General features: G+C 43.3%; 1 long non-coding RNA gene and 1 other non-coding gene across 3 annotated transcripts; one reads left to right on the top strand and one right to left on the bottom strand.

Annotated features, from left to right (window-relative positions):
• Window positions 1-19,020: 19,020 nt before the first annotated feature.
• On the bottom strand, window positions 19,021-19,094 carry TRNAR-CCU (transfer RNA arginine (anticodon CCU)). Its single transcript has one exon. It is a non-coding gene; the product is annotated as a tRNA-Arg (tRNA).
• A 29,009-nt stretch (window positions 19,095-48,103) lies between these two features.
• On the top strand, window positions 48,104-54,090 carry LOC117020494 (uncharacterized). 2 transcript variants are annotated; one of them, XR_004422709.1, is made up of 3 exons: window positions 48,104-48,154; window positions 51,764-51,966; window positions 52,585-54,090. It is a non-coding gene; the product is annotated as an uncharacterized LOC117020494 (long non-coding RNA). The 2 variants fall into 2 exon arrangements; XR_004422708.1 differs by having other exon boundaries at window positions 52,582-54,090.
• The last annotated feature ends 2,476 nt before the right edge of the window (window positions 54,091-56,566 follow it).

Raw genomic sequence — 56,566 nt, 5'->3', positions numbered from 1 at the left:
GAGGGGAGGCGGGAGCTGGGTGTCGAGCCGCGAGGGAGGAAGGATGGGGAGGGGCGTATCGATTCAAACCCAAACAATAACAAAGCCTTCAAAGGCCGCCAGAGGCCGGCTCTGCGGCTCTCCGTTTCTCGGAGGTTTTTGGGTCAAGGGCTCGAGCTGGAGCATAACAAGTTACGCAGAGACGACGGGCGTTGGCGTGTCAGGCGGGGAGGCCCGGCGGCCGGCGCGTCAGGGTGTGAGGGACTGTGTGTGTGGGGGGATGCCGACGAGGGTGGTCTTTCTGTGTGACTCAGACCCGAGACCTCCAAGTCGGCTTGGGCGGGTTGACGACACACTGTGGGCTCGAGTTGGGTCCTCGGGGGTTGGTGTGTTGGGGGCGCGTGGGGGGCGAAGGATCCGCAAGATGTGAGTCACGGCGTTTCACGGAGGGAGTGGAGGTGGCACAGGCCTGGAATAAAACTGGGGGAGAACTCCGCTTGTTCGGAGGAGGGGTCCAGATCGCGAATGTCACGGCCAGTAAAAAGAAGAATCAGCCCCCAGATTCTCAAGCAGATTTTTATTTTAAAAATGCAGAAAGGAATCCCGATTCCTAAGAAGTGATGTGTGTCTGAGTACCCCGTAAAGAGGAAATCACGAAACAAATGTTAGTATTGTGATGCCAGATGCTGTCTCAGCCCTTTGCGTGAGGGCGGGAGAGAGGAAAATTCCTCATCTAAAACGAGGGTGGGAGGGTGCGCTTTATTTAATCAGTTTCACGTTATATTTATTCACCTTTTCATCAGCCTGTTGTTACCAGTCAGGCAATGCTAGAAATTGTTGGCTGCCCCAGCCTTGTCTCAAAGGAAATCTTTCTCCCTGTCCCCCCTGGAAATAACACGGAAAACTGACCAATTCGACTTTTCATCCTTTGTCCTTTAACTCTATGTAGAATTGATAACGACGTGTGAAATGAGTAAATTAAAATTCTATGTAATCCATAAATTGAATTGTCAGTGAAAGCCAACTACATCTTACTTTAATTTTTTTTCAAGTTCTTGCCACTTAAAAAATAGGCGGTTGAAGGATCTGTGTACCTACAAATCATTAATGAATTTAAATGTTTCATTAAAAGTTTTCTACCGTGCTTATTTTATAAAAATGCCCAGGTATTTCACAACTCTTTTTATCTTATAAAATATTACATATTTTCCCTTTGTTTGTGTACTGCGACCTAACTCATTCATTTTTGAGGACTAGGACCCAAGGAAACAAGAATTATTCCCTTTTTACAGATAGGAAAATAAAACATAAGTAGAATGACACAGGGTCATACAACAGCTAAAGGAGGAAGAGATGAGATGACCCAAATTCAACTCCAGAGTAGTCAAACATTTCCTCTTATCAGGATCTAAAACTGTCCTTGGTATTAAGACATCAAGTATAAATGTATGTGAACCCCATTTCCATCTCTTCTGCTCTTTCTTTTCTCAAGCCCTGGTGGACTCTTCCCACCTGTTCCCACTCACTTAGCACTTTCCAGACTTTCTGCCTTTACAGAAGCAGTCAACCTGTCTTGAGAATGGCCTCTCTTTTATTTAAAGCTTTTACAGCCACCAGGATACAATGGTAGTTCCACCCAGGTTGCTAAACTCCAATATTCGTTCACTGTCCACTCCACTCACCTGACAATCATGTATTTGGCGGTTTTTTAATCTTTGTGTTAATGAACTTTTCAATTATTTATATGTTGTCTCCCTATTCCTTGAACGTATACTTAATCCAACGTTTGGTGATGAAGGGGAAGACCAAAATGGGTCCCAACAAAAAGGTCATGATTAAAGTCAAATTAAAGTCCAATTTAAATTATACTAAATATAAGTGAATTAAGCATGCTTAGACAAAATAAAATAAAGATTAGAAGACTAATTTAGCTTGCTTTCAAATCTGGGATCTGGCACCTACTGGTTATGTGATATTCGTCAGGATACTTAACCTTTCTCAGCTTTAGACTAAATGGAGATAATAATAGCACCTACTTCATAGAGCTGTTATAAGAAGCAAAATTCTGCATGTAAAGCAAAATTATGCTCATATAATAGCACAGAGTGAACTTATAAATATTAGCTATATGGCAATAATGCTGATTCTGATTATGACGATGATAAAACGGAAGAATTTTGGAATAGTCTTGCACTTTGGAGGTTCCAAATGTAAAATTCAGGATAAATGGTTTGATTTTTAATCATCTCTGGAGAGAATATAATTCAAAATAATTGTCTACATTAAATCAAGTTCAACCTTTTTCACTTTCTCTAGATCTTTGTAGGCCTAAATATTTAATTAGTTAGAGCTAAAGTGATTAACATTTAATATGCCTGCTTTATATGGTGGGTGCTTCACAGCTGGAAGTTGCAAAACATGGACCTTGTTTGGAAAAGAGCTTTTATTGACTTAAAACCACTTTTAAAGATAATTATTAAACCTTCAAGTATGTTTTGCATTAAAAGTTATTTTTTGAGGGCAGGGAACTTGATGTTTTGATTCACCAAAATATATTTTAAATAATAAAACAATCACTACCTGTGCTGTCTCAAAGACTCAGAAAAATCATGCTAATTATTAAATGACAAGTGCTTTTGGTAAGATAAAGGCCATGATTATGCTAACAATTCTCTGGAAAGGGGAGAATGTTATTGTTAACTTGAACAATAGCCAAATTAATCCTTAGATGGTTTCCATATTCTACCTGTTATGGATTTAATCAAGCCATTGTCAAAGGAATGACTTCAGCAATTTCTGTAATCACAGAAGTTTAGAATAAGTTTGAATGGGGTGCCTGTACATTGTTTTTTAAAGTACCTCTGAGTCTAGTTGATACATTTACATTAATTAGGTCTGTACTTTAAGTCCTCGCTTAACATCATGGACAGATTCAGGGAATTGCAGCGAAAGGACTGCATAATGAAAGCAATTTTACCATAGGTTAATTGACATAAACAAGAGTTAAGTTTAAGAGATAAGTTTTTTACGATATCACATCAACATTATAACAAAACGGCATTGAAGGAAACAACCTTATTGAAGGGCCTGCTGTATAGTTTTTTCTGTGTAAGTCTGTGTAAGCTATTTGCAATTAAGCGGGTAGAAATAATTTGGGTCTGCAGCTCTAATTTCTCTCCGACAAAAAAAAAAAGAATTAGTAAATTTTTTAAGTTTAATTTTTAAAAATTCACCACTGGGGTTGCCAGTTGGCTCAGTTGTTTGGAGCGTGGTGCTGATGATACCAGGGTTTCCAGTTCGGTCCCTACATGGGCCACTGTGAGCTGCGCCCTCTTTAAAAAAAAAATCACCATTATTTTTTGTATTCTTTCGTTTGCTGAAAAAAAGGGGAAATTTGGAGAATGCCAATTGCAATACACTTGTTTCTATACCTTAAAATATTTCCAATTACTTCAACAGTTTAAGATTATTTGGAAAAATTTAAATTTCACATATATTCCATATATGTGGAACATGGAATATATGTGAAAATTCACTACAGACTGTAAGACGTGAAACAGTCTAACTCTAAAAAGACTAATGCCTCCTTTTTAAGTTGTAGCAATTGTGGTAGTGATGGACAGCTAGGAAATTCAGAGTGTCAACTTCAGAATGGTCAGGGAATCTGTGCAGTCAAGTTAGAACTGGTTCTTGTCCTTGATAACATGTGACATTTGTTTCAAGTTTATAAATCTCTTTTAATCAGCTTTCAGTTTCCTCAGCAAGGTTGGAGAAAGAGAGTGTTTTATCCAGTAAAGTATATTTAAATTCATTTCCAATTCATTTTTTTAAAGAAATAAAATAACCTAAATTTTTTTTGGAATTTTACACATTCAGTACTGATAATTTGAGTAAAAATAATCAAAAATAATCAATATTTATTGAAGGCACTGTACACAAAGATTTTATAGCTCCTGAATATTAGTGGATAGGTAAAAACAAAAAGGAGTGGTTTAGGATGTATAAAGCCTACAGGAAACCTGGAAACTGTTATAAAATATCTTATTAGAAGACTAGGAAAATGTATGCCTCAGATCAAAAAGACCAGGCACATGAACAAAAACCCTGAGAGAAAGAAAGAAATAGAAAGGATATCATCTGCCATCTTTTAAAAAGTAAAAATAAAATTGCTTCTATAGATTCGAAAAGCCACAAAGTGCATCTAGGTGAAAGGGGCGGGGGGGGGGAAATTGCTCAAAAAGATTTTGTGGTACGTTTCTAGGCACTAAAAAGATACTAATGAAAACATTTGTTTATTGTGTATCTCGTTTGGCATTTAATAGTATACAGTCTTACTTTTCCATATTTGTTTAGTTTCTACAACTAAATCATAAATGTATTGAGGGTACAAACCATCATTTCATTGAACATACTGGCTAAGTGCTGAAAATGATTAAGTGAAAGGGGCAAAAGAGACACACTGATAGCACCCAACATTGACTGAGCATCAAAAATGTGCTAGGCATTTTCCTAAGCACTTTATATGGGTCCTCATATAAATTCTATGACATGGGCAGTTTTACTATCCTCACTGATTTACAGATAAATAAAGAGAAACAGAAGTAATTTGCCCCAGGCTACGTAAGTGGCAGCGCTACCTCCTATCTACCATGCCATTCTTTTCCAAGGAACACAAGATGAGTGTAAGGGATTTAACAAGGTATTCGACGATTAAGTTTTAACTGAGGGTATCATCCACAAGGACAGCGTTCAGAGGAGGCTGAAGAAGTCAGGGAAGGATGGAGGATTAGAATTTAGCATGAATCTTAAAGGATGAGTAAGAGATGGATAGGTAGAAAGGAGAGAGGGAACGGGGTGAGAAATGTTAGGAATTGAAGCAAAAGATGCTCTGTGTTATGTTCTTTGTATTGCCCAATACATGGGAAATGAATGAATAAAGTTTCGTTAGCTACACCAAGACATGGAAACAACCTAAGTGCCCATCGACAGATGATGAAGAATTTGTGGGATGTATAAAAAATGGAACATTATACAGCCATAAAAAGGAAATCCTTCCAATTGCAACAATATGGATGGACCTTGAGGGCATTATGCTAAATGAAATAAATCAGAGAAAGAAAACTACACTATGATCCCACTTGCATGTGGGATCTAAAAACCAACCAACAAAACAAACTCAGAAAAACAGATCAGAATTGTGGTTACCAGAGGCAGGGGGACGGGGAATTGTATGACAATCATCAAAAGGTATAAACTTCCAGTTATAGGTAAGTAAGTAATGGGGATGTAATGTACAACATAATTATTATAGTTAACACTGCTGTATATATGAAAGTTGTTAAGAATGTAGATCCTAAAGAGTTCTCATTACAAAACATTTTTTTTTTTTGTATCTATATGAGATGATGCATGTTAACTAAACTTACTGTGGTAGTCATTTCACAATATATGTAAGTCAAATCATTATGTTGTATACGACCTTATATGTAAGTCAAATCATTATGTTGTATACGACCTTAAACTTAATCAGTGTCGTATGTTAATTACACCTCAGTGAAACTGGGGTGGGGGAAATGTTTCTTTAAATAAATCCAAAGCAGAAAACTAGAGAGAGAAATCAGTAGGACCTCCAGATGTCATGATATAAAAGGTAAAGGAAAGAGATGAAAAAGATGATAGACTTTATTTTAGTCTTCATTAAAGAAAAAATTAGGAAGGTTCTCTATTCAAATCATCTCTTGAAGTGTATGGTTTAGGAATAGTAGCTTACACTGTGGTTAAAACATAGGGTGTTCAGGATCCAAATGACAAAGACATGCTTTAACATGATTGGATGAACTCCACTCAATAGTTTGGAAAAACTTCTATTTTCAACATATACTTCCTCTTTCCAACTCTGTTTTAGTTCTCTTTTTAGGTTGGGTGCTGCTAAAACAAACATGGACAGCTCACCACAGCCAGAACTAGAACAACCATACTACAAATACGGAACCACTCGTTATGGCCTTCAGTGTATAACTTTGTCAAAGATTCTTTGAATGTCTAAGTACAATCTTGCTCACTTACAACTCGAGAGCTGTGTTGTCCTCTTTATAGAAATGGTGTTCGTTTTCCCTGGATAGGTTAAGCTTGCTTCTGTGTTCAGTGAGGCTACTTCATTAGAGACGCCCACTCACTAAATGAGAATCAAAATGTATCATTAGCAGTCATCAGAATTATCTCTAAGTTGCTCTTATGAATGAAAGTTATGCTGGCAAATAGCCAGTCCTCTTGTGCAGGATTGTACAGACAACACAGATTATATACTTTAGCCCAAATTACATATATATCACCACGTTCAGTCTATTTTTTCAGACCAACTCAAGGCCATTTGGACTTCTTGCAGCTTTCCCTGATCACTACAGCCAATAACTCACAACAATAATTTATACTAGTGCCTGATACAATCATATTCTTTTTGTTATCTAAGTGTTCACTGCCATCATGGCATCATCTTTAAGAGCAGCAAGCATTAATTGTTTGCCATAGAAGGACCCATGTTTCCCCAATGAGACCATAAGCTCTTCAAGTACAGAGACTATATTGTGAATTTTTTAAGACCACATAGCTCCCTTTGGGAAGTACTAAACAGATAATTATTTTTTAAAAACTGAATTGAATTAAGTTCAAGAAAGAACATGTCTAAGATCCTATGAATTTCCCCTGCCTAATCTTTGCCCTTGCCATTTTTATTATATATTATAATGAAAAAAACAAAATTGGTGGCTGTTTGCTCTTTAAAAAATACAGACTGACTTCAGAGCAAAATTTTGCCTTTCTCAGAAAAGCACTCTTATAAATTAAGATTGCCAGGTTCTTAAATCAAAGGCTTAGAGAAGTAGGTACAGTCTAATTTATAGAAATAAAATCTCATATTAATTGGGTACTTACTATGTGCTAAGTACTATTCTAATTAATCACATTATGTGCTATATATATGGCACATACATATTACATATATGATAGATATTCATACGGCACATACATTTATATATTTTTTTCTTTAATCCCCTTAATTGTTACTATATCCAGGAAGGTAAATAACTTGCCCAACGTCCACAGGTGAGAGAGGCACAAGCCCTAATACCTGGAACACAGGCTGATTAAGAGATAGACAATGTATGGAGTAGTTCTTTGTGTGTTAGAGGTCACACTCAGAGCACAGAGGGCCAAGAGCCAGATTAAATAAAATCAGGAAGCAAGGTAATGAATGGAAAGACAATAGAGTCAGTGGATAATTTCCTTCAGCATTGTGCCCAAGAGAAATGAATGGGGATTGGAACAATGGTAAAAGTTAACAGTGTGAGTGAGTGGTGGTAAAGAGGAATGGTTGCTGAAAATGAGAGCTTCTGGCAGCTAAGCGTGTGGGTAAGGGTTAGCCTTAGGGTGAGGGGAAGCTATAATCTTTACAGCAATGAGATGTCTTGCATTGGTATTGACTGATTAAGTCAATCAATCAATAAACATTTGCCGGGGTGGCCAGTTAGCTCAGTTAGTTAGAGTGTGGTGCTAATAACACCAAGGTTGCCAGTTTGATCCCGCAAGGGCCACTGTGAGCTGCACCCTCCTTAAAAAAAACAACAAAACATTTGCTGAACAGCTATTCTGTTTAAGGTACTGTGTTAAGTACCACAGAGATACGCAGAGGCAAAAGATATGGTCTTAGTTTCTGCTTAAAAATCTTTTTATCCTGATAAGACAGGATATATAAAATCAGAAAGACTGAACTGGAAGGAAATTTAAAGATCTTCTCATCTAATTTCTTTAGTTTTATAGATGACCAAAATCAAATCTCAGAGACAGGAAGTGATTCAACCAAGTGCCAATAGCATTTTCAGAGCAAGGGTAGAACCCAGAATTTACTGCTAACCCAGGCTCCTTCTATTTTCTTACATAGATGTAATTAATACTAAAGATAGTATTTGCCAAATAGCAAAGTAATGGTATAAGCAATGCAGTGCTTTTTACCGTAACATGTTTACAAAGTCAAGGTCTAAATGCTAAAACTTTCTGGGGAATTTTCAGGTGCAGAGGGACTTTCCCAGTTGTCTCCTCAGCTACTTTAGCATGAAAACAGAAAATGGCCCCTCCTCTGTGCTCTCCAAGCACCTGTGTCACCTCAATTATACACGTCACATGTGACTTTGATATGTCTAGCTCACTAGTTCCGAAAGTGTGTGATCTCCAGACCAGCAGCACCTGGAAACTTGTTAGAAATGCAAATTCTTGGGCCCACTCCCGATCCACTGAATCGGAAACTCTGGGGGGAGGGCCCAGTGATCTGAGTTTCAAGAAGCCTTCCAGGTGATACTGATGTATTTTTGAGCTTGAGGACCTCTGGTCTCTCTAAATGGTTCTACAGAGAGATTGTGAGCTCTTGAAGACAGGGACCACATCCTCCACAGTTTTCGTTTCCTTCACTTAATACCAAACCTTGAACAGTAGATATTCATAAATGTTTCTGAGACAACTATAGATGTGAACATGGTAAGGCATCTATAGCATCTCATTATCCAACTTTCTTAGGTAATGATTAACACCTGTAGGTTCACTGTAAGTTCTGGGCTGAATAGTGCCACCCCCACCCGAAAATTAATATGTTTAGGTCCTAACCCCCCAGTACTTTAGAATGTATATTTGGAAATAGGACCTTTAAAGAAGTAATTAAGATAAAATGCAGTCATCTGGGTGGGCCTAGATACTATATGACTGGTATCCTTATAAGGAGATAAGGGCCTATGCACAGAGGACATCTATATGAAGACAAAGAACATACAAATCAAGAAGAGAGGCTTCAGAAGAAACCAACCAAGTCGACACCTTGATCTTGGACTTCTGGTCCCCAGAATTGTGAGGAAAATAAATTTCCGTTGTTTAAACCACCAGACCGTGGGACTTTGTTAGGACAGCCCCAGCAAACAAACATACCTTGGAAAAATTTTACAAAAATACTGGCTCTGAAATCCAGAAACTCCCATTCAAGTCTATACAAGACAATCCTATTTTTAGATGACTCTATAACCATTTATAGATGTTAACCATTAAAGTGTTTGTTTAAGAAATTATGTTTTCATGTTCAATATGTGCACACATTTTGAAGTCAGACAAAGGTGGGTGGGTTTGAATCCTGATTCAGGCACTTAGAAGGTATGAAATCTTAACCTTTAAAGACTCAGTTTCCTTGTTTGTAATTTGGGACTAATAATAGCTGCCTCCTAGACACAACTCAGTAATTGGGGAGTAGATCACAGGCACTCTGTATCTGGTGACTTAAAAATGATAATTAACCAAATTATTCAGATTGGCCTTCTCTGGAAGATGGAATTACAGCAAAATTTTACTAAAACACTTGCATCAGTTCGACAAACATAGTACTATGGTAACTTTTTAAAAGACTATATAGGGCGGCCAGATGGCTCAGTTAGTTGGAATACAAGCTCTGAACAACGGGGTTGCCGGTTCGATTCCCACATGGGCCAGTGATCTGCACCCTCCACAACTAGATTGAAGGATAATGACTTGGAGCAGATGGGCTCTGGAGCAACATACTGTTCCCCAATATTCCACAATAAAATTTATTTAAAAAAAAAGACTATATAAAATGACAATAGGTATTTTTCAGGAGAAAGGAACTGAAGAGTCAAGAGGGGAAAAAAATAAGAGAAAAAAATAAGAATGTCAGGAATGTAGACTGACTCCACATTCTACAAGATACAACACTCAAGAATAGTTAAATTGTCTCAAATTGATGAATAATTAGTCTGTATGAAGTTAGGGATTGCTAATTTCGTCTTGTATCCCCAGAGCTTAATATGGCATCTGGCACTTACAATAAGCTCAACAACTTTTGGTTGAATGAAAGAATGAATGGCCGTCTGCAAGAACAATTATACAAATTATACAAAGACTGGGTTGGATTTCAATCCAAGTATTCTTACATCAAACTGGTAGCTCTATAGCATTTGGGCATCGTGCAATCAAAACTTTAATTTTAACCTGGGACTTTCACTTTGGGGAAATAATCTAAGAAAATACCCCAAAGGGGAGAGGAGTATTATTTTTTAAATGTTTTCAATTATAGTAATATTTAAAATAGAGAAATCCTGGAATAGCGTTCAGAGGCTTTCCAATCCACTTTTACATCTCCCCTCTCCTGCCTTTGGGCGCTTCATGCTCTCCCCAAACTGTCCTAACCATCCACACAGCCCCTCACCTCAGTGGCCCAGTGCCCCATATTTCTAACCCTTAGGAATCAGTTTCCCTCATTAAAACTTATTTGTCTTGTGTCTGCTTATCTTTGGGACTCTACTCAATGAACTGATAATTTAATCTGATCATTTGAACTGAGGTGCTAATGAATGCAAATGGCTGAAAATGAGCCCATTCCTGGATAACAACTGCATTTCAGCAACACCTTATTGTGAAGAATAAATAATACATTTCAGGCATGTGTCCCGGCCATTGGAGGAAGATATTTTAAGCAGGGGGATTTCCTCAAACCCCTCAAATTACACCATGTAGACAGCTGCCTATCCCACATGATCTGGCCAACTCCTTGGCATCCAGTTATCAGCACTCAGGGGACACTAGAGGAAACAGGTCTGTTCCTCTTCTTAACAGAGCTTGGAAGCAGTGACTGGATTATTTATGTCATTTAAAGGAAAAGGGCATTTACTCTGGAACCTACCCAGAAAGCACATACTCCCTGGGCTTAGAGGAAAATAGTTCTCTACCAAGTCTCTGGGGATAGATGAGTGACTAGTACCTAGATTAACCAAAATGAGTGAGCTGGAACGTGTGAACACTGAGAAAGGACTGGTAATATACAGTTAAGCTTTACAGGTGAAAAGATCCTAGACATAGATATGAATTTATATGAGCACACACATGAGAGCATTGAACCTGATAAAAATAGTTGCCTTTTATTGGGTGTTAACTATATTAACTGTGCTAAAGTATATACCTATTTTTAAAAATCTAATCCTCTGATACTGAGGAAACTAGATGTTGTTATTCCTATTTCAGACAAGGAAACTGAGGCAAAGATAGGTTAAGTGATTACCCCATAGTCAAAGGGCAAATCTGGGATTCGAAGTCAAGTCTTTGAACTCCCAAGTTCACGGTTTTAACAGAAGCTTAACAGCCTTTTGTATTTCAGAATTAAGAATCTGAAAGCTGAGGATCCTAGAACATCCGTTTTAATTACCCAGGCCCTGATTATCGCTACTAAAAAGTTTACTACTGAGCTGGCCCGGTGGCTCAGGTGGTTGGAGCTCTGTGCTCCTAACACCGAAGGCTGCCGGTTTGATTCCTCGACTCCCGCAAGGGATAGTGGGCTGCATCCCCTGCAACTAACAACAGCAACTGGACCTGGAGCTGAGCTGCGCCCTCCACAACTAAGATTGAAAGATTAACAACTTGACTTGGAAAAAGCCCTGGAAGTACAAACTGTTCCCCAATAAAGTCCTGTTCCCCTTCCCCAATAAAATCTTTAAAAATAAATAGTTTACTACCTTATGAGGCAGCCTGTTCCATACAGTTATATTTGTTGGGAAACTTTTAAATGGTAAATTAAAATCTGTTTCTCTGTCACCTCCCTTCATTTGGTCTTAATCATGCCCTCTGGAGAACTCAAAACAAAGCTACTTCCCTCCGTGAAGCCATTTTGATATAGAGACAGAGATCGTGCACTCCCGCTTCCCCCATCTCAGTCCCAGGAGATCTCACTGTTCAGCTCAACTGTTCAACTGTTTGATTCATCAGTAACACAGAAAAACCTCAAAGTACCACCTATATCTGTCAGAGATCTTGTGTCTACATTTTAGTAATAGGTTTGATCCCAATTACTCACTCAGGTACCTGTGAAACATCACCTTAGTAAGTCACATGACGCCCCATAAAAGTATGGAATTAATCTACTATAGCAAATAATGGCTAACATTTATCACGCCCTCTTCTGTGTGCCAAAAAGAATGCTCCGTGCCTTGTATAACACTCCCCCACCACACTGTGAGGCAGGTACTGTCATTATTCCCAATTTTACAGATAAGGAAACTAAGACCCAGTTATTTAGAGGTCTTCTGCTGATAATTGCATGTCTTTCTTTTCTTATGAGTGAGGACAGCGTAAGGGCAAGATAGAACTTGCCGTCCCCAGAGTGAAACTGACATTTTCCCATCTCTCTTTGCTTTTGTTTCCTTTCCATTTTCTCTTTCTTCATAAACGTTTAGTGAGCACCTCTCACACAGTTAAACACTTACTCTACAGTGATTAGAGTTAGGACAAACTATACAAAGCAAGCTATGACACCCTCTGAATCTGATCTCCAGGGTCCAGGAAGGCCTCAGAGATGAGGTAGCACCTAAGGCCGGTCCTGAAACACAAATAGAAAGAGAGGAATCAACTAAAGGATAGGATGGGGAAATTCAAATTTCAGCAAGAAGGAACAGCATGTGTAAACACCCAGAGGCAAGATTTTGCATGGACAGAAAAACCTATCTTATGGTAGTAAGTAGGGTCCAAAAATCTTATAAGCACAAAATAGAGGAAAAGGTCACATTATTGTGACGTTAAAGAAAAATGGTTATTTTTCAGTTGTATCCATGCTGTCACAAAAAGCACTCAAATTAAGGACAACGAAGCTCATCATGTACACAACTGACTGCTCACCTCACGGAAGTGAATTTCAAGTAATCACGAGGCAGTCCTTTCTCAGTTGTCCCGCACAAGACCCCCTCCAAAGAGATCTTCAGTCTGCCCCCATTTGTGAAAGGGAGCCGGTGCTCGGTAGAGGATTAATGGTCAATTGTATTACATGTGAAATTCACATAATCACAGACTTTAACCTTGTTGCTGAGTGTGGCCCTGGGGTAAAAAAGGAGTGGGGAGAAATCCAATTGAACAGGTAAACATAAATGATCACAAAGAGCTGTGTGTGTCATTCTGACGAGTATGAATTTTATCTGAAGGGTGACAAGAAGCCATAGAAGGATTTTTGAACAGACCCAACTCAAGTACCACCTTCGATAAAAGCAATCCGTGGCCACCACACTTGCTGGGGAATTTCTCTAACTCATGTGGTTTATATTACTTGGTCTCATCTCCTCTTAGAGTCAACAACCTGTCTTATACAGAAGGTGCCAAAAAAAAAAATCTATACGCATTTGAAGAAAAGAAAAAACTATTAAAATTGTAATATTCAATATATACTGATAACAAAAGATGAATACAAATCACGTTTGACTTCTGCAATTACAAGAGGTGCTCAAAGTGGTTACCATCAGCATCCAGAGACTTCTGATTATGGGGAACTACTGCTTGAGCAACGTTGACCAAAGTGTCCATCCACTTGTATATGTTTTGGGTGAACCCCCACTATATTTTTGTACGTTATCCATATATACAATATGTGCTCTAAATACATTTATTGTTTGAAGAAAAGAAATGGAAGGGACCAAAAAGCCATCCTAACGCTGCCTTTTGGGATATTGATTTTAAGCTGGTTATTAAGAAACAAAAGACTCAGAAAGGACCATTGACCTTTTCCCTTTCTTTCCTAAGAGATTCAGGAGGAAAAACCCAATTCATGAAGGGAACATTAATACAATCACCTTGGCACTAAGGAAGACTCCAAGCAGGAGCCTGTCAGACCAAATCCTGACCTCCCCCCCCTTGTTTTCTGGGTTGCCTAGCAAAAATTTACCTGCCACTGTTTTCTGCTCTTCCTCAATTACCTGCAAATAGCCCATTTTCACATTGAAAATCTAAGACCCCATTCTACACCTTTTCTCTTTTGTCCAAAATTACATATATACCCAATTTTACTTCACTGTCCTTGGAACGGTCATGCTTATGTGAATTCCCCGTACACACGTATTACAATTTGATTTTCTCTTGTTAATCTGTCCCTGTTCGTTTGATTATTAGCCCAGCTAGAAGAACTTAGTAGGCGGGAGGAAAAGCATTTTATTATTTTAGCTCCCACAATAGCAAAGGGAAAGGAATCATTTGGGTTCCTCTTATTTCACAATTCAATTCATCAAAGTGGAGTTCACAGTATGCATGAACTACTGAAGTTGTATAGAGGCAAAACAAAAAATGTGATGTGTTTATAAATGTGAATGTGACTCGTACAAACACTTGTTCACTTATTCAAATGAAACCTTTACTTTTCTATTTGCTTAATTCTATTGAACTCAAAACTGGAACTATGGAGACATAAAACACATGTATGTGCTCTATAACGTTAAACACGGTGGACTTGATTTATCAAGTTCGTATTTTTTGTAAAATTGGTGAAAATGTTAAGATTCATTTCTAGGGTTAATTTTACTGTCAAAATCCGAATCATAGCCATTAAACCTCCAAATCTCCATACCTCATCCTGAGGGAGGGAGCTTAGATTCTACAGAAATCGAACCAAATTGTAGAAAGACTCCACTCTCAAGGCCAGTGGTTATCCCAGTGTGGTCCCTGAACCACCAACAGCAGCACCTGAGAGCTTGTTCAAAACGCTGAGGTGCAAATGATCAGGCCCCGCCCCTACAAGCCTACATAGTCAGAAATTCTGGAGGTGAGGCCCAGCAAAAGCCCTCCAGGTGATTTTGATGCAAGAAGCTCAGGTTTCAGAACCACTGTTTCCGGTTAGTCTGGCTGGCCGCCCTTTGCGAGGGAACAGTGGAGATGGGGAGTGCTGGCACCTATTCCCAGCTCTTCAGGGATCCTTATTATCTATGGGTTTGCTTTGCCGTTACCCTAATACGGATGGAACGTAAGGCCCATCAGAAAAAACATGAACCAGATCTGTTCCACAGAACTGTGAAGTCAGTTTTCCTTGGCTTTGCCTTTGGTCATTTAAAAAAAATTATTGCTTCATGAGTCTCTGGTCTCTGAACTTTTCCCTTTTCTAGTAAAAGTACAAATTCCAGCTGGAGTTCTTGACCAACAACATCTTTCTACAGAAGTTACTGTCTCCGATGCTTTGCTGAGTTCCAGAGATAAGATAAATAATTTACCAAATGTAGGTTTCTGATTACTCACTCTATTAGCATTTAGAGCAGAGAGCTCTGGCCCCTAGGGAGTTTGATTCGTTCAGATGCAGCCCATCTGCTTTTGTTTTTTTGTGGGGAGGTTTTTTTTTGGGGGGGGGGGTTGGGGGGTTAGGGTTGCCTGGAAAAGCCAAGGAGCTCCCAGCATCCCACACATACTTTAGGGATGAACTGCCTAAATCTTACGGGTTTTACTGGAAATTCTGGGGAATGCTACTTTCTTGTTATTTAAAAAAAAAAAAATACGCAGCTGTTAAGACTCTTTTTTCCTCTTTCTCGCCTCTTTCTTTTAGAGCTGAGTGAAAACAAAACTCCACAATTCATTTTCAAATATTATATAAGATAACTGAAAGGGTATTTTCAATCTTGTGCAATTTATCCTAAATTCATGCTTCACACTACAAGAGTAATTTCAGGGAATTTTATAGAAGGGATCAAGTAGAATTTCTCCTAAACCAAGTGACACTGGGGGAAAAAAACAGCCTATTACATCAAAGCATCATTCTTCACTCACGTAATTTCTTGTAGTAGCAGTCAGTAGTGATAGATATAATAGGTTTGTATATGTAGTTATTCTATGGGCTCTTTGCTTTATGGTAAATATGTCACTATTATTTTATACAGATCTTAAGGGTAAACTGCAGTACAGAAGAAATCATAGCAAAAAATAGCTGATTCTGTGGATGGTCCATTGCAAACTCAGAGGAAAAGGCTAAAATAAACCCAAGAAGTGATGTGTTGGATATGTAATAAATGTTCTTTTATTTCCTTCAAGATAATGTGATCAACAACGTACTTCATCTTTTTTGAAAAGAAATGAACTATGTGTCTGGATGGTGTAGCGGAGTGGTGAGTGGGTCTTCTTTTGGTAATCCCTAAGAAACAGAAATTGCGTTTAGTCTCCCACGTAAGATTTTTGTGTTTTCATGGACTTTCTTAATGCAAAATCAAGATTGCACACCCTGCTTTCCATGGTGAGCACCCTGTGAATAAATGAAACAATAACATGACATTTTACTACAAACCTATTGTTCTGCTGTCAGTGGTTTAGTAAAAAGTTGATCGCGTCCCAATACCAAGTTGTATTGAAAGTCACTTGCGTGGAAATGAACATTTGGGAGTGTACCTTGCTGAGCAATTAACTTAGATACATAATCAATATATTAGAACAGGCAATACCCCTAAGAGATTGAGAGAGGTAAGATGAGGATACACAAGGAATTCCTTGTGCTTCGCAGCTCTGGGCCTGAAGCAATTAAGAGTGAAAGGTGTAAAAAGGCTACTTGCTACCTATTTTATGTTTCTCTGAGAGATTAGCCTACTTTCTTGGCTCATTTTCTTCTTCCTGTATCAGTAGGTATAAAAGCTATGGTAGCTGGCAGCCTCACATGACTTCATCTGCATCTGTTATCATAGTTCCAGGCCTCCCAGGGCACACGCAGTCATTTACCTCAATTTCCTTTGCTTTCTCCCCACAGCAGGTAAAAAAGCTGCCCCGAGCTGAGATATGTTCTCCCTTGTCATAAGAATCTGCTAAGCCACGGATGCTGAGTTCATAGTCGAGCGTGCTCTCCTTCTCTCGTTTCCTGTCTTCTGACAGATCCTAGAGGCTGGAGCAGTAAATCTGAGACAAGCAGCGTATAAGTACACAAACACACACTCACGAGGAGACCTCGGACCCAGCCACTTGCTCTCATTTCAGCTTGCCTTATGCTGCATTTTAGAAGGTTTCATATTGCTCTTGCAACATTTTTTTGGTTGGCTGGATGGCTGAATGAAACACAACCTTCCCTGCAGACATCAAAGCCTGTCTCCAGCGCAGCAAACTCTCCATCCAGCCTTTCGTCTCTCCGGCTACATTCCAATTTCACTGGGGCTGCCTTGCATGATAATCAGGCCTAATTACTGCTTTCTCCCTTGATTGTTGTTCTGAGTTTTGGAACTGCAGAGTTCTTTTCTCAGTTTGGTCCTGCCTTCCCTCGCTTTCCCTCCTATTATTTAGCATACTCATCCAAATTCTCAGATTTCGCCTTTGTAATTAGCAAGTAGGTGAAAAGGGCTGGACTGTGCCTTTGGGATATCAGCGCTCTGCCCACTTAGTAAACTTGAATTCTTTTCACAACTGTGGGAAGACCTTGCCGCGTACAGGATATTCCGAATACCACAGGAGCTTTAAGAGATTTATTACTAGGTTAAAGAGTAAAACAAAGGCCGTGAGACAATATCCTCATTCCCCAGAGGTATTTTCCTACCTTCTCTTACCACATGTCCACAGACACAAAATCTTTTAGAAAATGTTAAGACCAGAAGGAAAGGAATGTAAACTAAGACTTCTGGAAATTTTTTCCCAATTCTTTCACTTGGTAAGATGTTTTTTGATGCCTTGATCTCTTTAACTGAAAAAGGAATCACAGGCAAAGAATTTTAAAAATGAGAGATCAGATAATCTTGTTTACCTCCAGTTTAAGCCATCCAGGTAGATGATAATTTATGTTTTCCTTTAAAATTCTTTTAAATGTCCTATTGTACTCATTTACTGAGTGCCTCTGCGTGCCAGGCACAGCGTTGCTACTGGGGATTCCAAGACAATAGGACACGCCCTCAAGGAGAACAAGCTGAGCCTTAACAGACTAGCAACAGAAGAAGGGAACCGGGAACCAAGAATGGGAGGGTCTAGATGTGAAGGTTTTTTGTTTGTTTTTGGTGGGATGGGAGCTAAACAGCAGACATTCATTTCTCACCGTTCTGGAGTCTGGAAGTCCGAGATCAGGGTACTGCGTTGTCAGTTGTTTGTCTCCCAGGCTTGCAGATATGGAGATGTCTTCTCACTATGTTCTCATATGGGGAAGAGCTAGATGTGAAGGTTTTTTTAAAAAATATAATCTAAGTGAAATAAAATTGGCCTTGAGTTGATAATTGTTGAAGGTGGGTATTGAAACATAATTGCTCATTATTACTATTTTGTATATGTTTGAAATTTTCTATAATAAAAAGTTAAAGGAAAGACAAATGTGATCTGGGGACCATGATCTCTAGAACCATGGGAGAGAGCTGGCTGAAATGCAGATTCTCTAGTCCCACCCGAGTCCGACTCAGTGCGTTTCTTGATTGGGTTCAGTATTTTTTTTCTTCCCCACCCCCACCTCGCTTCTCCCGCATCCCTCACTGTGGGGACAGAGTCCCAGAGAGCAGTTTCCAGGCTCTTGGCCTCACGTGGAAAGGTGCTGGCTTGGTTATTAGATGGCCATCCGCTGTGGCTGGGTGGCCATCAGATGTTACTGGTTAGCCATTAGCCACTAATATAACTGCCATGTCTGCGTTGGCAAGGGGGTTGGGAGAAAAGCAGATGGCGGATTGCGGCTAGTAAGTGCAGTTAGCAAGTAGATTGCAGCTAGCAAGTGGGGTTGGTTGGTTGGCAGAGAAGCATACTGCGGATTGCGGCTAACAAGTGGGGTTAGCAAGCACGGATGGCAGATTGCGGATCATGTGGATCCTACTTCCTGTGTCTCGCCCGGCCACCAGCGAGACTGGGGCGCAGGAAGACCCCTTGTTGGGGTACTGGCTGATGTTTGCTTTTGTGTCTCAACCAGCCTCCATCAAGAATGTAGTGGTATGAACCCCGTATCCATGGCTTTGCTGGTATTCCTTTTGGGGCATATCCTGCGTTCTTGTGCGGGGAGCGGGAACTGAGTCCCTGTATGACACCTCTCCCCCCACTCCAGTTCAAGCGTTGTTTCTCAGTCTAGTTGTGTAGCACACAGCCCCCTGGCCCATGCTCATATTATGAGCCTTGCGCTCCGCCAGGCTGAGGCAGTCTGTCACCAGTCGTTGGTCGGCCGCCCACAGCAGCTCATGCTGGCTGCCGGCCACTCACGCCGACCTCTGGCTGCTCACGGCAGCCCAGCTCCAGGGAGAGCAGTTGTTCACAATCTTAGCTGTAGAGGACGCAGCTCACTGGCCCATGTGGGAATCGAACCGGCAACCTCGGCGTTAGGAGCACCGCGCTCCAACCACCTGAGCCAACGGGCCGTCCTGGGTTCAGTATTTTAAACAAGTTCCTCATGCAAATCCGAGGTCTACTGAAACTTGAGTTCCTTGGCAGGGGAGAGAGAATGTGCCAAGACTGGAGGCGGAAGAAAGAAGGAAAACCATTTATCAGAGAAGAAAAATTTCCTTGGAAACCACTTAATGAGATCAGCCAATTTCAGAACTCAAAAGAGGACTAGAGATCCCGAATCTGGGCCAGAGCCTCTCCATTTGGAATGTGCACAAGAGTCGCCTGGGGGTCCTGTTCCTACGCAGGAGGCTGGGCTGTGGGACCTGAAATGCTGCGTTTCCGGCTGGCTCCCAAGTGAAGCCTTGCCGCCAGTCTCGGGATCACAGTTTTCAGCGAGGGTTAGTTAGTATTTTACAGGTGAGGAAACTGAGGCCCAGAGAGAATACCTGTTCCAAGTTGCAGTCATGAAAGCCAACACTTTGTGGGGCTTTTGTCTAAGGATGAGGAGCTTTGGAGGAGCCCATTACCAGGGGGCAACCGAGAGCAGGCTGCACTCACTCCCATGAGGACCGCAGACTGCGGCCAGTCCTGGAGCTGAGCTGCAGTAGACAGACTTCTCAACACCATTGGGATGACCTGTGGAGCTGCCGTGTGGCCGTTTTCCCACAGTCTTATTTCTTATCACCACTACTGCATCTTCCAGGTCAAGTCTTTTGAATTCTTCTTGGAATTCCATGAGACTTCTTGGGCAATACCGTGTTTCCCCGAAAATAAGACCTAGCCAGACAATCAGCTCTAATGCGTCTTTTGGAGCAAAAATTAATATAAGACCTGGTATTATATTATATTATAGCCAGTATTACATTATATATTTATTATATTATATTATGTTATTTACATTATATTATATTATATTATATTATATTATATTATATTATATTATACTGGGTCTTACATTATATAAGACCCGGTCTTATAGTAAAATAAGACCGGGTCTTACATTAATTTTTGCTCTAAAAGATGCATTAAAGCTGATTGTCTGGCTAGGTCTTATTTTTGGGGAAACACGGTAGTATGACCCAGTGCATTAACATGCGCCCAGAGTTGAGCATAGTTTTGGTCCAATGCTAGTGCGTTCAACAAGTCAGCTAAGTATCCTGGTTTGCAAGAACAATATGGATTAGTAATCTATTAAATATACTCCTCAGTATCAGGATGGGGAGCACTTCTTCATACAAGAAATCCTGTTTCATGCCGTGACTAGTGCACTCAGGGAACTGGTTATCTCAGAGCTGGTACAGATTCAAAGCAGCTTTCACACCCTCCTGAAGGATGGATAAGATAGTTTATCACCCTTAATGGAAGGGGATGCTTGGGCGTTGGGGTCAGAGAAGCTGTCCTTGCCCTCAGTTTCCCTGTCAGCGACAGAACTCAGGACAGGGTGACTCAAGAACCGACCAGAAGCACATTTTGTAATTGTTAATTTCCAGGTACTGAAGAACTGCAATAGGGTATTTCAACTAAAATTAACAAAAATGTTACCAGAACCTCTCTCCACAAACACACAGTCGTATAGGCACCCCCCGCCACCCTTCTCTACCTATACCCTCAAATAAGCATCTTTTCCTCTGGTCTCAAAACAATTTCTGTTGGAGAGAAATGTTTCTGTGTTAGAATGGCCTATGCTCTTTCCCAAAGCCATGAGCGGGTCTCTTTGAAACATCACATGTTACATTTATCTCTCTTCCCTCTCATCCAACAACACATTTTCCCTGAGCCCTCTTATCTAGAAATGCTAACGAGGGCACAGAAGAATGGTAAACCGAATCTTCTAGACTTTCCAGTCCCAATCAGAGTGAAGTTTGAAAGCATTTCTTAGGATCAGAGTCCAAGGAAAAGTTAATTTTTGGTTCTGGGCGTGTGGACTTAGGCTTTTGTGCCAGTGAGGAGTAAGGACGTGGAATGAGTAAAAACTCTTTGGAGGCAGGGGTGAGAGGGTAGGAGGGGAGTAGGGCCTCCCTGGAGCCTCGGGTCATTAGTAATCTGCTTTGTGAATGAAGCTAAAGGGGGTGGGGGGTACACATACTTGGAATTCCTTTATCTGGGTGGGCTCCTTCTCTTCAGATTTTCAGGATGTGGGAAATGGAAGATGAAAGAAGCTGCATTTCCAGCCTATCAGGTTACAGTGTGTAAAATGGAGAGGGAATGAAGGAGGGGGGCAGTGTGGAGAGGGATGGGAGAAGGCCTCTGAGAGGGGCCAGGGAAACCTAGTTTGGGAACTGCCTGGGGAGAGTGAGAAAGAAAGAGTGTTGGGGCGTGCAGATCACGTTTCACATCACGTCAGAGCTGTGGAATTTCCTCTCTTCTGGGGGGAGGCCTGTGAAGATAAAGTTGGTTTAAGGTTAGTCCGTGATGAATAATAGCCCAAAGGGGACCGATGGAGGGTGTTACTAAGTGACTGGTGTTTACAAGCAGACATTTCGTGGTGGGGAAGGGAGGTGGGAGTGGGGCCATCTTCAGTCTGAGTTGTTAACCAAATTCTGTGACCCGAAGATGGAGTCCATGTATGGATTTTATTTTCTGTCTGACCCCTGTGGTATGCAGAGCCCTGAACTGCGGGCTGAGAAGGGGAGGGAAAGGAATGGGAAGGTAATTAGAAAAGGCGGGTGGACCTCCTATGTGGATGAGGGATCCCGGACCCTGCAGGCACAATCCAAATTCTGCTTTGTGTCTCCGGCGTCCCCAGGGCAGTCCTGGCAGGCTCCGTTTCTGTTCTGATTAAGCCACGTGCTCCACACCACACAATTGTCGCTGGCCCTGCTCTTGGGAGGACCTTTCCTCCCAAGAGATGTGTTTATTTTTAAAATTCTACCCAGACAGGTATCCTTCCTTGTTGTCTGTTATGAAAAAGAAAACACCCACCTCAGAACCTCCACCCCGAGTGTGAATGGAACTTGTGTGAGGCAGGGTAAGTGATTCCTAAGGCCAGTGATGCCCTCTTTTTTAGGGAAGAATAAAAACCGTGGAAGACCATCGGGTCAAATCGGGACCAAAAATAAAATCCTGCTCTCGCAGAGAGACAGGCCTTAAAGCATAGGGGGTGGAAAAGCATGTTTAGAGAAAAAGTGTATTTATTAAACCTTGATACCAACCATAATCAGGCAATGTATTGTTCTAATATTATGATGGATAGAAAGTTATTAGATGGCATATAAATCACCACATACTACAGATGACAAAAATATTGCTTGTTTTCAAAAAATTAGAATACAATCAAATACGCTTGTCACAAACCATACCAAGCTTCACTTAATCTTTTTTTTTGTTTTTTTTCTCCCTGTTTTAGAAAGCTGTTTAAGATTTTACAGTCTATCAGGGCCATCATTTTCGAACATCTATTAGTACCATATTGTAGTCGCGTGAGAGGTTCAGTTAATAAAGATTTCTGTTTGATAGATTGCTAGAGCAAACAGACTTGCACTATCGCCTTTGAATTGCTACTGAGCTACAATACACTGTCCATTTTTTATCATTTTACAAACCATACACTCATATTCTCCCTCTCCTTTCCCAATGCCCTCCCCCCAACAGTTTGCAAAAAATAAATATTATTATATGTCCTCCTTTTTGCATTATCTGCTCTCGGCTACCTTCCCGATGAAAGCTGTAGCCTTGAACCTTGCCAGACTCAACCGAGCTTCCCTAACCCATGCTGTTCCTTCTTAACACTCATATTTTCTAAGTGTGACCTTTTTTTTTTTTTTTTTTTGGCAAGGTCTAATAAATTTGGGAGGGGTACTATTATTTGAACTGGTCCTTCTGGACTTCTTAGTGGTTTCCTAAGAGCAGGTAAAGGTAGTAACCCAAATGATATTTCCTGTGTGCCCAAGTAAAATAAGTCAACAGCATGTTTTTCTATTCTTAGTTGAAATGAAAATTAATTTTTGAAAGTCCTGTAGTCAGCTTAGGCTATCATAACCTGCTCCTGACCTTCGTGGTGGAGGATCTAAGGACTTGAATGTTAAAATTAGAACTGACGTGGAGTACTGGCCCTGTATACCAGCTGGGCACCTTATTTTTATTTAACTAACACTTATGCAGCATTTACTATGTGCCAAGCACTGTTCTAAGCATTTTACAAATATTTGCTTGGCTAATCCTCGTAGTAGAGTTATTATTATATAACCCTGTTATGAAATAGTGTAATTATGATCCTCACTTTACAAATGAGGAATCTGAGACATGGAGCTGTGAAGTCATTGGCCAGCCCATCAACATGACTTGAGCTCGCCTCCCTAGCATGTCCTCTATTAGGTGGGAGTTGGGGACACCACCTTGCAACCTGGGACAAGTCATTCAGCCGTGCTGGGGCCATGTGAAGGGTGGGAAACCATGGGTAGCAGGGAAGACAGGGCATTACATGGACATGAAAAACAAAAGAGCAAAGCCAGAAGAAAGGGAGATTTCACGGGCTGCTCCTTCCACTCCCATTCCTATTAGAGCAGCATAGCAGGTCTCTAATACCTTCTTATAATTCAATTCACAACCTCAGTCCTGTACCATTTCCGTTTCCTTGAACTGCATCTAGACATGATCTGGTCCCCACCAGCTTCTGACTTCATTACTCATTCTGTTTACAGCTTGTCCTCACCCTTCAGACTGCCCTGATTTCCCAGATAGGAATTTGGCTGCCCTCATTGACTATGATTCAGATTTTTGTCCCAGCCACATCACACCAGGGCCTTCTGTATGCAAAGACTTCTGGTCAGATGGGTACCCTGGAACCCCCTCTTCCTTCCCTCCTCGAAATCCCTTTCATGGGTAAAGCAGGCTCTATGAATATATCCTTCTCCAGAGAGTTAGGGCCGGGCTATGCAGGACCTTGAATGAAATATGGGGGGAAACCATTGAAAGGTTGGAAGCTGTGGGGGGGATGATGTGATGAAGGGGGCTTTTAAGCAGATGAGGTGGTTGTACAGGATAGGTAAGGCAGGAGGCAGGGGCTCTTGTGAATAAGGGACAAGTGACAGACAAGAGAGGGCAGAGGCGAGGTGCCAGTGGCAACAGAAAGGGAGAAGCATGTATGGAAGGCAGAAGAAACATCTCACCACACTTGGCCGTTGCCTGGATTTGAAGGGCAAGAGGGTGTGGAGAGTCAAGCACTGGGATTGTCCAAGATTTCCTATCTGAAGCATCTGGGAAACTGATGCCTCAGCCCTCAGGAGAAAGTGGAAGGGCCAAGGATAGTGCCTGGCAATTAGGTAGGCTCAGGAAATGTTTACAGAATATATTTATGTCAAATCTCTAATCTTGTCATTAAAATAGTAATGCCACCCAGAAAGAGAAAACTGGGATCCTTGTACACCTTTGTCTTAAGGGAAAGAGAAAGGCTGGTCAGGAGAGGCTAAGGAGGAGTACACCCTGTGAATGAGGTGTTTCCTGCCAGGGCTCACCTGTTTGGGGGAGAGCAGGGAATGAGAGGAACCCAGAAGAGAAACCTCACCTTTACCCTTATCAGAGCTTCATCTAGAACTTCCCTGTGCCCAGAAGTGCAGGATGGGGAGCACCAGGGGGGAAGGAGAGGCAGGGCAGACAGCAGGGTGGGTGAGGAGCAGCCTCCAGTCAGCCACTGACTGCAGAAGTCCGAGTGTGGGGGCTTCACGGGTGTCCAAGAGGGAGACCCACCAGCAGCACCCGGCGGGCGGGCGCAGGGAGCCACTCTGACCAGGTGGTGGCCGTTGTTGTCGTAGTTCCAGGTCTGTTCTTTACATCTGAAGTAGAGAACTAGTCTGGGGCTCTTTGAATTCTAGAGAAATCCACTGCTCTCTCATTACTCAGTTATTTCAGCCTCCTCCTCATCCTTGACGTCACTTCATTTTCCATTTACTGTCTCCTTGCTGTCACGGCAGTTAATCCTCTCTTACCCATGTAACTTTTTCTCTTATCTCCTTCTCCCTGGAAACTTAGGCCAGGATTGAAAACAATCCCCCAAAGAGGGAAAAACTCTAACACTAATTAAATTTTTTTCCCTGTGTCCACGTTTGACCATAGACGTGTTTTTTATTCTCATTTTTAACTCTGTATTACGATTGTAGGGGGCCAAGCGCTCTGTCAGGCTTTGAGAAGGTGTTTTATAAGGAATACATAGGACCTTCCCTCCAGATCACAGTTTGATTGATGAAGGTGATAGTCCCGGCAGCTACCATTTATTTTTTCAGTGCTAGGTGATGTGTTAATTGATCTACATTCATTCTCACTGAGTCCTCCCAGGGACCTGTCAATTACATATGCCTACGACCCCCGTTGGACAGATGAGGAAATTAAGACTCAGGGATTAAGTAACTTGTCCGGTTATAGCTGTGAGTGTTGGTTCCAAGCTGGCATTTCTGGAGTACTTACGACGTGCCACGCTCTGTACCGGTGCTTCCCTCTGAATCCTCAGGAAACCACTGTGAGGTGAGCATTCTTATTATCCTCACCTTCCAGGTCAGGAGGCAGGCTCAGAGAGGTTAAATCGCGCACAAATATCACACTACTAGAAAGCAGGGGAAGCAGGCTGTCCCCCTAAGCAGCACACTTGTAGTCTGCTCTCTGACCAGTGCATTTAGTTATTAAAATACCAAAAGAAACCCTATGCAATTTGGTTTTATCCCTGAAGTGACCCCAGGGAAGGACCCTCAGGACAGCATTGTATCAAGGTTCCAAGGTACTCCCTGACTGTGGAAGAGAGCGGTGGTGGCAGGAGAGGTCTGGAAGGATGAATTGGTTAATGTGCAAAGGGAAGGGCAGACGCAGCTAAGTGGTGTTAGGACAGCCTCTGTGCGTGCCCTGGAAATGCAAACAGCCCTGGGCTTGGCTTCCACGGCTGGCCCGGGTGGCTGGCGCGCAGCCTGCTGGAAGGGAAGCCCCAACGGAGGGAGCAGCCGCAGGACCCTACAGCAGTGGCTTCCCCCTCTCTGACCTTTAGCTTGAGCTGATGAATTGGCAGCAACTGTGTGACATCAGGGAGACATTTTCTTCTGTGTGAGTTCAGAGCTTCCATTTACAAATTCCTCAGTCACAAGACAGAGGCTGCAGAAGCCCAGGCACACTTGTGGCGGCAGCAGGTGACGTGCACTTGCTCCAAGTCTTCCAGAAGTCTGCGTAATCCCAGGGATTCCGGGAGGCCTCGGGGATGGCCATGTAAGGTGCGATCGCTGGCCTTACTTATCCCCGCAGGGCTGCCAGCTCTGAGGAGCCCTGCAGTGACGTGAGGGGATCACAGACTGGGCACGCCGGGCAGGCGCCCAGGAGCCGCGTCTCCCCTGGCAGTTCTGCATGACCACCCTCTCTTGTCCTTATCCCTGGTGAAGACTCGCACTCGCTTAAAATTAAGTGAGCTTGAGAGTTACCCAAACATATTTTTTCTTATTTTTTTTTCCAGGACTTTATTGGGAAACAGTGTGTACTTCCAGGACTTTTTCCAAGTCAAGTTGTTGTCCTTTCAATCTTAGTTGTGGAGGACGCAGCTCAGCTCCAGGTCCAGTTGCCAGTTGTTAGTTGCAGGGGGCGCAGCCCACCGTCCCTTGCGGGAGTGGAGGAGGCGAACAAGCTACCTCATGGTTGAGAGCCCGCACTCCAACCAACTGAGCCACCCAGGAGCTGAGCGGCAGCTCATTGACCTCATTCTAGTTAGTTGCGGAGGGCGCAGCTCGCTGGCCCATGTGGGAATCGAACCGGCAGCCCTGTTGCCCAGAGTTCACGCTCTAACCAACTGAGCTACCCCTCCGCCCTTTTTTCTTAACTTTTGTGTGAGACAAGTGCATGTGTGTGTTGAGGAATCTAATGTCTAAACTTCAGAGGGGTAGAAGAAACCATTACTTTAATACAGCAACGGTCAGAGTTGAAGGGAACTTAGATCTTTAAATACTGCAAGCCCTTTATTTTATAGAGGAGGAAACTGCAGGCTCAGAAAGAAGTGACTTGCCCAAGGTCTCACAGCACATTAGTGGCAGAGGCAGGACTAGAATGATAAGATTGGGCAAGTTTCTCTCTGGGGCTTCAGTTGCTTCACTGATGAAATGACACGGTGGAATTTAATGATGTCAAAGTTTTTTCTCCAGATCTTAAAATATGAAATCGTAATTGAGTGACTCTCCTAAGTTCCCCGAGGATCCTAGTGGATCTAGTGGGGCAGGGCCCTGGGCAAGGCAGGAGCACGGCTATGAAGGCTGGGCGTTAGATGAACAGATGACTCTCAAACTTCGAGACAGATGATTTCATTACTTTTGCTACCCATCTCTTCACTTCAGTCCCTGCCCCTCCCCTTGCCTTTGGAAACCAACATTTATCTCTGAGCAGCTACCCATATTCCTCTTTTCCCTTCCTTCCCAACCCACAGACATATGAGGTCAACAATTAAGTTTGTGAACTCATCCTAGAAAAAGTGCTACATACCTCATTGCTGAATATCACTACGGTCACCTTCGAAGTACTCCCCTTGGGAAACGATGCACCGACGTCAGTGCCTAGTCCACCCTTCAAAGCAATTTTGGAACTCTTTTTCTGGAATGGCCATCAGAGCTGTCGTCATATTACCCTTGAAGTCCTGAATGTCATCAAAATGTCTTCCTTTCAATATTTTATCTTCGGGTAAAGAAAGAAGTCACTGGGGACCAGATTAGGTGAGTAGGGAGGGTGTTCCAATACAGTTATTTGCTTATTGGCTGAAAACTCCCTCACAGACAGTGCCGTGTGAGCTGGTGCAGTGTCGTGATGCAAGAGCCATGAATTGTTGGCGAAAAGTTAAGGTCATCTAACTTTTTCATGCAGACTTTTCAGCACTTCCAAGTAGTAAACTTGGTTAACCAATTGTCCAGTTGGCACAAATTCATAATGAATAATCCCTCTGATGTCAAAAAAGGTTAGCAACATTGTTGCAACAAGTTCACGAACTTAATTCTCAGACCTCGTACACGTTCCTTAATTTCTGCTTATTTTCTGGGCCAGTATTACTCCAGCTTACTCATACATCTATAGCTTTCTACTACCTTTATTGAGGAATCACTGACTATGTGCAGGGTACTACATATTGTCAATGTGAGAAACATCCAAGCCTGTAGAAAATTTTTATTTAAGAGTTTATTTGAGCCAAAGTGACATGTGCCAGGGAGCAAGATCTCAAATGCTCCCGAGAATAAGTTTCGTAGCTTTTTTTATGCCTTTGAAATTAAGGAGGCAACATAAGGAATATTACGGTTTGGAGGTGGGAGAAAGCAAGGCGGGGATTGGATTACAGAATAGTTAACAAGATTATGTGCTCTCTTGAGGGTTAATACCTCCTTCAAGGGGTATTACTTCTGGTATTTCAAAGGTGAGTTAACCTAGATGCACGAGAACAATGGACAAGGCTTGCTTAAGGCAAAGACTAACCTTTTACTACAAAAGCTATATGCCTGGGGTGTGACCTGCCCTGTTAGGAATTTATGATCAGATCACCCTGTGAGGTTACTTTCCATAGAAACCCCTTTTTTGGTTCACAATAGGTTTCATTGTCCCACCTAATTCTCCTACTTTCATCCTCTGATTTAGGTTATCCTCCCATAATGCAGATGTTTACGTACTCGCATATAACCATAGCTAGTAAGTGGTGAATCCCTAAAGTGACTCAAATCTGACGGGAGACCAGGCTTCATTTCCTACACTACCTCTCTCGTTATCCCCTGCATTACCTGTCTGGAGGCCCTGAAGCTCTCCCTGTGGCCCGTCAGTTCACTTGGGTGTCACAGGTGGTCACGTGACTGAGCACCCAGTATCCTGTGAGGACCCAATATCTTTGTCGTATTCCATCACCACAGACTTTGACGCCCTTCTGTCATTATGAATACTCAGGACTGAGGCTCAGCGTAGGGAGAAGAATCAGGATCACTGGTGTCTTTCATGACTACTGGACAAAAATTCAAAGGAATCAGTTATCATTTTGTTCCTCTGAGCATCCTAGGAGCTAAAGAGAATGTAAACCCACTAAGTTGTTAGTCTTGATAAACTACGTTACACAGAGCCATTTGCAGACATTTACTGAATCCTGTAGTTCTGGTACTAAACTATCTTTCTGCCACCCTGAGTCATGTTCCTTGTGGCATCTCCAGCTGGTCAGCAGGTCACACAAGGTGGGATGGAGGCAGCAGCTGAAAATGCAGTAACACCCTGTAAGATTCCAGGAACCCACCGGGAGTTGTGACTCTTCTCAAACAAGTGTGGGCAAAAGTCTGAGGGCTGAGAGGTTAGGTGGATGGGATTTGGTGTAAAACCATGCAGGTTCCCTCAGGGCCCAGCCTTTCCTTTGTTCATTCCTTGTTCATCCCTTCCCTTAAACAATTATTGAGCATGCGCACGGGCGTGTTAGATCTGGGACTGTGTTGGATGCTGGGAATTCCAAAATGAATACTCAAGAAGTTAATATTCTAACACTGGAGACTAACATATGCAAGCCATTATTATAGGGCATGAACATGCTGTCCTAGAACCATGGTTCCTTAATGGAATGAGGAATTTGTTCTGCTGGGCTGGGGGTTAGGGGCTGGTTTGGGAAGGCCTCCCTGGGAGGGCGGCCTTCTGAGCGGAGTCCTGAGATAAGAGGAGAGGAAAGCACATTCCAGACCTAGAGTGAGCGCAGCTTAATCCGGGCACTTGGAGTCTAGCGTGTTCCACAGAGAGCCAGTATGTCTTTTTACGCAAACAACAACTTTTGCTGGTATCAGTCTAGATCACCATCCTCATCAAAGCTAACATTGATAGAACTTACTAGTGCCAGGCAGTCTGCTTAGTGCTTTACTGACATCTTTTTAAATATACAACAACCGGAAGAGGTAGGTATTATTAACGCTATTTTACTGGTGAGGAAACTGAAACTTAGAGAGAAGTTAGGATACTAGCCAAGGTTAGGAAGCACTTATGCTCTTAATCACTGCACTCTATCTTCCCGGTTTGTTCTTTTCCCTTTGTTTTGTGGATGCTTGTTTTTGTGTTTTGAGGGGTGTGCTTTTTCTCGTGTGTGTGTGTGTGTGTGTGTGTGTGTGTGTGTGTGTGTGTGTACGTCCAAGCCCCTTCCTGTCTGATAGGGCACGCTGGGAGGTCAGCCATTCGGCTTTGGCCTTCTCTATCCCCCCATAGTGTTCCAGCAAGTGAATCTGCATAAATTGAACCAAGCCTGAAGTTCTGTTTGTTTGGGTTTTTTTCCATGAGAAAATTAAACCCAAAGAAGAACCAAAACATACTCAGCAGAGCTTATTGTACCACTGCTACTGCCGGAAGCATTTGCCTTGGGACCAGGTTAGCCAAGTTGACGTTATTGGAAAGTGGTCTTTTACATATACGTGTGGGGTGTGTGTGCAATGGGTGATGTTACGGATTGGAAATTAATTAGGTTCAGATTTCGCAGAGCTTCAAATGCCATTTAGAGAGTTTGGACTTCATTTTATGGAGATATAAAAAAAAGGGAAGGGAAAGGAGTGTTTATTCTGCCCGGGCACTATGGGAGCACACACCTTTTCACCTTCCACCTTGGTGATCAGTGAGGTTTTTGAATAGGGCAGGGGTACATTGAGTTTAAGATGAACCTGTGTTGGATGCAGGAGGCATTAAGGGAAAGGGTTTAGAAGCAGAGATTCCAGTTTGCAAGTTAGGGTAAAACCTAGGGATGAAGGGTAGGGATACCAAACGGGACATTTTATAAAGACACTAACACATGATAAATATATTTTTATATATAAACTCTGGTTTATCAGTTTCCAAGTTTGATTTCTGGATATTAGGTTTTTAATGGTGGACCCCACTTGTATAGTTATAACAGGTTCTCTTGCAAATCTCTTCTTTGAGTCCAGGATGTCACTTGTTGTCTGTACCTGAATGAAACTCAGATATATAAAAGCTTGAATCTGAGTCTAAACTTAGCCCCCTGCTGACTTGGAGGAAAATCTAAACTTGGCAAAATGCCTGCATCTCTCTTCAAGCTTGCAGTCTAAAAAGTAGCTCTCTACCACCCCCCCCCAACTAATGAACTATATCTAATAGCCTCTCTTTAGAGTCCTTTGAGAAAGAGATGGCGTTTGTTTTTGACCTCATTATCCATTTCAGCCTGTCCTTGATGAAAATAATCACCCCACAGGCAGGTGCATTCCTCACATTCCTTTCTCCGCTAGCTGTTAAGACGTCGTTAGCCCCAGTGACCATGGGAAAATGCTGCTGTCTGCTTCAGAGAGGCTAAGGGGAGTGGGCACAAGATAACAAGAGGTGAAGAGGTCAGAGTGGAGGCCCTTTCATCTTTTCAGGCTGTTTCCAATCCAGACAAAGGATTCCGTCCAGGGGTGCAAGGCCCACGCGGCTTTATTTTATGGTCTGGCCCTGAAAGGCGGTTGGGAGGGCCGTGCGGTATCTGGATATTGTTTGGGAGGCGAATGGCTGGCTCCCAGGAAGTCCTCGACTCCTGGGGGAATGCTAAGTGGAAGGAAGGGCAAGCAGCCCCTGTTTCAGCGGAAGAGACCACCCAGCTACTCAAAGGAGAGTGTGAAGGGCTTGAATGGAATGAGCCTTCCTGCAGGATTTATCATTCAGACTGTGAGATTAAGGGTGTGAGGCTGTTTAGAGGCTTCAGATGGGGTAATTCTAGGATTGGCAGCAGAAGAAAAACAGGGAAGGAAGGGGGTGAAGTGAGGGGGGAAAGGGAGGCAGGGGTGGTGTGGAGATGGATGGAGAGTTAAGGGCAGTTTGGAAACCTGCGAGTGTGAGGACGGAGTGATCCAGATTTCCTCCACTTGCCACTAACCTGCTTTATGACTTTGAACAAGTCATTTCTCCCGTTTGTCCAATGAAGCCATTGGAAGGATACCACAAGGCCCTCAAGGGGCTGCGTTGGAGTAAGGGGAGAAAAGACAGGCTGCTCCCCCCGCCCCCACCACTTTTTCTCCGCTTGCTTCACTGATTATGTTTTATTAGAAAAACAACATAGCCACGTCATCAATAATTGAAAGCCAATAGCTCTGCATCTCACCCAAATCCCCAATCCACTCCCCAGCATCTTCATGCAGTAGTAACTGCCTTTTGGGGGGATTTCCCATCGATCTTTGTTTTCAAATGGATATATATTTTAACATCTCTGTAGTGCACCTACAATTTTGTGCCCTGCCCACCCCCCACCCCCCGCTCCGCCCCAGTAAATTCATAGTGCTGGCTGTCTTCTGTTTGCCCCTGCAGATTCTCTCACCAACTGCCTTCACCTACTCTGTGCTCCAGGAGGCTGCTCTGTGCCCCTTTGCCCTCCTCTGCCTTTTGGTTGGGTTTGAGGGATATGTCTTTCTTTCCTCCCTCCCTTCCAGCTCACTGAAGACCTGCTGAGTCCCTCCATCAAAGTTCATAGCTCCTGTCTGGGGGCCCTCTCCAGGTGTTCTCGTCCATGTCCCAGTAGGGCCCCACTTATGTCTTCAGGCCTTGACTGGAGGTGGAAACAACTTCCCTCTGCTCGGATGCTTTTTCTAAACTCTGTCCACACCTTTGTAAATGGCCCCTTTATCAAACTGTCTTCAAATTTCCCAATTTTGATTGTGCCATCTATTTTCTGCTGGGACCCCAACTGTCACAGAATATACCGGGGGTGCCAAAAAATGTATACACATTTTAAGAGATGTTATCTATGTATGACTTTTCGAAGTTGAATTGAATTACGGTAGCAATGTGTAGTACGGCATTCGCTCAAATGATGGCGTTAATCAAATGAATGCTAGCGTCACCATGCAATAGGCAGGACAGTCAAAGAAAATGGCAGAGGCACAGTTGTGTTTTGAGGAGCTCAAGACCATTTTGAAGTGGTATTTGAAATTCGAGAATGTTCTTCTGACTTAACATCCCTTGACTTCTACCTATGAGGGATCTTAAAGGATATGGTGTACCATGGAAAACCAGCTACACTGGTGGTACTTCAGGAAGAAATTGAAACGGCATGCGCAGCGATACAAGTGGACGCTTCGGTCAACGTTGCTCAAGCAGTAGTTCGCCATAATCAGAAATGTCTGGACGCTGATGGTAACCACTTTGAGCACCTCTTGTAATTGCAGAATTCAGATGTGACTTGTATTCATCTTTTGCTATCGGTATATATTGAGTATTACAATTTTAATAGTTTTTTCCTTTCTTAAAATGTGTCTACATTCTTTCGGAATCCTCTGTATATTATTAGTATTTTTCAGATATATATACTGTAATTCGCTTCACCATTCACTTATTGACCCACATATAATTTGCTTCCTATTTTTTCAGTACCAAAACCTCAGTGAAATATTCCAAGACAAGAAATCATGGTTTCTTTTTATTGCAGGAACTTCCTTTCCTTTCTGGGTTTAAGTTCAAGGCAGGTGATTGATCCTTTCAGCAAGTATGTTTTTAGTTACAGACCTTGGCTGTCCTCAGAGAACTTACCAGCTGGTAGCACAAAATTGAGAAATGTGATGCTAGAAGAACAACTGAGTCAAATTATGTGAGATAGCTAGGAATTCAAAGATAGAGGAGGGATGGTTAGCTGGAAAAGGCCTGCTGGCTGGTGGGGCGATCTCAGGAGAGGGCTAATTATCACCCTGGTTAATTTATCATCGTCCAAAAGTGGGTCCTCATCTGATTTTGTTTGATTAGTATATAAAATAAGAGTGCAGATTATTTAGATTACACAGAGAAACATTTCTGTCAGGTGGACCTGAATCTTTGCGCCAACTTGGTTTGCACATTATGTCTTATAAGCAGAAGCCAAGTGGTGACTGGAGTAGTGTGTGGGGAACAGGTGTATTGCAAGGAATGGCCAGGTGACTTGAAAGCTTAGGGGCATCAGGCTGGTTAGTGAGACTCACAACCATCTCCACAGTAGGGATGACCTTGCCCATGGGACCTAAATATTCCACGTCTGTGAGCTAAGACCCCCTCCTCTATGCCTCCGTAGTGCTGGGATCTGCACTGTCAACTTGACCTTTGTAAGTCCACCTCTTCCTTGCTTTTGACCCTTTCTCTAAGGAATGCCTTACAATTTTAATCTGTGTTCTGCATGGGAATCACCCGGGGAGGGCTTGCAGTTTTAACGAGCACCCTGACCCCAGCCCCCACGATGCTCAAATGCCTTCAGTCTAGTACGACGGAGTCTTTTGCAGCCACTGAGTCTCTTTAAAAGAATGTCTTTCTCATCTCTGCTCTGACCCCCATTTTGCAGTCATTTACAATTTAATATTCAGATGGGCAACCTTCAGTTTTAATCTCTGGTTGAGGAGTGGGGCACTTTGTGGTTGTTGACTCCCAAAAACAGCAGTGGGGAGATCTCTGAGGAGGCAGGAGCTTCACCTGGGGGTTGGAGGACTGAAGATCAACTGGCTCAGACTTCCTGGTTTCATGCTGCTCCCAGCTGCCCAGGAGCTGCAGACCGACCACTCACCCTTCATTTCTGCCTAAAGCTGGAAAACCTAGTCACCTGAGATCTTCATTTCTCCTTTTAATAGAGGAAGGAAAAAAACCTATATAAGTGTGAAGTGACCTAGCTTGAGCCTTCAAAGCCATTCCCCTCAAAATTTTAAATAAAGAATTGAATTGAATAGGATGGGGAAAACAATCACAACCATATTAGTAACTCTGCTTTACATTTTAAAAACACTAGACAATTTCCAAAGCATTTGAATATCCACAATCTATTTGATCTTTTCAAACAACCCTGAGAGGTAGAGCAGGCATTATCATGCCCAGTCTCTAGATAAAACTGAGCCTCAGAGAGACCAAATGACATATCCAGGCTCAACCACCTGTTGGGTGGCAGAGCTTGGGTTCAAAGCTTTGAAATGCTCAGCATGCATTCACATCTCTTACCTCATGTACTATCTGCCCCCATCCCTGACATGTGCACCACATTTGCCCACAAAATGATTAAAAATGATTAAAAATTACCCAAGGACCCAGAGCCGGGAGCAAACTTGGGACTCAGACCCATATCTTCCCTCTTAGCCTGGGTTGCACGTCTTCTTGATTTTCTACATAAAAAGAATTACTGCAACAGTCGCTGTCTCTCACTCCAGGTTTTGTAAGATTTGGCCCTGCCATTCTCACTGCTACTACCCCACTCAGGGTTTCATCATCACCCACTAGAATTATTGCCATAGCAGTCACTCTAGGTTATTACTAGGCTATTAAGAGTAGAACAAACACTCATGGAACCCTACTATGTGCCAGGCCTGTGCTAAGCTCTGATGGGATGACTGTGCCTGGTCCCTGCCCTCAAGGACCTTCCAGGAGATACAGGGACCTGAAACAGGTCACTGCAATGGGACAAGGAAAGAGCAGCGATGGGGAGATGTGCAGGGACCTGAGGAGGTGCTGGGTGATGGTAGGCTGTTCCCTCCCATTGGTTGTACGGCCTTCGGGTTCTCTTCAACCATCGGCACTGAGTGTTCTGTGTGTCCCCTGGTCAAGATCCTTTCGTAACTTCATAGTGCCAAAACTTCAGCTTGGCATGTAGTGTCCTCCATTATCTGGCCACTGCATTTTATCATTTCGCAGTCCAACCCTCTGTGCCATACACAACTTTATCCTGATTGGCCTAGGCACTTCCTGCTTCATATTCCTATGATCTGATCGAAGAATCGTGGTTGTAACCCCAGTACTATTTATTGCTTGTGTCACTCTACTAAGCACTTTTTCATGTTATTTCGTGGAATCCTCACAACTCATTGTGGTAGGTATCATCTTCCTCATCTTGTATATGAGGAAATCAAGATTCAGAGAGGTTAAGTAACTTGCCCAAGTCACCCAGCCAGTAACTGTCTCCTCACTCTTGTGGCGCCCACACCTGAAATACATTCCCCTTCAGGGATCTCAATGTCACACTTCTCTCAATACACCCCAGAGACGCTCCCTCATCTTGAATTCCCTCAGTTGTTGCTTGCTCCCTTTCTACCATGCGATCATGGATTACTTAAGCTTCCATTGCCTTGAATTGTTCTCTAGTGATTTCATGGAGGTGCATTTGAGCTTGACTACAAACTACCATTCAGACTGGCTAGACAGCCAACATCCATAATAACAACTAACAATGTTGCTGAAAATGGAGACCAGTCATCAGAACACCGGTAGAGGCATATCAAGAAGGCCGTGCCATATAATTAGTACAGTTATATCTGGGCTACAGTTTCCTCACCTATAAAGTGCAGGGGCTCAAACCAGAGGATCTTTGGTCTACAAACATTTATTGTCCTCCCTATGCACCAGGCACTCTTCTAGGGAGTGGGGATAAAATAGCCCCAAATCCTTGTCCTCATTCTAGTAGAAAGAGACAATAGACAAAGTAAATACGTGAAGTATAATGATGTCAGATGGTGATAAGTGCTATGGAGAAATATAAAGCAGGGAAGGGGGAAAGGAAATGCCAAGGAGTGACATTATCTGACTTACATTTGAAAAGGCTCACTAGCTGCTGGTGGAGAATAGACTGTAATAGGATCAGCCAGTGAGTGAGCAGGAAGACCAATTAGGAGGTAATTGCAGCAATCCAGATGAGGGCTGGTGGTGTGGCTGGGATAAGGAATAGAGGAGGTTAGAAGTGGTCAGATTTTGGATATATTTTGAAGGTAAAGCCAGCATAATTTACTGAGGGATTGTACGTGGATCAGACTCAAGGACGTCTCCAAGGTTTTTGGGTTGGAAGGAAGGAACATCTGGAAGGATGGAGTTGCTATTAAATAAGATGCAGGTTCTGGGGTGGCCGATTAGCTTAGTCTGTGAGAGCGTGGTGCTGATGACACCAAGGTTGCTGTTTCGATCCCCGCATGGGCCACTGTGAGCTGCACCCTCCTTAAAAATAAATAAATAAATTAATTAATTAATAATAATAATAATAAAATATTCAGGTTTTGAGTAGAAAACCAGGTGGCAATAGAGAGGAATCAGGGGATATATGAGTCTAGAGTTTAAGGGAGAGGTCCAGTCTGGAGATATAAATGTCAGAACGATCAAGGTGTGGATGCTGTATCAGACATCTCTTAAGCAGCGCTTTAAATCCTCTTGGCCCCACCGCTTCCTCCAGCTGATGTAATGCAGCTGATGTTGGCCAGATTTGCAATGGGTACCCCTGCCTGCTTTGTGTATTTCTTGCTTCCTGCCCAGGGGTGGCTGTGGGACAATGGTGGGAACTCACTCAGCACTGCCCTATGTACAACCCAGAATTACAGGGAAGTTATGCTTATGGGGCCACCCTTAACCAATGGTGAATGGAAGCTGATGGATAAATGTGGATCCTCTTGATAGTCAGTTCTGAATCTCCTTAGAAGGTTCTGTGGAGCCAAGCCTCAGTCTCCCATTGTGGTAGCAGCTCAATAATGCATCCTCAAATTGGTTTCCCTTTCTTCTCTGTTTTCTTACCCTCTTCCTCATTTCTGCTCTATAAAATCTCATTCCCATATCAACTATTGGCATACAAACCTTTTATTACATTTCTGATTCTAGGGGGACCTAGAATAAGACGGGTGGCATTTAACTCCATGAGATTGAATGAGATCACCAAAGGGTTAATGAAGATCGGAAACAGATCCAAGGACTGAGCCCTTGGCCTCTCCCACATTTGTAGGTGAAGGAGTTGAGAAGAACCTAGCAAAGAAGACCCTGAAAAGTAACCGAGAGAATGTAGTGTCATGGAAGCCAAATCAAAATGTGTTTCAAGGAAGAAGGTGTGATGAGCTGATCCTTGCTGGGCAGTCAAGTGAGCTGAAGACTCGGTGATGACCATTAGGTTTGACCACTGGGGAGGGAACTGGTGACCTTAACGAAGAGCAGTCTGGGTGGGGTTGTGGAATGATTGATTGAAATGGGTTTGAGAGAGAAGCTGGAGGGGAAGTAGGGTCAAGAGAGACTTTTTAAAAAGATGGATGAAATTATAGCATATTTATATATATGCATATGCTGATGTGGATGAGTCAGCAAAGTGAGAAAAAACGATGAAGCAGGAGAGAGAAGGGAGCATTGCTGGAGGGAGGGGACCGAGTGGCTAGTGAAGGTGTTTGCCTTAGATAGGAGGACCAACAGTTTATCCCCAAACTGCAGGAGGGAAAGCAGAATATGTGAGCAAATTCTCACATCCCATGACTCCCTGGGTGCTTGAACTGGGCTTTCCACCATCCCCTTCCATTTTACATTTGAGACCCAGAGAGAAGTGACCTGCCCGAGGACATACCATGGGCTGGCATTAGAATCCGAGGCCCCTCCTGCTTTGCCCAGAGCCATCGGGCTCTCCTCTTAGACAGAATCCTGACTATACTCTACCACTCACCCCATCTGTGCTCTGGGTAGTGGATGGATGCCTAGTGGACTCCAGGAAGGGCATTAGAAGACAGAAATGGAGAAATAGGCAAATTTCAGAATAGGACCAGTAAGCCACCCAGTGAGTTCATTTGAAGATCTACTGATGAGTTCAAGGAATCTCCCTAGATGTATTTAGGAGTTAACTTAATCACTGTAAGGAAAGCTGTAAACCAGCAGATCGGGTTTGAGAAAAATCTGCCAAAATGCAGGAGGAGGATATTATAAATCCAAGTGCAGCAGAAGAGCACAATATTCCTTCTGGAATATCGATTCCTGATTTCAAATATTCTGTCAAGCCTTGTTTCCCAATTTGGTGTTTGGAAGTATGGTCCCTCTAAGATTAGATAGAGTTCAATGCAGCATGAGGAGTGGGCAGTGAGTTTCCCGGAGGGGGAGGCCATAACAAAGAAGCACAAACATGCTGGTCCCATGGAAGAGCCACACACCAGGCTTTGCCTTGACCTCTAAGAAACTTGCAAAACCACTGCATTCTCTTCCTCCTAATTCCATTCATTTCACAAACATACTCTGAGCTTTTGTGCTAAGTGCTACAGATATGCACAGTAAGGAAGTGGGGAGAGGGAGTATACAGAACAGATAAACAGAAAGAGGTCCTGACCTCAGATTTTATAGTCTTATAATAAGAATGAGCTATTCACACATTTGACTGTGATTTCCTGCCCACTGATCAGTGTCCTGTTTCTGTTATCTCAGTCCTGAACAGAAGCGGGTGTACAGTATGGGGAAACTGTCTTCAGTCACTTCAAAGACAGCTCCCTGACTGTGGATTCAAAAATATAAATTTTAAACTGCTCTTGGGTACAAATGACTCCCGTGTGAGTTTGTTGAGTGTGATCCACTTATCTCTCGGCCGATCACTAGTTAAATCCTGCCCAAGTAACTGAAAGCCTGTTTGTTTTACAACAAACAGGAGAGAGAGGCCCTGCTGAAATCTGGGCCTAGGGTAGAACCTTAAGCCAATGCTCTAAGATGTTTGTTTGGGAAATGCTTAAGCCAGTACAGTCAGTATGCCTCTCTTCCCCCTTTCCATCAAAACAGTATTTGAAGACACACACGGGCCTGGGTTCTGACTTCTACCACTTGGGGTGTTGAGGGTAGGCTGAGGAGATGAAGAGTTGGAATGTCACCATACGCTAGCAAGGAATGTTTCTCTGAAGAAATAATTATGATCTCTTTACGAGGTGTGATCAAAAACTACGGTGAATGTTTAAATAAAAAAATGTATTACAGTAAAAGACACATTGCCATTAATCCCCCTCAAAATACTCACCCTCACTTTAAACACACTTATCCCATGGTTCTTGCCACTTTCTGAAGCAGTTCTGGAAGTCCTCTTTCATGTCTTGAGTTGCGCTGTCATGGCTGCCTTGATGTCCTGAATCATTTCAAACCGTTTACCTTTCATGGTCAGTTTGACTTTGGGGAAGAGCCAGAAGTCGCACGGTGCTAAATACGGTGAATAAGGTGGATGAGGACACACCTAATGTTTTTATTTGACAGAAATTGTCATACACTAGAAGTTACTGTGTTCCCCCGAAAACAAGACGTAGCTGGACAATCAGCTCTAATGCGTCTTTTGGAGCAAAAATTAATGTAAGACCCGGTCTTATTTTACTATAATGTAAGACTGGGTCTTTAATATAATATAATAATATAATATAATATAATATAATATAATAGCGTCTTTAATATAATATAATAGGTCTTTAATATAATTATATAATATAATATAATATAATATAATATAATATAATATAATAGCAGGTCTTATATTAATTTTTGCTCCAAAAGCATTAGAGCTGATTGTCCAGCTAGGTCTTATTTTCGGGGAAACACGGTATGTGTGACTGGGGGCATTGTCGTGATGGAGGATGATTGACAGCACACTTTAAAACACACCTTCTCTCAACCGTAGCTCACACCCGATTGACTGCTCTTAACAAGTTGAAACTTGTCACACACTGTTACTAATGTTCCATGCGTTGCTTCCCGTATTGAAGATGCCTGCCTTTCTGCTGGATGGCACTCGGCAGCAGCATTCACCATATTTTTTGATCACACCTTGTATTTCTGTCACCCTTTGCAGCTGTTTTAAAGCACTTGCAATATTAGTGATTTCATCCTCACATCTTCCCCATGAGGTAGGTGGAATAGGTGTTTTTTCTTTTTTTTTTTTTAATTATTTACTTTTTTTCTGTTACAGTTGACATTCAGTATTATTTTACATTAGTTCCAGGTGTACAGCATAGTGGTTAGACATTTATATAGTTAATACAGTGATCCCCCCAATTAGTCTAGTATTGACCTGGCACTAAACATATTTGTTGCAGCATTATTGACTATATTCTCTATGCTGTGTTTACATCCTCATGACTATTTTGTAACTACCAGTTTGTACTTCTTAATCCCTTCACCTTACTCACGCACCCTCCAACCTCCTTCCATCTAGTAACCATCATAATGTTCTCTGTATCTGTGAGTCTGTTTCTGTTTTATTTGTTCATTTATTCTGTTCTTTTGATTCCACTTATAAGTGAGATCATATGGTATTTGTCTTTCTCAGTCTGACTCATTTCACTTAGCATAATACGCTCTAGGACCATCCATATTGTTGCAAATGGTAAGATCTCATTCTTTTTTATAGCTGAGTAATATTCCATTGTATATATGTACCACTTTTTATTTATCCAATCATCTATTGATGGGCACTTGGGTTGCTTCCATGTCTTGGCTATGGTAAATAATGCTGCAATGAACATAGGGGTGCATATATCTTTCTGAATTAGTGTTTTGGATTTCTTTGGGTAAATACCCAGAAATAGAATTGCTGGGTCATAAGGTAGTTCTATTTTTCATTTTTTGAGGAACTTCCAAACCATTTTCCATAGTGGCTGCACCAATTGGCAGTCCCACCGACAGTGCACGAGGGTTCCCCTTTTCAGGTGGAACAGGTTTTATCATCACCGTTGTACAGCTGAAGAGACTGAGGGTCCAGAGGTGACATGACTCGACCCAGGTCTCATGGCTCAGAAGCAGTTGAGCTGGAACTCCAGTCCAGGTCTCCTGACTGTGAGTTGTCGGATGCCCAGGTGACAGGATATATCCTCAGACCCCTCAGTCCTTAGATGAAGGTGTAGTCTTCCCTCCCAGGATGGCCTGGCTTTGAGTCCCAGCTCTGCCCTCACCATCTGGTTGTTTAAGGGTCTCTGTGGCTCTCTTTCCCCATCTCTAATGTGAGCAAACAAATAGTACGTGAGTTCCCATAAGGTGTTTTGGCAGAGTAAATGAGATATTCGAGAGAAAGCAAAAAACAATGTGTGGCAAGTGCGAGACAGCAATAAGTGTTATGTGCTCCCAGTCCCCCAGAAGTCTTTGCCTCTAAGGCACAATCTGAAAGACATTACGCGTTCTGACAATTAAGTTCGCGAACTTTCCACCATGTACGTGCACAGTGGAAAATTCACGAACTTAATTGTCCATCTGCTCCGTTTTCCTTCCTCCTTCTCCCGCTCTCCCTCTGTCTGTGATAATGCTACCTCCCATTCATATGCTCTTCTTAATTTTCAGAGTGCTTTTCTACCTGCTCCTCTTGAGATCCTCCTGACAACCCTGTAAGATAATAGAATCCAAAATCATTAATCCCTTCTTACAAATCAGGGGAAACCAAAGTAAGAGAGGTGAACCGACTGCCCTAAGGCAACGCCTCTGATAGCCACTGAGCTGGGCCTCAGCCCCTCTGTGGTTTCAATTCTTGGCTATTGGAAATCTTTAATTGTATGAGTTTCTTTTCTGCCTTTAGAAGTGGCAGCCAGGGGACCTAACTGAATCTCTGCAAGCTCAGGATGACCTTTGAGGGGGACCAAAGTTTTGCCACCCCCAAATATTTCTCTTGGGATACTAATTTAAGCTGGTTATTAAGAAGCAAATGACTCAGAGAGAATCACTGACCTGCCCCCCTTACCTCCCGAAAAGAATTCAGATGGAAGAACCTGCTTCAGGAAGGTGGTCTTAGTACATTCACCTGAGCATACGTGCGGCAGAATTTAGTGCGGCAGACAGGGAGTATCCAAGCAAGTCTGTTTGCTAGACTCCCTCTGTGTCCCATTATTTCTGGGTAGCCCAGCAAGAATTTGTTTACCAAATGTTTGCTCTTTCTTATCTATTAGATTGGTGTAAAAGTAATTGCGGTTTTTGCAATTATTTTTACCCGTTTAAACAGCACTTACTTTTGCACCAACCTAATACCTGTGAGTTACCTGCTTTCCCGTTGAAATCCCAGACCCCTACCCCTCTTCTCCTTTGTCCAAAACGGCATATAAACTTCGACTGCCCAATGTGTCTTTGGGTCTCATATTCATGGCATCCCTGTATGTACATCCGTAGTAAGTTTTAGACATTGTCTCCTGTTAATCTGTCTCATGTTAATTTGGTTATTAGCCCAACTAGAAGAACTTAGAAAGCGGGAGAAGAGTTATGTTTTTTGTGTGTCCCTTCAGAATGACAATAGTGGAGAACAAAGTGGTTTGCAGCCGCTAGACGCCCTCCAGCCCTCACAACCTCCCTGCCCATCAAGACCTGGGCCTACGGGTTGGAAAGGCAACCCAGCTGTAAGGGGCAAATTCCAGCAGACTCCCTAGAAGTGGGTGAGAGTTGAAAAGGTCAAAAGATCGTTGTTCTGAAAGTCCAGAGTCAGCTCTGCCCCTTGATATCTGAGAACACCTTGAATAACTCAAGGTGCACCTTCATTTCCTCATCTATAACAGGAAGACTGGATTAGATAATGTCTCAGCTATCTTCCTCATAACCCGAAAGGGATTTGCTTGAGGACAACAGTGACACATTATGGGCAATTTCTAAAAAGTTTTTTATTATGAAAAATTTAAAACAAATTCAATGTTAACAAAAGAATTGAATGAACCCCCACATATCCTTCACTGAGTTCGACAATCATCAATATTGTTCTTATTTCATCCCTACCTTCACCCTCCCACCCCACCTCATGGTTCTTTTGTGTAGTTCTTTTTCAGGTGAAATTTACAAACATTGAAATGCAGAAATCTTAACTCCATAATACTGACAAATGGATTCACCAGTGTAAACTATGAGGTGTGATGAAAACCTATGGTGAATGTTTAAATAAAAACATTTATTACACTAAAAGACACATTGCCATTAATCCCCCTCAAAATACTCCTCATTGCTTTGAACACACTTATCCCATCATTCTTGCCACTTCCCCAAGCAGTTCTGGAAGTCCTCTTTTGTGAGTGTCTTTAGTTGCACTGTCATGGCTGCCTCGATGTCCTGAATTGATTCAAAATGCTTACCTTTCATGGTGATTTTGATTTTGGGGAAGAGCCAGAAGTCACACAGCGCCAGATCCAGTGAATAAGGTGGATGAGGATATACCACAATGTGTGTGTGTTTTTTTCCCACAAATGCTTTATTAGCTGAAATTACAAATACTAATTACAATTTAAAATACTAAATGCAACTTAGAGTTTTTCCAGCATTGTTTTATGCTTAAAATTCAAATGTAAGGAAATAATGTATAATCAGAGCCCTAAATTAAAAATATTTTCTAATGAGAAAGTCCAATAAATTTAAAAGTTCTGTTTATTCTAACAAAATGTTTATCACTATATACTTTAGAAATGTAAAAACAAAATGCAGCAATCACCACCACATATATGCAAACTAAACAGAACCAAAAGTGAAAACAGAATGTAGTACTAGCCAGAAGACGCTACTACCAGACCAAAATAAGAAAGATATTCTTACAAACGGTAAGAATTTCTGATGTAACAATATTCTACTGTGTTTCCCCGAAAATAAGACCTAGCCAGACTGTCAGCTCTGATGCATCTTTTGGAGCAAAAATTAATATAAGATCTGGTATTATTATATTATATTATAATATTTTAAGACCCAGTCTTATAATAAAGTAAGACTGGGTCTCATATTAATTTTTGCTCCAAAACATGCATTACAGCTGATTGTCTGGCTAGGTCTTATTTTCGGGGAAAGATGGTATATGGGATTTTTATTTTTAAAGAGAACAGAATTTCATGACAAACAAGAAACGTCTAATTAAAAATAAAGTAAAATTTTAGGCATAAAAGTACTCTAAATGTAAGTTTTTATTTGACAGAAATTGCTGTACCAGAAGCGATGTGTGACACGGAGACTTTCCATCGTGATTGAAAAATATGGTGAATGTTGCTGCAGAGTGCCAACCAACAGAAAGGCAGGGATCTTCAATACGGGAAGCACTGCTTCGAACCTTGGTAACAGTGTGTGAGAGGTTTCAACTTGTTGGGTACAATCAATCAAGTGTGAGCTACGGTTGAGAGGAGGTGTGTTTTAAAGTGTGCAGTCAATCATCCTCCATCATGACAACGCTCCGTATCACACATCACTTCTGGTATGGCAATTTCTGTCAAATAAAAATATTATGGTGTGTCCTCATCCACCTTATTCACCGGATCTGGCACCATGGGACTTCTGGCTCTTCCCCAAAGTCAAAATGATTCGGGACATGGAGGCAGCCACGACAGTGCAACTAAAGACACTCACGAAAGAGGACTTCCAGAATTGCTTCAGAAAGTGGCAAGAACAATGGGATAAGTGTGTTCAAAGCAATGAGGAGTATTTTGAGGGGGATTAATGGCAATGTGTGTATTACTGTAATAAATTTTTTTGTTTAAACATTCACCGTATTGTTTGATCACACCTTGTATACATCTATCATGATATAGAATATTTCCATTTTCCTAGAGAATTGTCTCATGTCCATCATGGAAAAATATATAACTGAACTTATTAAACAATAAAATTGAACATAAATTTAAGTTTAGCACGCTGAGGGGTAGCAAATGCTCTCTTTTCAGGGCTGGCTAGGTCAGAGTCAGAGCTACAGTCTTAAGCTATTATTCTCCTTCCTGCTTCTGTCCACTCCTGCCATCCTGTGTGTCCCTGGAGGTTATGGCCTTCTCCTGCATGTATCCCGCGTTCAGCAAATTCTCAGAAGCTCTCTTTTCTTCTTCCTATACACTTATCCTTCTCCAGATTTTTTCTTTTGTTCTCTTCTGTTCTTCTTTCCTGCAACTGCTTTCTCAAAACTGCTGCTGTTTTCTCTGCTTTACAGCATTTTCACTTTTCTGTGTTCAGCCCGTCTTCTCTGAGCTCACTTGTCTTCAGACTGTTCATATCCTGCACACTAGACCCTGAACCATAACCCTAGGGTCACTCAGTCAGCAGCGAGAGAGTGAGTGAGTGAGTGAATGCAAAGGACCGCATGCTCTAGAAACACCTGCAGTCTAGTAACTGGAACACGGTCCACTAAGGAACCCCAACCGGTCAGCCTTGTCATTTTGACCTCATCTTTCTCCCTGCATTTATCTGAAGAAGCTATTTATCTGCCCTTTTGGAAGCCCCAGCATTTAAAAGGAAGAAGGTTGATTTCCTGGCAAAATGTGACCCAAAGGACCATATTCCCCTTCCCCCTCACAATCATTAAAAAAAAACCAACAACAACAACAACAAAAAAAACAGAGCAAGCTGGGCTATCAGGGATACTTCCTGTTTTCCTCTCTTGAAAGCATCCTGGATAGATGAAACAGGGATCAAAGGGCCTGTCTGCCTCTGGGACTTTGGGACTGGCAGAATGGCTTTTAACCCTCTGCTGTCTCCTACTTGTAAGTGCACAGGCAGTTTATGTCTTATATTTCCTAGGTAGATTGAACTTTCTTAGGGCAGGAATCTCGCCATTCATTCATTCATCAATCATTACTGTACTCTACCAAGTGCCAGTTTTGTTTGAGAATCTGGGGATACAGGATGAATATGACACAATCCCTGGCCTCATTCTTCTAACAGCATTGACCACAAGTACTAAGTTGACTAAGCACTTTGTTTCAGGCACTCAACTACATGCTTTTCATACTTAGATCCTCACAACAAGCTTATGGGAGCATTATTATACCAATTTTTTGGATAAGGAAAGCAAGGCTTATGGAGGTTAAATAACCTGTCATGGGAACATGACTAGTAGATGTCAGGGCTAAGGTTAGAGTCCAGTGGTCTGACAGCTCAACCTGCCTTCTTAGTTGCTACACTAGCCTGAAACATGGCAGTGAATCACTGCAAGTAATTTTTACAAGTACAATTTATCTCTGGGCTTGGTCAGGTGGCTTCCAATGGCCAGATTTGTTTGCATCCCATTTATTGCACCAGACTGTACTAGAACGGAAATGAGTCTGCTTGTAGCCGCCAAAGACTGGAAACAAGGCAGAGAAACCAAGAGGCCACGTTTGGGCCACTTTAGGGAACAAAGAGTGTGTCAGGCTCCTGCTTCCCCTTTCCCATTTCTGGAACCAATCAGTTTCCCAGGTTTGTTTTATTTTTTTCTCCAAAGCCTTAAATGAACATATACTGAGAAATTATTCTAGGCCTCTGCTTATATCCTCTCTTGCATCCTTGCAAAAATAGATATAATTTTCTCCATGTTTTTGGAGAGCAATTGAGGCTCAGAGTGGTTACTTAACATACCCAAAATCACACAGCTACACAGAGCCAGGATTTGATCCTAGGTTTGACTAACTCCAAAACCTACATTTTAATTATATTGTCTGCCTCATGCTGAAACTTGGCCGAGAGAGGAAGGAACTCCCTTCCTGCTGAGATTCCTGACAAACCGAAAGTGGCAGGTGAGGATACCAAGTAACCTTGACATCATTGGTTAGGGACGCCTGGCACAAAAGGATCTTAAGATGCTTCCGACTAGGCAATTCTATCTCTTTAAGACCCAGAACTCCCATGCCAAGCCTGCTCCGTGATCCTCAGAGATTTCAGGGGTGGGGAAACTGGATGGAACGAGCTGACATACAACAAGCAAAAAAAAGACCTCAGCATTTTTGCCTCGCCTCGGTGGCTCCGGCCTTTTTTTCCCCTCCCTCTCTCATTTATTTATTACTATGCTATTCCCTGGCCCTGCTGCTGTGTCAATACTGATAAAAGCAAATCGCCCCACAAACAGGTGCAGCCGGAGCTGCCCTTTGGACAGCTGCCAGGGAATGTGATCGCTCAGCTGGGGCGACCTGCCCCTGCCCAACCCCCTTCTCGGGTTCCAGCCCAGGGCATGTGTCCTTGGGCAGTTAATGTCGTTCCGCGTGTTCTGAGCCTGGTATCTCGGCTGGCATCATGGACTCAAGCTGGCAGGTGTGGTTGGGATGGGGTGGGCGTGTGCAGGATAGAGGGGGGCCTCCAGGAGTTCTCCATCTGTCTATTTTCTCTTTCGGTTTCTTCTGAAATTCAGATAATATTATGTCACCAAGTCCCTCCTGCAAGAGGAAAATATTTCCTAAGAATATCACTGCCTGATGTTTCTAGGTAAGAAATATTTTTTCCAGGCCTACTCATTTCCAAATTCACAAAAACGCTTGCAATTTAATGATCCAAAGACCATTTCTGAGTACTTCCTAAAGGCTTAGCTGAGGGTTTACCTAAATCAACATTTTGTGAGCCAAACACGATATCCAGAATGCATTTTGATGCTACCTACCAAGCCATGTGACTTTAACTCTGGTTTGGAAAATATTATATTTCATCCCCCCCATCCCCCATTTCTGTGTTTTGTCCCCAAGCATCATTTCCCCACTTCCTTAGGGCACCAGCCTTCCCGGAAATGCCGTAGCTCAGCGAGCAGCCCCCTCCGCCCCGGGAGGTAGGACTGGGGCCGTCAGGCACGAGCGCTGGGCGGACCTGGGGTTGCGGCTGAATTGGGCGGAGGGCGGGGACTGGAACCGCGGGGCCAGGCTGCCCACCCGCCCGAGGCCGGAGCGGTGCACAGTTCGGGAGGGGAGGAGGTTGCTATGCAAATGACGAAGCGGCCTGCTGGCCCCCCTTACCCAGGGGCCCTCTGGTTGCCAAAACAGACCATTCCCCAGAACAGTCGCCTAGAAACGGGCGCTGTCATAGCAGCCTCTCTGTAGCGGCGTCGAGCCAGCCGCGCTGCCAGGAGGAGCTGGGTCAGGGTGTTCAGACCCCACAGCACCCCCTCCCCACCCAGTCCCCACCTCGGGGAAGGGAGTGGTGGTTTGAGCCCCTCCTTGGATCAGGGGAGGCCGCTAATTGGATTGGAACACTCCAGAAACACATCAGCTGCTTCTCCCTGGGGAAAAGGAGGATTGGGGGGCCTGCAGACGGTCTTTGTGCGGGGCCTCAGCCTCACCCTCCCTACATCCTCGCCCAGACCTAGTCCTCACCAGTCTCCTCCCACCCAGCGCCTTCCTAGGGCACAATGGCAAGCTCGCTGCGGAGGGGAGGAGGCAGACAGTGATCAGATAATCACCAAAATGAAATTCAGCTGTATTAAGGAGGGGACCATGACGCTATAGGAATTTAAGATATGGAATCTGACCTGCTTCGGAGGGGTTGGGGAAGAATGCAGGTTTGTTGTGGCTCTCAAGCCAGTACCGTAACTACTTCATCTTTCAACACCCCCTCTTCTCGGCTGCCTTCCAACATCTCGCCCAGCCTATGCTGACCTGGCTGTCCCCAAACCCTGGGAGCAGGGACATTTTCCTACCTCATTTGGCAGCAAGAGTGCTCCTTGTCATTTTAGTATCTGGATCTTGACTCTTATTAATCAAACTACAGCATACACTTCTAAAAGGCGGACCCCTATAATTCTGCGATGGCACACCTTGACCATAAAGAACACGACAGATTTTAGAGATCCACTTGAATTTAGTGCCCCTGATCTGTATCACCCTGGGAGGCCTCTCACGTTGCCTTTGCAGCAACTGTTTCAGATTGGCCTTTAGAAACTACTGAAACCTCACAAAACTCTGGGGTGGGGGAGGGGAGGGGATTCAGTGACAGCTTGAGTGACATTGAGCCAACAGGTGGGTTACTGAGAAAGTGACTACTCAGAACACAGCATTCCATGCAGTCCAGATGCCACAAGCCATGGGCAGACTTGTTATGTGAGCACGTGTCTCTGATGGGGGTGGGAGGACAGCTTTGTGTGTCCACTGGGCAAGGGAGTCCCCTTGCTTCACAATCCACAAGAAGCCTCGGGAGTCTTACGGGCTTACACAGTCTTCGTCCAGCCTGGCTTAGTAAGGCAGCATGTAAGTGTGTAATCTCTCCCTCCTCTTTCTCCCTTTCCTTCCTCATGAATTGAGTGCAAGTGCCTACTGTGTGCCAGGCACTGGAGATTCAGAGAATGATTCAATTGGTATTGAGAAATACCATGCATAGTATTGGGGACATTTGCCAGGCCTATGGTCACCAGTATCTTTGATCAACTTTCCTATGTTTGTGGGTTTTCCCCACATCATAAGTCCCACTTCTTCAAAGTAAAGGCCAGAAATTTGCTTTCTCTCCCAGATTCCCTTGCAACTAAGGTGTAGGCATGTGACCTAGGTTCCACCAATCAGATGAACCCAGATGAGATTTTGATTTGGAAGAGAGAATTAAGGAAACGGGTATCCTGGGAAAGGGGCTGGAAGAGGCATCTGGCCTTTAGGGCAACAGGAGGGATGTCCTGGGATCCAATCTCCACCGTTGTTGAAGGGGCTGGGGTGAGGCAATATGTAGAATTTGTGCTGGTTGATAGCTGCCATGGTGGCCTGACTGGAAAAGTAGCTCTGGCTGGTCGGGGTATCATCCCTGAATACTGAGCCTCTGTGCCTATCTGGATTACGAGAGCTTCTTAATATTTTAAAAATAAGTTCCTTTTCTGTTAGAGTAGGTTCTGTTGTTTGCAACTAAGAACTCTGATACAGATTGATAGATGAATGGATGGATGGATGGACGATGGATAGGTTGAAAAGATGGCTAGGTGCATAAAGGATGGATGAGTGGGTGGGTGGAAGTGATTTTTTGAGTGATTTTTTTGGGGGGAGATGGGATTATAGGTTATTTTTTCTTTCTGGTTCTCTGTATTTTCTCCTCCTCCTCCTTGTTCCTCTTTCTTTTTTCAATGGAAGCAAATTACTTGTATAATAATGAAGTTACCAGAACCCCAGACCTAGAAGAGCTCATAGTCCAGTGGGAGATCAGTGCAGGGAAGACAGAAGCTGACTTTGAACTTTGAGGCTTCTAAGCCAGTATGAGCTCTGGATGGGGCACTGACTTTGAACTCAGATTCCACTGCGTCACGAAGCCTACCTTGACCGAAAAGCCTTCCTTGTCTTTCTCTCCCTCTCCTGAACTCCACACCCAAGGCTGTGCCCACCCCTCAGGAAGCATGCACTTGGCTCATCCTGCCTTGTGACATTGTTCCTATAGTTACCCAACCATCCTATTTTACCTTGAGCAAGGATGACACACACATCTGTGACTCATCCCATATTGTTCTGCCCTCTCCCAGCTCTGGACTTCCATCGGCACTGACTGTCCCTGGGCTGGCGAGTGCCACCACCTTGTTCTGCAGCTGTTTTTCACATGGGCATATCCCATTGCCCAGCATAAACTGTCAGCTCCATGGAGTCAGGGATGGCAGCTTACATGAGTTTTGCAAACCCCATTCCCCACAGCTTTGCAGGAAGTAGGATTTTATGATATACTTATAGATACCTTATGATATACCTTTTCACCTTGATGATTTTCTCCATAGTAAAATGATAAGCTTTTGCAGACAGACCCCTTTTCCTTCCTCCTCCCTCCCTCCCTCTCTCCCTCCGTTCTTCCCTCTCTTTCTTCCTTCATTACTTCCTATTTATTTATTCATTCAGCACTTAATGTCTATGATTCACCAAGTGTTCACTGTTTAATAGCAAGAAACAGATATATAGGCAATAAGTGGGAAAAAGTGGTAGCAGAGCTCAGATAGCCAAGTGTGCAAGGGAGAGAAGAGAATGATTGGTTGGGGCAGAAAAAACTTTTTCATGGGAATAATTTTTAGGACGGCTTTGTTCTTAGTACTTAACATATGCTCATTCACTTAATCCTCCCAACAGCAACAAGGCAAGTAGTACTGTTATTGCTTCCATCTTACAGGTGAGGAAACTAAAGCCCTGAGAGGTTTAGTGATTTCCAGGGTTGCTGCAGAGCTGGGACGCACCCAGGCCTCTGGCTCTAACATCAGCTAAGGGTAACTGCTGCCCCATATTGCCTTGAGTGGATTCTGGAAAATTGAGTGAGTGATCACCAGGCACAGAGGTCTTCTACACAGGCCAGGGCATGGAATGGCTGCCTGTTCTCTTCAGCTCGACATAGGTGCACAGCAGAACGGTCTGATGCAACCACCTACGGTCAATAATATGTAGATGAGAACTCACTACCACAGCCTTAGACTTCAGTTTTTCTCTTTGTTTCTTGAAAGGTAATTTCAGTGCTGAAGAGTGGTGACCTAAAGAAAATGGTGAAGTTGGCAGAATGGCCTTCTCCTCCCCCGATAGGGGGGAAAGCAAAATCTTTGGAGTCCCAGCCCTGTCACTGACACGCTGAGTGGCCTCAGGCAAGTCACTCAACATCTCTGAGCCTCAGTTTGCTCGACTATGGAGAATAAAACCTCATAGTGTTGAGGTAAGATTAATTGAGATAATACATGTAGATCAGTTGAGAATAAAGCCCAGCACAGAGCAAGCTGGCCCCAAATGGCACCTCTTTAAGTCCCAATCTCTTATCTACAACTCCAAAAGCCTAAAAATTCTGAAAACAAAACACTTTTAGCAACAAAACCTGTCCTGGACCAATGTAAGGTCATTTACAGTCTTTCTATAGTCACACCTAGTATGATGATCTGTATACTTCATTGTAGAAATATTAATGTGTTTGAACATAGGACACTGTCCCCATTCCGCTGGAGGCATTCCAGAATATGTGGTACAGACACTGTTGCTTTTCACAAATCTAAAAAACACTGCATCAGATAAGGGGTTTGGACTTGTATTCTGTCCCCTCTAAACCACTCTCTCCACTTCTGGTCTGCTTCTTACCCCAACAGCTCAAATGGCTCTTGAGCATCTTGAATCAACCTTTCCCCCCAAAAGAAAGACATATACAGCCACATATCCCAGGGGCCTCACCACAGACCTGTCTTCTTTGGCCACTCTCCTTTTCTCCCAATGATTCCTCCACTCTGTTTTCCGCCAATCCCATTGAATTTTTGTGCCCTTTTCCCTCTGCCCCCTGGTCAAGAAGATGGACTCTGGAGACGTGTCCTCTGCACTGCTCTGGCGGTTGTGGTCTCAGCAAGTTGTTACCTGCCCGTGGACTGAAGGTTTGTTCCAAGAAGGCTCTATGTCTAGTTGTACTCCCAATATCGCCTGCCAACTGTATAAGTAATGTCTGCGTATAACTGTGTGTCTCCTTTCCAACTGTGCTGAAGCCCTGGTCCTTTTTCCACTATGAATTTCCCCAGTGGACGAAAGCCCCAAACAACCACTTCTCTCAGCTGCAGGATTTCAACGATTTCCAAAGGGGAAAAGGAGTCCTCATGCTGCAGCAGGTTGGAAACCACAAGCCAGGCTGTCAAGGCAGCGTGTCATTCCCCTTTGGCAGTCAGGAGTCATGAGACCTGAGGTCAGGTTCCAGCCCCTCCCATGACTGGTGGGATGATCTCCGGAGCAGCCCCGTGTGACTTGGAGAGCTTTGGTTTCCTCATCCTAGAGCAGAGGTCATGGAAATTATTTGGCAGGATTGTCAAGAAGATTAAATGAGATAATGAAAGGGCTTTGAAAACTGTAACGTGTTACACAAATGGAAGGATTGGTGTTGTCATCTTCTTGCACATATTGTTAGCATCTTAAGGGCAGAGACAGTGTCGTCTGTTTTCTTCTTCACCTCCCACCCCCACCACCTCCTGTACTCAACACGGGACTATGAAGATGACCTTGTTAAAACACCGCACAGAGACTAGCACAGCGCCTGAGCACATAGAAGATGCTTTATAAATGGTTGCTAATACGTACGCATGTGCTATTGTATGGCTTCTGGTCCAAGTCTCCTCTGCCACTTGCTAGTGAGTGTGACCCTGGGCTAGGTTAGACTAACGTGCCCTCGTGTCCTCATCTATCACACATGGCTGATGAGAACAGGAGCTAGTTCATGCCGTGGTTGGGAGAAGTGAAGGAGTTCCATCTGCAGCACAGAACTACGCACAAATCCAGCACTCCGTAGGCATCTGCTGTTGTTAGTATTTTACTACTATCCACGGAGCGATTCTTCAAGAGGGAGCCTGGGAAGATCACCAGACTGGAAAGTAGGAAATCTCGGTCCTGGCCTTTGTTCAGTCAGCAAGGCCTTCACAGACGGTGAGATGCTCAGGCCGGCCTCTCAGGGTCAGCATGAAGAATGCAGCTGTGTCTATGTGTGGGCGTCGTGTCTCCTGGTGTGGGCTGGAGCCCTAGACCAGACGTTGTTAGATGAAAGGTGTGCATACTTAACATTTGGATCAATATCGCAGCTGTCCGACAAGCTGCCGCTCCTGTTTGCATTCTCTCCTGTCAGATCGAGAGGGCCCGTTTCCCCATACCCTGCCCCGCCCACATTTTACCTTTACATTTTATTAATTTTTGACAAGGCAATATTTGCAAAGGATACAAAATTTAAAAAGATACAAAGGAGCATACAGTGAGAAGTCTCCTCATCCCTGACCCAGCCATGGAAGTCCCTCCCCTCCCACTGCTGCCAGAAACACAAACTTTGATCTCAGCCTATCTGATAAGTAGAAAGGGTATCTGACTAAATAAATCTCACTATTATTTTCACGTGAAAACAAGCCAGAATATATTTTGGAATAGAATGTTGCATTTGAATGAACTTTAAGATAAAACCAGAAACTTCAAAGACATTCTATGCTGAAGGGTGGGGTAGGATCAGGAGCTGCTTCTAGATCTGTTTCCCACCTTCTCTGGGGGCAAAAAGTAGGTGCAGCTCCGAGTTGGTCTATTAAGTGCAAGCTTGAGCTGCCCTGCTCCTCTTGATTGTATTGGGGTTTTCCTCATGGCCCCAGTCACCTGTGTACCTTCCTTCCCATATGCCTCTGCCTGCTCTTGACTTGGCCACCATCTTGCCGCCTGACCTTGAGTCAGTCGCCTGTGCTCTGGGCTTCAGTTTTCCTTACTTGTAAAAGAGGCGTTGGACTAGGCCCATTCCAGGTAAAACATTCCAGAATTGATCAACTAATTCACATTAAGGTGTAGGTGACTGATAACAGCTTAATGTAGTTCCTCTCCTGTGGGTGGGAGCATTCTAAGAGATGCAATTTCTCATCCCCAAAGAATGAATGTGCGTGGTGCAATTAAAGGCATGGTCACAGGGGAGTGGGAATGATGTGGGCGGAGGGGATGCCTTTCCTGGGATTCCTCCAGTGGTCACTGCGGATGGGGAGAGCGGGGGCTGTTCCAGCCAGGGCTGCTGTCAGCTCTGAGGGGATGTGCCTCTTGGTTTCCCTCCAGAATGCACACCACACTCATTTCTCTCTGCCTGTGGCCAAGAGCAGAGTTTTGTCATACAGAAAAATACTTCATCAGGGAATCCCACAGGTGTGGCCTGGAAAACTACCGTGTCCTCTGGAGCAAGGGGTGCATTGCGGGTGGTTAGCAGCTTGACTTCCTGGTTGGCAGGTCAGTTCTCATCGTGGATGAGTAAGGAGACCGCTGCTGGAGGGTCATCAGCGTTCTGCCAGAGCAGGTGGTCTCGCCACACCTGGATTCAAGACATCTGCTTTTCACCCAGGGAGAAAGGCTGTGCCAAACCCTCTCTGGTTTCATTTTCTGTAAAAGGTTTGGTTTGGCTTTTGAATTTTCAGGGAGGGCATGAGAGAAGGGGTGGCTTGCAGCCACTGTTATCCCATCAGAAGTAAGAAAGGCGTTTCTGTGGCTGGTGAAGTCTAGGCAGGCTGGCTTGGGACAACGTGCAGTGCTGTAACCCAGGCCGTCTTCCTCTGCAGCCCCCTCTGGCGTGCCATTTTGTCCCGCCACTGTCTGGGCCTCGTTCAGTGGAGGCAGCCAGGGGAGTCAGTCTGTGCTCCACGCAAAACAGCAGTAGGTGGGGATGGAAAGCAGAGGTAATGGTCAGGGCTCCCTGTACTGTTGTGGGAGAGAGTGTGGTGCTGAGAGACTCAGACCAGGACAGGATGGAGGTGCCTTGTTCCCCGTCAGAATCTCCATTGTCACATCCCCTCCTTTTCTCCTATGCAGGGCAGCTTCTCAAGACCTGCTGACGTGTAAACGGAGAGCCTCGTCACGGAACGCACAGAGCTCTAGACCCTCCCCACTCAGTGTTGTCTGACTAGCGGCACTGGTCTCACCTGGGAGCTGGGTAGAAATGTGGCATCTCAAGACCCACCTGAGGCTACTGAATCCCAATCTGAATTTTTACAAGACACCAAGTTGATTACAGGAATGTATATTCATGTTTGGGAAACATTGGTCTAGATGCTGCATGCCTTAGAGGGGTAGGAAGGAAGGAAATAGAAGCTCCTTGGCAGGGGAGGGAGGGTCCTCTGAAGGGGAGACTCACGGACAAGCCTGGTTCAATGGAGGGAGGGAGACACAGAAGGCGCTCTAGGAAAATATGCAGAAATAGGCAGGTGCCTTTCATATGTTTAGTTTTATTTTAATTTCATGTTTAATAGGTAATTCATTTATACAGTTAAAATTCAAAGAGTATAGGAGGGTATGTCAGACAGTTTCTTTCCTACACCTGTCTTCCAGCCACTTCCCCTCAAAGTCAACCTGTTACTAGGCTAGAGATATGAGATGTTATGCAAATAAAAATGCGTGTGTGTGTTTTCTTAGAGATCCCTTTGAAAAATTCAAATGGTAGCCCACCATACACAGTGTCTAGATCTTACTTTTGTCACTTAATATATCTTGGAGGTCATTCTATATCAATATGTAAAGAATGCCTCAGATTGTATTTCAGCTGAATATTACTCCACTCTAAGAATGAGCCTTAATTTATATTGCCAGGTCCCTACCGATAGACTTGCAGGGTCTGTTTGTTTGCTTTTAACTTAGCTTAATTTTAGAAACTGGCAGGTCATTTAGCCCAAACTCTTACCCTGCTTCGCAGCAATTCTTTCAGAGCACCCTCCTGCACTCCTGAGACCCACCTCAGCGTTGCCTCCCTGAGAAGCCCCACCTCCCTCTCCATCCATCACCCTTGCACATACCTA

This window comes from Rhinolophus ferrumequinum, chromosome 3 (assembly GCF_004115265.2).
Source record: "Rhinolophus ferrumequinum isolate MPI-CBG mRhiFer1 chromosome 3, mRhiFer1_v1.p, whole genome shotgun sequence".
Taxonomy (NCBI): domain Eukaryota; kingdom Metazoa; phylum Chordata; class Mammalia; order Chiroptera; family Rhinolophidae; genus Rhinolophus; species Rhinolophus ferrumequinum.
The sequence above is the reverse complement of the archived record's forward strand: the minus strand, read 5'-3'. Positions and strand labels throughout refer to the sequence as shown.